The following is a 72,089-nucleotide window of genomic DNA, read 5'->3' on the forward strand; positions in this document are numbered from 1 at the left end:
AAAACCAGCTTTTCTTTCTTGCAATCTCATAATCTAGCAATTTGTCCCCAAATGGAGGAAGCAAGTCCCTGCTACACCACTGCTGTCCAAGTTACTCCCATGATGGTTCACATCTCAGCACTGGGGTGTTGATTTCTCCTGGAGAGCCCTGCAGCATGAACACCCCACAGCTAAAAATAACCCAGTAAATCAAATTTAAAAATCACAGCAGCTCCGATCACTTCTGCAGTGGGAGCCAATAGAGTCAGGCCTTTCCTCCTTAACCCGGAGCCACGCGCAGATATTGCACATTGCCATGTGCATAACCTATTTAAAGAATTTATATGCGTCATAAGGCAAAGGTGACTTTTCCCCCCTCTCCCTAGCAGCCCACCATGCTGCAAGATGATACCAGGGAAAAGCACCTGTGCTTGGAACCTCTGCACACAGAAATATTGCAAGTGGGCCAGCATTTTATCTCCTGAAGAATTACAGGCTTCGCATTGTCACGGTAAGCACTGCAGATCGCTCAACTGCCCAAACCCGTTACTCTAAGCTGCCTATAAATAAATGGAGAGAGAGATGGAGAGAGAAAGGGAGAGAGAATAGCTTCTTAAAAAGAGCTCTACAATTAATTTAATCAAGTTATCTGTAGGTACCTTTTCAAGAGACAATCAGGCCAAGGAACTAAATGGAAACTTAGACAGTGAAGACCTGGAAGTATTAAATTCATCCTTTGGTAACTTAAGGGAAGCAAAGGGAAGTAATTATTTACTGGTGATTGGGTACAGGTGGAAATGCCATTAGCAACCAAGGCTGTACAGAGCTAAGTCCTGATGGGCAGATGGATTTTGGGATAGAGTGCATCAAACTGCCTGAGCATCACCACCTCAAACACAGTGTGCTCCCCAGGTATGTGGGCACTGTCCCAGCCCTGTTGATTTGGGGTCAGTCCTTTGAAAGTAGCACTGTGGGAGAGAAATGTGGGGTTACACTGAGCATCTTCTGCTGGGGACCAGAGCTGTCCCCACTCCCCCCTGCTTTGCTTGGGGGAGTGCCTTGGAACATATTTGAAATCAATGTGAGTCAGCGTGGATGTTCTATAACATTTTGTCTAAATTCTCTGCAGTGAGTTATGGGTAAGGTTTTCCTTTTTAGAAAATTAGGTTTTCTCTTCTGGATGCCATTAATCAAAACTAATGATGTCTCTCTGGTGGTGAGGCTTTCCCAGCAGCTGAGAAAGAGCAGCCCACATTATAAAGCTGGAGAGGGCTGCAACCCACGGGGACTTGGTCTCTGCCAGCCCAGGCACTGCCAGGCTGGGCTCTGGGGCTGTACCAGCCACCCTAACAAGATAGATTAGAGATGTGGTCAGAGGTCTGAGCTGTGCTCAAGCCCCTGATCTCTCTAGTGAGGCTCATTTCCAAATGTCTGTGGGCCCCCTCCACTCTGAAATAGGAGGGATTCAACAGGCAAGATCTGGCAGCAGAGTTTGCCAATCCTAACAGCCAGGCAGGGATCAGTGCTGCTCTCCCTCCCTGCCTGTGCCCATGTTGCAAGTGCAGCCTGTGACAGCACCCCAAACCAGGCCCAAAACCTCAACCACCCAACACCAGCGCGGTCAGGTTTGTGTCCAAAGCTGTCAGGTCTGATCATCTCATGAAATTGGGTCTTGCTTTGGAAAGGTGTGGAAGGAGAAGGTGCTGGTGCCTCTCTGCTCCTGGCCCTGCCATCCTGAGCTGGGCAAAGCCTTCAGGAGCTGTGGGGTGGCACTGGAGAGCCATGGGCACGAGGAGTGAGAGCCAGAGGCTAGAGGTGAATCAAAGCCAAAATGGCAGGACAAACACAAGCCTGGCTTTTCCTTCTCTGGTCACCCTTGTGTGGTGCCTGTGCCTGGCTGCTGGCTCTGCTGTCCATGATTATATGCAGGAAAATGGACAAAAGCCCCCAGTGCTGTGGCAAGCAGGATCAGTAGTACCCAACACAAGAATCTCCTCTATTGCAGATCTTTCCACTTCAGCCTCAATATTCTAATAAAGACGTGTTATAGACAGTACAGAAAAGGCAAAGAATTTATCAGCATTTGTCGATATTCCTAATGAAGCAGAAGATTCAACATGCAATAGAATTAGCCTACAACAAACCCTTGCATGGGGCCCATCCTTCTGAGTCCAGAAATCTCCTGCCTATTCCAGTCCAATACATTTTTGAGAAATGAGCAGCCCTCCAAGCCATTATCATTATAAGCTAAAAGGCCAAATGAGACAAAGTACTGTTGCTCTTCATCTGAATAAACAAATCATTTTTAGATCAAATGCATGAACAATTTATCATTCTAAAATCCAATCAAAAGGAAAAAGACAACAATACAGAACATTGATTTCCTACAGCTTTATCTTAATGAAGTGCACATTCCCTTTGTAATTAGCTTTGGAAAGTTTTTTTTTTCCCCTTTCCCAAAGCTAATGTGTTATTTGATTTCCATCCAAACATTACTAAATTGGAGGAAATTTCCTCAAAATGAAGTGGCTTTTGATAATACAGGAAAATGTCTACTCTCTCACACTGCTATTTTTCCCCCAAACAGACATACTTATACTGCAGATGATTCAACTTTATTGCATGGTGTCTTTGTGAGGATGTTTAAATCAATGCCACAGTTGCAGGATTCTGCCCAATGTGCCATTTGTAAACCAGAAAATACAAGCTCCTTTTCCTTACAGACATCAAATATTAATTGAACTTATATTATTACAGGGAAAAAGTAGACTGTGTTTTATTAACATTTCTAAAATTAAAGATGTTCAACCCAAAAAGTAGACTCCAGACAAGGCTCAAGAGCCTTCTGCTTGGATTTTATTTGACTTAATTAAAAAGCATTCAGTTCCTTTGTGCACTAAGGCAGTTGCTGACATTGCAGTAGCCACTCAGTCTTTCAAACCAAAACTATTACCTGAACTTAATAAAGTGTCTATTTAATTTATACACCCTCATGAACTCACCTGTCTCCAACAGACACAACATGGCTCTTGCTAATGAGCAGCCAAGGCAGCAACTTGACAGCAAACTCACCAGCACCCCAGGGTAACTCAACTGCCCCAAAACTTCATTTCCATCTCCTTTAATCTGCCTTCTCCACCATTACTGCTGCTATCCAATATCCCTGAGCCAGCCATCCCCCTGCATTGCTGGAAATGCTCTTTGCCAGGCCACCTCTCCCTTCTCCCCTAAATATCTCATTTAAATCTTCTCTTCTTTAAATGCTGCTGACCAGAGGACTGCTGCTTTCACCCTGCTTCAAGGAGTACTTGCTGGAATGAAATGGCTCATTTGATAGTCTGGTTTTATTTGGGTGTATTGCCCAGGTACATGGCAATATCTATGACAGGGAATAAAGTCCCAAACCCTACAGTTATCACCTTATTCCTTCATTATACAGAGCACCTAAAGTGATCTTATCTCTGCCTTAACCCAAATTTTGGTCCTGGACCTCCTGTAAAAACAACAGTCAAGCAGGACCTGCTCTGTTCCAGCAATGCAGAGCATCATTACCTGGAGGGAGCTGGCTCCATGTGGGATCAAGAGGGTCCCTCCAAAGCTCTTTTCTCTGAGCAGGTCTCTGGGAGCTGCACCTCCTGAAACTGGCTGTGGAAATAGTTGTGGAGTTGGATTTTTTTGTTTTGCTACTCACACTCTCAAAAGAGAACAAAGCCGTTCCCTAATACAGTTTGTGCATTTTATGGACCTAACAATTAAACAGGTTTTAAAACATGTGCTGACTGCATAATCCCATACAGGGGAGTGCACTCAGCGTTTTTAAACAGCAACTGATAGGAGATACCACTTAATAGTACAAAACACCAGCAGTCCCGTTAAAATCAATAGAAAATTAGATTCTATGAAAATGCAATATGTGTCCAATTAGTTATAATTGGAGCAAATGGTGATGCAGATAAACTCCTGGAGGCAGAGGGATTTGTCTGGAACGCTCCCGCACGGCACAGGGTGGGCCCTGGCGGGCTGTGCCATGCCCTGGCCAGGAGGGATGAGCCACCTCATGCAGGAATGTTAACTCTTGTCTAATTATGGAGCTGCTCCGAGCCAGCAGGATGGCTCTGGTGCACCACTGTGCCTGGTGAAAAACAATCGGCTGTCACACGGAAACCTCCCGGCTGGACTTGACAAATTATGCCAGCAAACCTGTTTAAGAACTAAAAAATCCTTGGACACGGTGACAGGCAGAGAAAGATGATGTGTTATTTATTTATTTGCCCAGCAGAGTTTAAGAATTGTGGCTTAGTCCCACCAATGCTCACTTTTTTCCCCCTGCCTGACTGCTGTTATATCAGTTTAAACTCCTTCCCACCAATTATTTCTCAGGCTTCTTTCAACTCCTAAAAACTCAGCTGCACGGCAAAACGGGAACTAGGTTATGCAATTCTAACGCTTTATTTTTAACATCTTTGGTGCAACATATTGCCCTCCTCTTTGTTTCATCTTATGACTAAAGAGAAAGAGCGAAGATCCCCTATTGCAGCGGCACAAAGGGACATCCCCAACCAAACATCGCTCCAACCCCTGCCTGCCCTCACACTGGATGAAAACACATCACTTGCAGTACAACAATTATTAATTTGCAGCAATTTTTTTTAATACAAACAGTATAAAGTAACAGTTATTTCACCAAAACTATTGGCTCAGAGCTAAGCAGCAAGAACTTTCTCCAGGGTTCATATTTTCTTATTTTATATTAGTTATTCAAATTATTCAAGACTTATGGGTACAAAGAGAAACAAAAACCCTCATGTTTACCCAGACCTGAAACCTTTTTTTGCATTACTGGACACAGTTACTTACACTGTTAAGGGAACTGTCTCTCAAGAAAGGGGAAAAAAAGAAGTGGCAGCTTTTATTTGTTACGCTGACTCAGCCGAATGGTGGAACAAGAAACATTAAGCCCCAATCCATAACTTTTGTGGCCGCTCAAAGGACGTATTCTTCCTCGACACTGATAAAAGTTTAATATGTAGTTGCCCAGGTTTTTAATAAACTTGTCAACAAAAGAGCAAGTCAAATTGATGGGGACCTTCCCAGGAATAAATTCAGTTTCAAATAGGCTAAATGAGCGTGGAGGACAGGGAGGGGACGGCGCACGGGCGACTTTTGCTGGGCTTTGCAAAAATGGCACAATAGATTTTAGCGGGTGCATCTTATTGTCTCAAAGACAAGGCTTTAGGACAAAGCTGGCTTAATTTAAAGAAGGAAAAGTGGTGCAGCAGAGCCCTGACTCCGTGAGGGACAGAAGGAGCAAAGCCTGGACATAAATACCCATCTCACCCTGCCTGCACATTCCAGTGCCCATCCCACAGCAGACCTGCTCAGGGGCAAGATGCAGTGTTGCTCCATTATTTTATCCCCAATCTCCCACTGCACACATTTCAGGACATCCCTTTCAGGTATCACCTGCACAGCCACCTCCTCTGTTTGGCCAAGCCTTCCTCACTCCCTGCTCCATCATTTCCCTTCAAATACTCAAGGCTGAGCTTAATTCAAGCACAACACAGTCCTTTTCCTCTGCTCTTTCAGAAGCTGTTCCACTTTCCTGCAGTCCATAGCTACAAGCACCCCCCACTTTTAGGGACCAGGTACCCCACATCCCCATGGCCATGAGCTCCAGGCAGTCCCCACCTCCTGTCAGGTTGGGAGTGAATTGACCGTGTGAGATTCATTACTTTCTGCTAGCTTCAATCAAGTTGGTGTCTTAAATTATTAAGACTTGGAGTTTTTTTGTTAATTTGTTTACCCAAAGTAAACACAAATATTAAATCAGAGCTTCCAATAGTCTCGCTGCCAGGAAATTAACAAGCAAATTAACCCGCAGCCTCCCAGAAGGGAACACCAGTCTTTTCATCTCAGCAGCTCCTTGTGACACTTTGCCTCCCGTGTCACCATCTCCCTCCTGACACCTTCCTTTGCTTGCACCAAACAGCTTGAAAAGCCAAAAGCCAAGTCCTGTCTCCAATGCCAGGTCACAGCTCAGATTGGAAGCGCTGTCCCGGCCGTTGCGGTGAACTTTATTCTCGATTGCTCTTAGGTCACTGGATTCCTGCTCCTGTGGCTTTATCCGACTCCCCAAATGCCAGGGTTGACTTGCCTATGTAAGGGATGGCTCCTGTCCTTACAGCTGCTGGGTGACTTCTGCGGTTGGTGGTCACGAGTCCCACGCCTCCTGGCTGCCCAGATGCCACCTAATCCTGTCCCCCCAGAAGGGCAGCTGAGAATGAGCACTATTTATAGCAGTTGTTCCCCAGTCCCCCCAGGCTCATCATTCTGCCCAGGGCTTTTTTAGATAGCGGCACAGGTCCCAGCACAGGCCATATCTGGGCATGGTGAGGCATTTACAGGCACGGCTCTGTGCTTCAGGAGAAAAAAAAATGGAAAAAGAAAAAAAAAAGGAAAACCCTGCATCTGTTGGAGATGTCAGTCACCTGCTTCCCTTGAGCCTCCTGAGCACCACCAGCAACTGTTCCAACTGCTAAAACCTTTGACTATCAAATCCTGCTTTAGTCAAGACATATCTGTGTCTGAAAGCCTTCCCCTTGCACACAAGGGGGTCATCCACCAGCACTGCTCCTCCGTACAGACTGCTCTGGAAAAATACAGACTAACCCAGGGATGCTCGCCGGTGCTGCTTACACAGTGCAAGCAAAAACACCTCAACAGCACCACAGGGTGCTGCAGTGGGCAGGAGACAGCAGCCCACAGGGACACTGCTCCACCTGTAGGTGCCCACCAAGGTGCTCAGAGCTGGGAATGTACAGCTGGTTAAGTCTGGCATAGCCCAACCTGGTGCTGGCAAAATCACCCAGCATGCAGGATCACAGTGGTGACCAGCAAGCAGGCCCGCAGTGCTGGAGCACCCCACAGACCCTATCACCCCTCATCCTACTGGGATACCCCCAGGCATCCACAGCTCCATGGGCTCATGGTTGACGTCCAGCCTCCATACCTCACACCTTGCACCTGTTCCAAGGTGCGGGGAATGAAGATGAGTGCTTGCATGACAGCACGAGGGCAGAGGGGCACAGTCCAGGCAGCCTGTGCCATCTCCCCAAATACACACCTGCAGAACTGTGCAGGCCAGTGTCAACCAAACCAGAACAACCTTGGCCTCATGTCACCGCCTCCACCCGCCTTGGCCACCTCCACCTTCAACCTCACAGAGCAAACACAGCTTCAACAACTCCCTCCTCAGCAAGAACCTGCTTTGCCTTGGAGGGAAACTGAGGCAGGCGAGCAACACAACTTGTCTGCAACCCCAGCGAGCCGGCAGTGGAGTCCATGTCCTCTCTTGGCTCCCATCCTTGGAGCGCTGGGCTGCTCTCAGCGTGACCTCCTGCATCCCAGTGGGAAGGCAGCTCTCAGCATCGCTGTCCTCCTGGCTGGGGTCGAGAGCAGCTCCAGCATCACGCGGCAAACATTTAACCCAGCATCTTCTCTGGGAGGCACCCGCCAGTGCGGCACTGAAATCAGCCCTGGGCTTTCCGGGGAGGGATCCGAGCCGAGGAACGAGGATATTTCTCTTGCTAGGAACACACCACCCCCTCGCCCACAGTCACTGCTAAGTGCAAGATGTGGTGAAAGTCTTTAAAAATAGATATATTCCCAAGCAATTCATGCCGCTTGCATCTGGCAGGGCAAACCTAGCATGGAAGCTCTTTCTTACTGACTAAAAAGGATTGTTAGCAGCTCGAGGCTCGTGCAACCTTTACTCTCTCCTCCTCTCTTCAGGGCCTTCTCTTGTTCTTGGCCTAAACCAGTCCTGGGAAACACAAGGGAAGCCCTGCCCAGCTAGGCTGGTGTCAAAGGCAGGGAAAGATACTGCAGTGCAGTGCTGATCTCTTCTGCAATCGGACGTGCAGACTAGCCCGAGTGCTGAGTCAGCACAATTTCTTTTTTGATTGGTTGATCTGAGTAACATATTTTCAATGTATGCTAAAGGGACAGCAATTAATACCTTTTCCCCCTTTCCCCACTTTCCCAAACCGCTTCAAATCGAATGCACAAATCTCACCCCCAAAGTCACACTCTGGTCCTAAATATTCTGAGGCTCTTTCATTTTTAATTTAGGGCATTAAAAAAAAAAAAATTTGCAATCTAAGCGATGCTCACTTTGATCGACTTGTGCTGCTGCAGCTAAAATATCTGTCCTGCAGGTCAATCTAATCATGCTTAATAGCAGTTTATTCTTCAACGCAACATTTTTCACGTTGGGTCGACAGTTTTAAATGAGATTGCTGATGCACCCCTTTACTAATGCTTTTACCAGGGCCAGCACATCCCTTGAAATACTTGTGCAATAAAATGCTTTATTGCTCTTGATGAATGCACTATTAAACTTGAATTGCAAACATGCCCCCCCTTTTTAAAAAAAAAAAATAGAGGGTGCTAGAATTTATGGGACCACCTGTCTTCCAACATTAAGTAATAGTAACAACTGTAATAATGGATCATCAATGTAACAAACACGCAAAAGTACAGAAAAAAGAAAAACCCGCCAGGGAAAACCGCATGGCACAAATTTGTCCCTGTGCTCTCATGTGCACGTGCGAAATATCCATCTTATACCTGCCGGTAGTTCCGCTTACATGCGGGGAATTCATCTCCAGAACGGCTGGATTTTGTGAGGCATAGAATAGAAAAATTTAACTAATTTGGTCCACTGGATTTATGGCTTTTACAATTCTCAGAGCTCCTGTTTCTGTGCCTGGCACTGCACAGTCCTCAGCTCGCAGGATGGATGGGCGCACCTGAGCATCCCAGCGCTGCGGGTCCAGCATGAGTGCTCCTCCTATCACACCCACCACAGCTCTCAGGGCCAGGAGATGCTCACCAATTTATAGAAAGCTTAAGAGAAGTGGCTTTAATTTAGCTGTAAAATAGAGCGGGCCCAGCGCAATGTAACGGCCGCAGTTTTAATCCAAAGAGGTGTGAAAGGGATGAAGAGCCGCCATGGAGCAGAAGGATGGTGCAAAGTGGTTGGTGAAGGCCTGCAGCCACCACCTGCTTCCACTGGTGTCAACAGCAAGGCTACCATGGCTCTTGGGGGGCCACATCAATTTTTAACACCATCCAAGCCCAGGTGACACCATCCATGGCAAAGCTTCCCCTGCCATGCAAAGCTTCCCATCTCCGCTGCCATGCTGCGAGACAGCACTCAGAATTATACCTTTGAAAATATTTACATAAAAAATAAATCTGAGCACTTAGCGACTTCCTAAAGTTAGCAATTCCATGTGATTAACAAGCGTATTAATTCAGAGAGGCGGGGGGAAGGAGATAAAAATTGCATTACAAATGCAGGTATCTGCTGTAAATCAAACCATGAACACCTTCGAAAGAGCAACATGCAGTGGCACAGGGGTTTTAGTATAACCTGTGCTGAGAAGGGGAAGAAAACAGAGAGGAGAGGAAGAAAAAAGAAAATTAAAAAAAAAAAAAAAAAAAAGAAAATAGAAAAAAGAAAGAAAAAGTGAAAAAAGGAAAAAAGAAAAAAAAAGTAAAAATGAAAAAAGGAAGGAGAAGGGAAATGTGAAGGAGTGGAACAAAGGGTCAGCAAAGAAAGGAGGGGAATTTCATATATAAATTATATATTAGATGTAATTTTATGTTATATTCAGAATGGTGAGAATTGTCCTCATTTTTCATCCAGAGACTCAAGGTAACATTGCTGATTTACAAAGGAGCAGAATTGCAGTCCTGCATGGAACCAGTGCCTTCCTGCCCGGGTTCAGTTCATTCCCCAGCATCCATCAGTTTCATATTTAAGTCTGAGCCCAAAATGGGGCTGGACACCCACAGGACCAATCCTTGTGGGGTCACGGAGGCCAAGGATTGTCCCAGGCAGGGTGGCTGCTGGTGGGGCTGAGCCCTGGGGTTGCTGCATCCTGAGGTCCTGAGGGACTGCGCCGCAGCCAGCCAGGAACACCCTGGCTTTCCAGGGCCCAGCACAACCTGAGCATCTGAAAAAGCCAACAGGATAATGTGCACACCAGCCATCCTCCAGTGCAAACCCAGCCTTTCCAAAGCCACCTGGCAGAAAAAGAAAAGGCTCCTCCTCTGCTGGGAAGGGGGTCAGCACTGCCCACGCCTCCGTCAGCCATGGTGTTTAATTTAAACAACAACAACAAAAACAACAACAAAAAGCACCGCAATAAACCCCACAAATCCTACAGGTAGGAAATCTCCCCAATAGTCCAACCTGCCTTTTCTCACCCACTACTCACAATCACCTGCTCGAGTCCGATTCCCCTTGGCGTACCTGGAACAAGTGATGGCGGCGCTCACCGTGAATAGAGAAGGATAAAGACTCCCCAAAATCCAAACTCTGAGCCTCGACTGCTCCCATGCCTGGGGGAGGATGCTGCCATGGGAAAGACTTGATTAACCTGTGCATGGCATGTCCTGGCACCACAGCTACCAAACGATGCCTGAGGAGCCCGTGAGCAAGGCGAAGAAGGGATTGTGATTGCAGGGAAATCACTCAAAAGCAAAATGCTGCCCTCAGCGGCCCCACAGAGATGGAAACTGGAGTTTGGGGAACTGGGGAGCAGCTTCTGGAGGAGTTCAGCTTTGCACATCATTGCAACTTCACAGAAACACAAGGAAATTGGGGCTGAAAGCTTTAAACCCTCAGATGTGACTCCCGCCTAGGCAGAACATTAAACATGTCTTTAAACCAAATTTCTTTTATCTTGCCATACTATTGTAAGATCCTGAAAAAAATAGCCAACTATTTTACATTGGAAAATGTTACAAAGGAAAAGGCTTCCAGAATTAAAGGGTCTAATTTTCTTATTTAAGACCCCTATATTCAGGGCACTCCTCTGGCTTTAGCTGTGATCCGCTGACACGATGGCTTGCCACACTCACAAGGAAGGTGTCCTCCTCACCAGTTTTCAGCACAAAAAGTTTTAACGTGGGAAAGATTCAAAAAGCGGAATTTGCACACTAATTTATAGCTAGAACACCGCACGCCCAAGTCACAACTGTTGTCTCCTTTTCCTCTCTCTTCTTCTCCCCCCACCATCCACCTTCTTTTGTTGTTCCTAGATTTAAAGATCAGCCAGCTTTGTTTGCTATCCAGCCTTATTTTTGGGGTAAAAAGGGTCGATGGGGAAGCAGGAGAAGGGAGAGGTTGGCCTGCATCCCTGTTAAAACCCAGGAGCGGACAGCCAGCTTTCCTCTGGCATCGCCTTTCAAAGCCCATGCCGCAGTCAGCATATTGAATATTTAATGTCCTGATGAGCATTTCCACCTGCTGACACAGGCAAAGTGACAGAACAATACACGCGCTGGAACAAGATCATCAATTGACTCCCCAGTCAGTCTGCCAGGTCAGGCAGTTAAAAAAAATAATAATATAAAATAATCTGTCTGTCTTTCTCCCCCGCCTTGCCCGGGGTCACACATTGCTCCTCTGAGAAGGATTCCCACCTGAAATACATACTTCTTTACATTCCATAGCTTGCCAGGTTCATATGGGCATATAAAGAAGTATGTCTCTCAAGCAGGTAGTTTCAATATGCGCATTTATATAGTCACAGGAGGAAAAATAACGCTGATTTACAATTTACATCCTGAGAGTGAGTTACGGCTCAGTTCAAACCAGCAGACTTTCCTCCTGCCCAGCCCATGTGCAGACAGACACACACCCCAGCTCCCTATCCTTGCCGGTAATGCTGGGCTGAGCCCTCAGCAGATGATGGATTTTGGGTCCTGGGAAGGGGAACTGCATAATTCAGTGGACACAAAGCAGCAGAGGTCCAGTGGCTGCCCTAGCAGGGGCTCTTTGAAACATAAACAGCACAGAGTAAAAGCCAGCCTCCCACTCCACCTAAAAAGTAGGTGTTTCATTCTAAATCATAAACTTCTAGCATCTAAAAAAGACAAAAATGTGGTTTAGAGGAAAGCCGTTGCTGTACACGCGTATGGGTTTCATTCCAGACAAAGCCATGTGGGAGAAAGTTAAATATCTATCAATTCCCAATTGCCTCCATCCTACAATTTGGAAACAAAAAGCCAATTTGTTTTCAGAAAGCCAAGAATCGAATGGCAAGCTACTGATTTACAAACCACCACCGGGAAGGACTGCTCCATCCGCCAGAGTAAGAGAACTCATCAGCCCCAGACACGCGATTGCTTTATCAGTAAGTAGAGATTAAAGCATAGGAAGAAGAAAGCATCTTACCTAGTGAATCCAATGATTTTTCCTTCTGCTGGTCACTGGGAGCGAGACACTACCCCCACAGATAAGCAACCCCCAAAAGATAGCACATGCCTTTTGGCACATTCAGGGCATTAAAAATAATTTTAAAAAATGATTAAAAATCGCTTCTAATAACTCATCCGGTTGAGCTCCACGCCAGCTAAGGGGCTTTGGGAAGACCCGCAGACATAAAAGGCAGCCAAAGCGAGGCGCTGGCAGCTCGGGCCAAAGCCCTGCCGAGTTCTCCCCGCATCCCCCGTGGGATGCGCGCCCCGGCCGGCACCGCGCCGTGCCCCGCGAGGCTCGGTCCCGCACGCAGCCCTGCCTCTGCCCCTCTCCCTCGCCTCCCTCGCAGCCGTGCTGAGCTTTAAAGCTCCCTGAACAATGTGGGCCGAGTGGCAGGGCTGCGCTGGCCGCCCGGGCTGAATGGGAGACTATAATGGGCAGGATTTAGGCAGGAGCGCGGCGGAGGTCACGGCGGGCGCTGCCTGCTCGCTCAGCAGGGCGGGCACGGTGCCTCCTCACCTGCCGCCGATCGATACCAATTTACAGGCAAATGTGCAATGGCTGCCTCCGTGTTAATGAATTTTACCGTTCCTCGCAGTCTTCTAATGAACCCTTTAAAGAGGGTTTAAGTAAACTTAGCAAGTGGCAAACTAAGCACTTTGGAATACCTAATTGCATCGATGCGTCTCGCTGCTTTTTAAACTATCACTGCTAGCTGGGGAGCAAATATTTCCCTGTGCCCCATCGACTTCCAGCAGCGCTGAAAAGCAAAGGCCGCATGGGGCTCGGGTGTAAATCCGCTGTGCTCGGCCCCAAGCCCCAAAATCGCTTCACACCCCTCATGCAACGCCAGCACATGCCTCGGTCCTGGCTCTGTGCAGCTTCCCCCTCATTCCATCGGCTTGTTGGCCCTTTTAACCATCGTTATTTGTCTCATTTGAAGGCAAATTTCAACCTTTAGTTTGGATTAAGGGGAAGAGAGATGGAGCTGTGGCACTGGTGTAATGCATGACTGCAGTGAAATTAAAGCAAAGGGAGAGCTGAAGAGTGTGAGGGAAAGTCTGGGTAATCCAAATTAAAAAAAAAAACCAAACAAACAACAAAACCAAAGTGTTGGTGCTGGGGTGTTGCACAGCCAAGCACTCCATGGTATTGAATTTCCTTCAGACTGACCCCAGTAGGACAGCTACTGGACTTCTTGGGCTGTTAAACATCTGCACCTTGTACCCAATTTGATTTCCTCAAATGCGTCTGACATGGGCTGTCCTAAACAGTCCCAACTTCTGCAGACCAGCGGGACAGCAGCTGCCAGCCACCTAAAGGGAGCCCTGTGGAGGAGCTTTAAAAAAATGACCTTATAAATCCTTACTAGAACTGAAGACAATGCCACAACCACAGCAGCAGAGTTCATCACGGCGATTTAAATTGGCTTTGAGGTTCTGGGTGCAATCTTATGCTTTCCAGGGTTGTGCCATTTGGTGTAGGAGCAGACAAATGGCCGTGATGGTGCCTTTAATGTAACATCAGAGGCACCCTGTGGATCCCATCCTCCAGCTACCACCAGGAGGATGGTGGTGGTGGGTGAACATCAGCCACTATCCTCAACCCACTTGGGCTCGCTGAGCTCCTACGCTTGCTCTTGGCAGGAAAACACGAGCAATGAAACTGTGGCTGTTCTGTAGAGAAAAATGGATGGAGACCTGGATCATGCAGAGGCCAAGGGGCAAATAAAAGGGGAGGGAAGAGCCTGAGGTATTGCCTGAAGGCGAAAGGGGAAGGAGCGGGGTGAGAGGGATGGAAAGCAACATGCTGTACATTATATCCCTGCTCTGCCCAGGGCTCAAGGAGCTGCTCAGGTCCAAGTGTCAAAGTCAAACTGAAGCTGTGCAGCATAAACCTTTAGGGATTTTGTATCCAGCCCCTGTGTAGGGCTGGGCACTGGAGAAGGGAGATGCCAGCGGGGCCGAGGTGGAGGCAGGTGCTCATCCCAGCACAGCCCATGGCAGAGAGACTGGGCTCAGACCTTGGGAGCCACAGACACAACCATCTGCTCGAGAGGAACCCAGCAATTAAACTGACAGCACAAATCACGGATTTCTGCCTATACAATTACACAGAGCACACTCCCTCAGGCACAGGCACACATATATACCTGTATCCACACTCCCCACACAGCCTGGAGATGGGCTGTGTCTGGGTGATACATTACACCTGCTTGTATATAGCATTTATATACCTATGCATAAAGATGCATATAAAATATCCATATGCATGCTATAAAAGGTACCTAAATCTGCATGAATGTGTGTGTGCACCACAGTATCCACCTCTCCAAACTGGTGTCTATATATTCATGTGATAGGTACCACCACTATCATATAAAATATAATGACCACAGTCAACTCTGAGTTGCAGGAGCAATAACAGTCAATTGATGCTACACTTCATGTAACCTGAATTCCAAACCCTTGCAGGGAAACCTAAGTTCTCCTCCTCCCCATATTCCCTGTCTGACCGTCCACAAACCATGCGCCTGTAATTAATACTCATTTCTCAGCATTTTAACAGTTAATCACTACAGCATTGAGATCATTGCAAGTTAGGCTAAGTTTAACCACCTCTCACCCTTTTGCTCTGCCTGATATCAGCTTATAGCACTAGTTTGTTGCAAATAAATAAATAAAGCCCCAATCCCCCCAGGTGTCATTAGCCAGCCTGTGTCTGAATTAGGCATTTAAAGTCCGGTTTAACCTTGCAGAACGGTTGCATGTCAAAGTTCTAACATTTCAGTTCAGATTATTCTAGTGCACTGCTTGCTCTGCAGTTTGTTAGTTTTTGGTTTTTTTGTTTTTCTTTTTTTTTTTTTTTTAAATGCGGAGAATGCCACAGCAGAACAAAAAAAAGAGGGGGGTGAGGTTTCCTAAGCGATCCACAGATTAAACACACATCCAGCAAATCCCCACACAGACACACACACAGACACACACACACACATACATTTGTGTATGCAGAAACCCACATTTAAGTCTCCGGGTAAGTTGGATTGGCAGGTAAGTCCTGCATTGGCCAAGAAAAGTGTTTAAACCAAGCTGAGCTGGTAGCGGTTAAAGGCAAGACAAGGAGCAGAAGAGAGAGGGGGAAAAAAAAAAGAAGACATACCAGTTAGGAGCTTCTGTTGCAGCAGAGGACTCACCAGAGCACTAGCTGAAAGCTGAATCAGCTTTCGAGAGTTAGGGATGCATAGAGGAGGGTCATGGAATCACAAGGTAATAATGCGCTTCATGCTGCAGCCGTCAGCCTTCTCCTTATAGCCAATCTCTAATGCAGGAAGGGAACAGAGAGCAGGCCCAGGGATGGGATTAGTCCTCACTTGGAGAGAAAAAAAAATTAAATAAATAAATAAATAAAAAAATCACCAGGCAAACCCTCCCCTCCCTCCCACCCTTACCTCGCCCCCGCCGCCCAGCACCGCCACAACTCCATCCCTGCGTGCCCGCGGCTGCACCGCATCGCAGCGCGGAGCCGCGGGGTGCGGGGAGGCAGCGCGGAGCCGCGGGGGCTGCGCGGGGCGGGCGGGGAGCGCGCTCGGGCAGCGCCGCGGCCAGCCGGGGGTTAAGGAGCAGCCACCGTGCCCGCCCGGATTGCAGCACACCTTGATGCGAGAGGCTGCGCCGGCACAAGTGCCTGCGCCCCCACCCCCCCCACCCACCCTTCTTCCCTCCTCCTCCTCCTCCTCCTCCTCCTCCTCCTTGTCTCCCCCCCCCGGGGGTCAGCCCGGGCTGGGGGTCAGGCTGCGGGGGGATGCACACGGCTGGGGGGGGCTGGCGGAGGGAGGGGGCAGCTCTGGTCAGGACGCGAGTCCACCTTTCCAGTGCTTATATACCCAACGAAGCATCCCAAACACGCACCCCCGGGCGCGCGGCCCCTGCTCCTGCTCTTCCCTCCCTGACCATATTTAGTCAACCACGGCAAAAAATAGCCCGTCAGCTGGAGCCTGCCGAGCAGGGCTTGGAGTTCAATCGCTCCTCGCAGCCCATTGACTACTGGTCCTGCAGGGTCCTGACTCTGCCTTTTTTTTCCCCTCTGCTATTTTTAGCTAGGCCAAATAAAGAGGGAGCTCATCTTACTACTCTGTGCCGGCCCGAGGTTTCGCGGGGCCCTGGCTATGTTTGGTAAGTGCCAGCGTTGAGAGACACAGAGCGGAGACCTTGTCCACGCTGGAAAACCTTAGGCTGCCTCCTGCTCTGGTTCTTTTCTTCTCCTTTGCTTTCTTTCATTTGTATTTCTTCCTCTGTGGTAGAAAGGTTTCCAGGTGAGAAGGTGGGGAAGAAGCTCAAAAGATCCTGATTTTCACCTCACTGAAGGAAGAACCACATTTCAAAAACCTCATGCTGGGGCTAAGTCCTTCACCACAATGTCCTGGGCACCTCATTGTCCGGCCACGTCCGTCCTCCTGTGTCTCCAAAGGTGCTGAAAGCTGGTGAGGTGTTGGACTTTCTGCCCTACATGGAGAGCACTGGGGAGCCTCATTGCCAGGCAGGGAAATTTGCCTGTCAGGGTGGTTAATGTGATCACCACCACAGTGGTGTCTCTTGGGTTATGAGGCCACAGGATCTTTCCAACCTCCAAAGTTTCATCCAGTGGCACAGCAGTGAGGGGAGATTTTGGCAGTGCAGGCACTGCCCTTGGCTTGTGCCCAGAGAAGCAGGTGAACATCTCTAGAAACTTGAGTTACACCCAACTTCCAAGTGAAGATGTCCAGGGCCCTGGGAAGGTCACCTGGGGACAGCAGATAAATGATGGCAGACGTGGCAATGTCTGCACTCAGCCAACCTGTCCTGCTTGCTTGCAGCAGACCCCCATTCTGGAGCACCTCCCCAGCCCCATGCCCCTCCCTGCCAAGCTCTCTGCAGGTCTCTACAGCTCACTGAGGCTCCCCAGAAGGACCATGGCATCTCAGACCCCAAGGGCGCCTCATGCTGCTGACAGATCAGCACTGTGAATGGCTTTGGGGGGTCAGGGATCAGGGAGGGACCAGACCCTGCAATGGATGTGCGGGTGGTTGTGGCTGGATGTGGATCTGGGTGGGGAAGTTTGCATGAGCCTGGTGAGGTGCCCAGCACCCTCTGCTCCTATCAGCAATCCATGAATGTGGAGTGGTGTGTGACAGGGACAGCCACCCACAGACACCCGGCACTGTGACCCCAAAGGACACCTCCACTTAGGACATCCATGGGAGACCATCAGGCAACACTCGTCTGAGGCTGTTACACTTGTTGGGAGCTGATAGCAAGACATCTAAGGACAGGAAATGCCTGCAGGAACCATCCCATGGTGCCACAAGGTGGGAAGGGCTCCTAGGAGGTCCCAGAGGTGTGTCCCCGTGCTCCCAGGTCCCCAGCTCAGAGGACAATGCCAGAAATAGCCACTACTGGTGATGTGTCTGCTCTCTGGCCTGGGCTGCTTTGGCTTTTTCTCTCTCTCAGCCTGAGCTCTGCTGGGAACCTGGATCCTCTCTGCTGCCCCCCACTCCCAAGGACAGGCTGTTCCACATTGTCAGTGTTCCGACAGCCCAGGACAGGTGTGTGGCAGCAAAGCCACAAATTCTGGTGTCCTGTTGGTGCCAGAGCCATGTCTGCAGTGACCACAACACAGAGCGGCCCTCAGGCAGCTCTGTCTGAGCCCAGGAGCCAAACCTGCCACCCCTCATGGGACTGGCAGTGGGGACAGGGACTGCAGGACAGCCTCTCCCTGTCCCCACTCCTCTGCCCCAACATGGTCCTTGTGATCACCATTGTCCCCTCTGCACCCTCAGCTCATTTTCCCATGCAGCAGCTGGCAATTTCTCCACAATGACATAAACCACTGTTGGGTTTTTCTCCTCCCTTTTTCCATTGTTGCAGGGATGTCCAAGCTGCTCCTCCCTGGACATCAGTCAGGACTGTCAGCGCTTTCCCAGCCCATGCCCTTTCAATAGCTGAAGCCATTCTCCACCCTGACTCACCTCAGGATCACCCCAGGAAGGCCTTTACCCAAAATACCAGCCCAGCCAGCACAGGGGAACATTGCCCTGTACTCCCTGGGGAGCACTTGGGGATTTTGAGAACCTGAGTGCCAGGAGCAACAGGTTCTCGTGCTGTTTTGGGGTGCATCTGAAATTACAGAGTGCCCGGGGTGTGTGGCTGCCTGTGCCCCAGCAGGACCCTGCCCTGGCCACAGGGGAGCTCTTAGGAAGCACTTAGAGCACAGCCATGCCCTTCTTTGGATTGAGCGAGTTGTTATCACCTCCCTGACAGGTTCCCCGGGGTGGAGAATCCATCCCCACACCGAGATGTGTCAGGAACGGGAGCAAACTATAAAGGGAGATGAACCAAGAGCAAATCTCTGAGATGTGAATTAAGAGAGTGCTTAAAACCCAGACCTGGGTTTTGCACACAGATTTCTTCTCTTCACTAATTGCTTTAAAAAAACACACTCACCCCTGAGCTCCTAATGGGACTAAAATATCTGTGTTCTCTCCAAAGTACGTGGCATCTTTTTATCAGGACTTGGTTTGGGGCTTTTTCCATGTGCTGATAATGTTGGGAGTTGGGGATGCAGGGAGTGCTGGGAGAGATGGGGCCTGGATGTGCAACCACCACCATCAGACAGGCTTTATATATATGTATATATATATTTTTTTTCATACATATATACACATATGCCTAATAATATATTCATGTGTGCACATAATAATTCTGCATTAAAACTCCTCTAAACGAAGAAACCTGAGGAAGCTGCTCGGCAGCCTGTAAAACTGAGCCAGTTCAAAGTGATATGTGAGAGATTGCAACACTCCAAACAAAATGCAAGATGTTACTTTAAAAGAACCAGGCTCGGGCTTTTGAATTTATGTAACCTAAACTGATTTTGTCTGTTTAAAATTGTTGTTGCGTGTTGGGAATCTCAAAGAGGTGAGGAGCAAAGCTGCAGACGTTTCCTTTGGAGTCCAAGATTACAAGCCCCTTTGCTTCTCCCTTCAGCTCCAAAGCTGTTAATGGTTTGCTTCATTTTATTAACAGCAGACAAGAAAAAAAAAATTCCTCCTCAGAGCCTGTGTGAGGTGACAAGCTGGATAATAACAGCTCCTTTGGAAGTTTTTATAGTGCATTAGGCAAACATAGTGGATGTTTATAGACTTTTAAAAATGCTGATTATATAAAAATGCATTTATAGCCTTCTAAAATACCAAGCTACTGTAATATAAATATTTCCAATAATAAAAACTAAAAACGCGAATTATTGGCTTGATTGGAGCATTTTTAAAAATTGATTTCTCCTTTTCTTTGGGCCAAAAGCTGATCTCAAACCATAAAACTGGCCAATACCCTGTGAAATGAGTCAGGTCAGTCAGGCTTTCCCATCCTGCAGAAGATGCTGCACTGTGCTGGGATGAAGCCAAAGTGACTGGACCATGCACCCCATTCCCCTTCCCAGCACCTCCAGCCCATCAGGCTCAGGGGAGCTCCTGGGATGCCCATTGCACCTCCCAGCAGCTGCTGGCCCAGCCTCCTTCCCTCCTCACTGGTGCTGAGGAGGCTCTTGGTCACCCAGTGGTTGGTCTTCCTCTGCTCTCCATAAGAACTTGTATGAATAATTAATTTTTTATTGGCACAGAAGACTGAGTGTGGCTCTGTCCTGTTCCAAGCTGATAAGGTTGCTGGGGATGTGCCTTCTCCCTGTCTTTTTTTTTCCCACTACTTTGACACGAAATTCCATCAGTAGGTGGAATTAGCTTTTGCCAATGGCAGTTGTCTCAACACAGATAAATTCTTTCAAAAAATTAAGCTTCTGACAATTTGGCATGTTCTTACCAAAAAAATACTCCAAACACTTAGTGGAAAATGAGTTATGCTTTATTTTATAAAAGCAATCTTTTCTTTTTTTTTTTTTTTTTTTGCTTTGCCTTTTATTAATAATTGGGAAAGACCAACTCTGGGCTTTGGAGCTGCCTGCAAAGTCCCTAAAGTCAGCATGAGACCAGGCTTTTAAAACATACAATACACAGTTTAAACCTAAAGAAAAGGATTTATTTCAATTTCATCTCCCTGGAGCTAATTTTCTTCCTTCTGGTCATTTAAGTTCTATTTTTTAAATAAAAATCAATTATTTTTTTTTTCTGTGACTCACCTCTCCAGTAACAGAGCCCATTGCAAAATTTCCCATTACGGAAGAAAATCTCAGCCCCAGTGGTGAGGAAGGATGGAGGGAAGATGCTGCCTACAGCTCTGCCACCAGATGAAAGCAGCAATTGCATCACCATTTTGCAACATAACACTGCTTAAAAACACATCTCATAACTTCTCCAGAGGCCAGCTGCAACCTTCTCTGCTGCACACAGACATAACCCATCTGTGTGACACACACAATTCATGCCATGTAATGAAAAATGTGGGCTAGGGGTTTTCTTTTCCCCCCTATGGTTTTTCCCTTTCATTTGGTGTTTCTAACAAGAGGAAGAAAATAAAATTGTTTTCCAAACTAGTGACAAATGGAAGTGATGCTCATTGACAGCACAGTAGTGACACACACAATTCATGCCATATAATGAAAACTGTGGGCTAGGGGTTTTCTTTTCCCCCCATGGTTTTTCCCTTTCATTTGGTGTTTCTAACAAGAGAAAGAAAACAAAATTGTTTTCCAAACTATTGAAAAATGGAAGTGATGCTCATTGACAGCATTGACAGCACAGTAGTGACACCTTTTCCTCTCAAAATCCCAATGTGGGAGGCGCTGTGGTGTTGGTCTCCCTTGTTTAATTGGGAAACTGAGGCAGGAGGAGGATTTGCTTTGCCTGGGAAGGGAAGGAGCAGCCAGGGGGTGCTGGGGCTGTTCCCCAGCCCAGCCACCTCCAGGGCTTATCAGCCTCTCACTGCTGGCAGATCAAACAGTGACATTGGAGATAACTGAGCCCATTACCCACAGCTGACTTGAGCCCATTCACATGTTGGGGGCTTTATTTTTTTGCTCAGCAAGATGTGAGGGTTGGGTTTTTCCTGGACTTTTCAGAAGCTGTGGGATCCAGCTGTGGGATGGTCTCCCAAGGATGAAATACAGCTGTTCCAGGGGCTGGTAGGAAGCTTTGGCTCTCTCTGTATGCACATATATGCAAATCCAGCATGTTGTGCCTGCAGTTTGCATGTGTAATATAATACTCTTGTTTTGGAAGGTATTTCCCTGAAGACACTATCCACCTCACCTCCCAACACAAATGTTGTTTAATTATTTCAGGGCTTTTTCCCTTCATTGCTGGAGCAAAATCAACAGTGGGCAAAAATACAGAACAAAATATTTTCATAGTGCTCTGCTTGCTTTTAAAGTACCCATCTCTCAGATACTTGGCTCTTACTGTAGTTTTAAAAGATTATGCCATCATACTCTGAGGGAAAGAACAAAGGACCACTCATAAATTTAACCAAACTCCCCATATTTTCCAATCTGTCTGATGTCTCTGAAACCTGGGATCTTCTTTTGTATCAGGGACATTTATGTCTTCTCCAATGTTCTTCCAACAATACGTGTTCCAGCAACAGGGATTGCATTATATACTGTGGTTTTGTTTGTGGCAGAACAAAATTAAATGAGTACATAAATTACTCTGCTCCTGGAATAAAGAAACAAGCTAAAGAACGCTGTTGCCTTTTTTTTTTTTCCAAGTGGGATGGTTTTGTTTTTTTGGTTTTTTTTTTTTTTTGATAGGATGAGTTAGATTTCCTGAAACCATGTGCAAATTAAAAAGTTCACAGTTCAGGCTTATTGTGAAGACTAAATCTCAGCCTCATTTTGAGAGGCAGCATATTTAAGAAGACACATTTGGATTTATATAAGAACTTGTAATTGGCTTCCCGCATCTTCCTTGAGCAAGCATGCCTCCTGCCCCTCCCAGATTAACTCTGGCGGTGCTTGACAGCAAACAAGGACACTTGTGGCTTGGTACACTCTACAGAAATCTCTCCTGATTGTTGTAGAGCTCTGCAGCATTCCTCTGAGAAGACCCACTGCCTCAAATAACTCATTCCTGAAACGCAGAAATTCCCTTTGCTCCCCCTGGCTCACCTCCTCAGAGAGGTTTTAAAGCAGCCAGAAGAGCATCCTTGGAGGGATGAGGGACACACTAGTGGAGAAGGTCCAGGTGCCCTTGAGCATCCCCACAGCACCCACTGAGCACAAACCTGCTCTGGGTCTCTTACCAGGCTCCTTCTCCACTGCAAATCTCAGACCAGGCGTGCTTGGGGTCACTGCTGGTGGCTGGTTATAGCCTGGGCTGTACAGACTGGTTTGGGAGCAGAGGAGCTGGGGGAGAAAGCAGGTGAGGAGCTGACAGAGGAGGTGCAGAGGCAGTGGGAAAAGCAGAGTGCTGCAAGGGCTCCGTGCTTTATTGCTCAAACACATCCTTTCCCTGCGCACAGGCTAAGGTAACAAGATGCATGATTTATTTAGCACGGGGAAAGCAGCTGTTCAGAGGCAGTGCAGGAGTTTTTAGGCAATCATGTTCAGCTCCCGAGGAGTCCCATTTACAAATGCTCACTGCTTCATTTTACCCCCTCCCTGCCTCTGGCTCCCCCGCCGTTATCTCGCCGTCAGGCTGTGCCGCGGATGCCTCAGGCTCTCACTCAGCCCTTCACTCTGCCTTCACTTCAATTTCCTCAAGTTCTTGGGACTGCCTGGCTCTAAGGGTCACCCCACCACCGTTATCTAATCTAGGAGACTATTTCTGAGTTTCTCACAGTGTCTGAGCCAAGGAAACTCCAGCAGCACCGTGGCATTGAAAGCAAGCCACCCTCAGCAGCCAGGGGCATTGTGAGGCTGTGCTGCTTGCCCAGGAGCAGGTGAGACATCTTTGAGGGACCTGTGACAGCAGCTGTGTGCCCAGTGCTCAGATCAAAACCTCTGCAAGTTCATCTTTCTACAGTGTGTGTGCTCCCACCCAAAATGCATTATACAGGACTTGGGTGTGCGGCCATGACTGGGGGCCAATCTCATCCATACAAATAACATCATCTCCTCTTTTGTCCCATTCCAGGCCTGGGAATGAAACCACAGAACTTCTAGATGCAGTGTTGGTGGTGCAGGGCTAACCAGCTCACAGGGCTCGAGGTTTGGGAGTCACCTGGGAAGCACAGCACGTACCCCCAGCTCTTCTGCAGAATTCCTAAGTGATCTGGAATTAACTGTTCTCCTGCAAGTAACTCACTAATAGATGTGATTAGCAATTAAGAAAAACATTATTATCTGTCACATGGGAATGAGGAAATATTCACTGCAAACCTGTGCGTGACAGCAGTAGGAAAAGGGCCCAGGAAGGCTAAGGAAATATCAGTGAGATAGTGTCATGGCAAAGGTTATCATGGCAGAGACACAATGATGGGAGGAGAAGCCAACAAGTTGATTCAGGAAGGAAGGGAATGAACAGCAGTGCCATAGCAGAGTGTGCCCCATGTTGCACTGACAGGAGAAAGCAATTTGTCACTGAATGTGGGGAAAAGTCCTTCTGAAAGATCCAAGAAACCAAAGTAAACCAGGTTTAGCTAGGACATAGCCCTCGTGAGCCACGAACTTACAGTGGCACCAACGGGATTTTGTCCATTCCTTTTGGTCATGCTTCTCTATTTATTTAACATTAACCAATTTATTCAAGTGTAAGCTAAGAACCAGTGGATTATAATAAATATTTATTGAATTTTAACAAATCTGTAGGATCTGTATGTATATTAATCTTCATTATAAGTGCTGCCACTTGCCACTTAACCTACAGAAGCTCTCTTCCAAATTTATTATATTAAATACATATTTGAGATGACTAATTTACAGCATTAGCAGAATACATTTATGTCACTTTCCATATTTCCTGGTTTTGCCAGCTCCTTATTCCTGAGAATCCCACAGGAACCAGCCAACAGGCCCCAAAACTAGAAGCAAAATTAATATTTTGAGAAGTTCCCTGATCACTTTGTAAACCAGGAGTCCTGAGGGAAACAAACCCCAGACCTGTGAAGGACAATGCTAAAGCCAAAGGTCTCCTTGGAGGTTGAAGCAGAGATCAGATGCCCCAACCTTCTCCTTTTTGGGGCATCAGGAGTCTGAGCCTTTTCCTCAGCCACGTTTTGCTGCATAGACAGAAGTCAAAGTCCTTTTGTCTGCTATTCCTCCTATGAATGTGATTAAATTCAGCTTTCATGTTCAAAACTTAGAGAAATGTCCACAGATTCGTGCATGCCCAATCCACCTTCCTTTAGGAATCCATGCCAGGAAGCCTGAGGGTCATCATCCAAAACTCACTGCAGTCAATAAATGGCTCATTTCGATGCCAGTGGCACAGACCCAGATTTTCTAAGCCCAGCCTCTGAAAGCATCCGTGGGTTTTGCACATATCTGACTTGGGGCTACAGTTTTCCAAGCAAGTCCTGGATCTCTCCTTGATTTTTGTCCTGGAACTGAGTGTGTCCCAGAGTGAGTGTGCAGTGAGGTGTGTGCCCATTCCATGGCAGGGGTGAGGTGTGTTGTTCTGCAGTAATGGCGTGGCAACTCCATTAGAAATAAAGGTAATTATATTGTGACTCACCTTAACGCTACCAGATTATATCCTAATGGCTGTTCAGCTACTTCACTTTTATTGTCTGTGTCTTGGAACGGAGTCCTTGGAGTGTGCTGCTAATGCATTGGAAATTAAGAGTGTTCCTGGGCCCGTGGGTGATCTCTACCCAGCTGCATATTTGAGCTCCTAAAGCAAAAAGGCTGTGAAATCAAAAGGGATTTAGTCGAGGAATAGGAAGTGCAGCCCTGCCATGAGTCCATCAGGAATGTCACCCTTGCTGGGAGGCAGTGGGAAGTGCAAACGAGTTCCTGCGGCACAGAGCTCCCCGGGAAACTCAAGGAGGTGTCACTGGGTGCAGGAAAAGTGGAGCAGCAGCTGAATCATTGCCTGATTTGTAGGGAAGATGACTGGGACACACACTGGCAGCTGCACCAAGAGAAACTGCCTGGCTCTGCCCAAACTGCAACCCCAGCCTAATATTTTCTTCATTAACCTTTGTGCTAATGAGAGATAACAACCAGACTCTTGGCTGAGGCTGGAGCTGGAGCTTTCCCTCCTGCTTACTTTGTTTACGAGGAAAGGGCTCCTTTTGTCTGGTGTCTTTGTGGCTCATTATGGCCGTAATTTATTTGGGGACACTGTTTTTGTAATGTGCAAATTGCCTTCCTCCAGGGAGGACCCGGCTTCGGAGCGGAGTCGCCTCCTCTCCGGCTCGCAGCTCACCCAGACGGATCACCGCAGGTATTTTTAGAAGGTCATTCCGAAGCAGCAATTTCATCCAGTGATTTTATCTCCTGCCTTTTAGCAAATATTGTTGGTTTGTTGTTTTTTTTTTTTTTCCCTGCTGTTTTAGATGGTGACAGGTTTTAATGTCAACTTCAAATTACCCCATATTTCTCAGCCCAGCTCCTGTGCCAGGACCTCTGCTGACACACAGAGTCACGCTAGTTGTCATTCTCAGCAGAGGGACCAAGACCGTGTGAGCCTGGATGAATAAATTTCTTCCTTCCCTTTTAGAGGTGGTCCCTCGGGACCATTTTTTCAGGCAGAGGGATTTTCCACTCTGCAGGACAAACAGTGCCATTCACAGAAAAAATATGTTAATGGAAGCGAGCTTCATGCCAGAATCTCTGTGCGTGTGTATCAGGCTCAGCAGCGATGACAGTGCAGCTCCTGCAACAGGCTGCTCCAGCCAGCCAGCCTTGGGAGCTGCTGAAGGAGAAATCCTGGATTGCTGTGCACCCTAACAGGATAACCCAACACTTTCCTTTCTATTTCAATCACCACTTTTTATCCCCATCATGTTTCTTTAATTGCGGGCGTCAAATTTACAAGAGCAAGTTTACTCAAAAAAACCCCCCAGCAAAACCATCTTGATTTTAAAGAACTACCCCATTTAATAAGAGTTATTTTAAGGTAGGTCAAACCTGTGGCCCAAAAACCCTTGGCAGTGCCCCTTTGCTATATTTCAGTAGCCAGCAAAGAGTTGGATGTAAACAGACACGCACCTTATCAAAGAGAAACCTGGATTGCAACAGCTGATAATCTCATTTTGGTGAAGGACTTCTTTCATGTTGCCTTTAGCTGGAGGCTGAGGTCTCCACCAGGAGCAGCAGGTTGCCAAGCCCAGCAGCCACATCTCGAGGGGAAGGAGAATGCAGCCATACATCTGAAATTCCTGCAGAGAGAGTCAACCTGTCACCCACACTGGAGGATTAATTCTCCTCTTATTGGTGAGAACAGCTCCTGGAGACAGCCACAGGCAGCTCAGGTAAGACAAGGTTCATTTTTTCTGCAAAAGAAACCCAGGCAGGTGAAACCCCCTTGCCCCTTACCACAGTCCCATCCAGGATGGGGTGGTGCTGGTGCTGTAGGCGGCCAAGTGGGAATGAGCTCCTGATGGAAAACCCACTCCTGCCTGCTCCTGGCACCTGCCTCTCTTCCCACCACGAGCAATGTGTCTTGACACTGTGTTTCCCATGAAGGGAGGAGTGGAGGACATTGTTGGTCCTACCAGAAATCTTGAAGTCAACAGGTACCACTCCTAGCAGAGACAGCTCTTTGCTCAGAGCAGGGCCCTGCACCACCATGAAGAGGTTTTCATGCCAGTAATGTGACATGTACCTCAGTTCTGGAGCCTTTTCCAGTCCTTGGAGCGCTATTAACGTGGAATTTTGTCCAACATGTCTTGGAGGTATTAGTTATATTTACTGGTCTGCCAAATAGCTATTTCTTTCTGGTTTGGCAGGAAGCATCTCATTCAGGAGGGAGATAATTGCCTGGCTCAATAGCTGATCTGTTTTCTACTCAATGATGGTTTCCCTTTTTGAAAATTGATGATCGATCAGTTATGTTAAGGATCACCAGATGTAGTATTTACCACATATTATGTTTATTCCAGTGTGGGAGGAATGCATTAGGCTTCATATCATTCAAAGGGGATATTTCTGATGTAAAACTGTGCTGCATTAATGAGACTACCCATCAAGATGGATGGGTCAAATTAAAGTAGAACAAATTGCAGACTCCTACTTAAAAGTCACACAGGAACCTCCAGCCTACATTATTTGTAAAATTCAAATTGAGCCCGTTTTTGGCTCAGACATGTTTACATTCATATTGGAAAATATATTAAACTGTATTTAATTATATCCATGAGAAATGTTGTATTTTTTTTTTTTCTTGATGCCACCCAAGATAACTGAACCTCGAGTTCAGGACTTTAAGATACTACTGTAATTCAAATACTGATATTATCTCTGTCAGATAGGTCTGGGCACAGAAGCAAAGCCTTTCCTCTTTTCTGAAGGAATCTCAATGATTTAGGAATCATTTCATCTTCTTTTGTTACATTTCAAGCTTTACATTATATTTTAATAAGTCTGTCATACTGTACAGACAAAAGGATGTTCAGCTTCTGCTGTAATTAAAGAAAATCACTGCAGTGGATAACATCAACCCAGCAGATTCCAATGATCTTGCTTTCAGCACTCCAAACTCTGCTGCTCTTTGCATACAGAACTAAAGCAGCACCAGGCTCCAGGCTGCTGCTCTCAGGGCTCATCTCTCCCAAATCCAGCTTCTAAAGACAGGCACTAAATCAGTCAGAGCCTCACTGTGGGATAATTTGTCCCATGCCAGCTCAGCCACCTGTGTTCAGCCTGTTAATGTCTCCTGCCCTAGCCTGGGGAGCAGGCTGGGCAGGAGGCTGGCAGGGTGTCCCCAGCAGCACCAGAGCTCTCACTTTATGTGTCCCAAGGAAATCCCACGGCAGAATAACGCTTTTGGTGCTCCCATTAGCATCCCTGGCCAGTGTCCAGGATTTCTCCTGGAATTTCAAACCTAAATCAGCTTGCTAGACCAGAGCCACTCCTGCCTACAACCACCATCACCTGGTCAGAGCATCCCCCTGCAGATGTGGAGGAAATCCTTCCAGTGCCATAGTCAATAGGTTTAAATAGGCAGTGGAGCTCCCCTTTAAGATTTTATTTCTTTCTCTCCCTTAGACGAGTTAGCTGTGGAAAAAATCACCAATAGTTAAAGTTAGTTAATTGGAAACCGTGAATATTTTATTGTCCTTTGTGAGAGAAAGGAATTAAAGAAATGGATTTGGCCTTGATTTTTTCATTTGAACTTCTCTGCTTGAGCTGCACTTTTCTATTACCTCTGCAACTCTGCCTTCGTTATGTTATTAAAAGAAAAGTAATTTATGATTGCCAATCTTGCAGTCTCTAATTATTTCTGGCTGTGCATCACAATTATTAACTTGAGTATCCACCCTCTTCCTAACAGGATAAAAGACTTTCAGCCTCTTCTGGGTGAGTTACTCACAGGTAGCCATGCATCCATCCTTGCTGGCCACTGTCTCCAGCCAATAATCACAGTTTTCTAGTTTGATATGTTGCTCAAACTTTGGTGCAAGCCAAAGATTGGATTTACAGTGAAGATGAAACACAGTCACAGGTTACTTGAGGCCTGGGTTTAACACCTGGGTGTCCTAAAGCATCTTGCACTGTTCATAGTCCCCTTCAAGAGTAGGCAATAAAGCACCACTCAGCAACAACCAGAATATCAACATATCACTGCTGCTCTCTTTCTGTTCCCTTGGTTGCACTGGTTTTCCATTTACTTCTGGTGGGTAATGAAGACATCTGTTCTCATCCCAATAGCTCTCTGCAACTTGCTTCCTGGGAAATGGAATAGCAGCATTTCAGCAATTTTGATCAACTGAGAAAATACTGCCCGGTATTTATGGAGGTCAGGACAGTCATTATATTCAGGGCATTTCCATGAAAAGTCTCAAGGAATGGGTGATGAATGGAAAAATCAGATTTCTGAAACAAGTTTGGATACCCCAGAGATGTTTTGCAGGTAGATCTCAAGCGGAAATGCCCTGGCCAGGTTGGGTGCTCGTGAAAAGCAACAAAATTCAAAAAAAAGGCTGAGAAATCCCCCACCTTTCACAGCAGAACCCCCAGAGCCACTGGGGAAACTCATTTTGTGTCGGTGAGTGTGCATTCCCCAGCTCCCATGGCCCCCAGCCCCTCCAGTGACTCGTGTTGGAGTAAAAGCCTGGGAAGTGCTCTGCTGAATTCCAGGTCTCATCTGTATCAATCATTTTCCCATGTACCAGTATAAAAGATATGCTCCCTGGCCCAAATACAGCAATCTAAGTGCTGCATGCCAAACCACACATCTCCCTGAGTGAAGCCAGGCTAGACTGCTCTTTGGGTCCAATCTCTCACTTCTCTGTAACAAGATCATTTGTCTATAAAGCACCTCATTTTTATCATCTTTAAGATAGTCTTTATGGTAGGTGTAACTCCATGCAAAGGAAGGAGGGGGGAAAACCCTTTAAGCATTTTGCATTTATAGTTATATGCAGCTTTATTGCATAGTCAGTAAAAATCCCTGCTGATTATGTCATTGCTGAGGCAATCAGGTGCCAAAAATATTTTTTTTATTTCATCCGAGCAATAATCATTTTCTGCCTGAACAGTAGACCCAGTTATTGTTTCTTCCCTTATGTTTTCATTAATTAGAAGGAAGTGGAGAGGTAACAAACGACTCCCTGGATGCTGAAGTGTACATTTTTCACTGTCAGGTTATAAGAGGCAATGGGCAAAGACAATATATCCTGTCAGATGTGAGAGTACTTATTGTCAGCAGGGCTTGTAAAAATAGAAAGTGAGGTAGCTTTTCTGGATGGAGTTGAAGCTATCTATGGATGGGGTTTAATCTGACTAATTATAACTAAAGACTTTGGCAAACAGCATCTTGTAGCTGTGAGAATAGTGGACAGTGGGTTTTTTTTTCCTTATCAAGTCCATGTGAATGTTAATGTGTGTAAGTGTAAAATCGACTTCTATTAAATCTTCTAAATTGCCAAGCACTCCTTCACCCGCAGCGCCTCGCTGCTCAGAGCAGTGGAGTTACTGGGAAAAGTACTAAAACTCCCTGAAACAGCCATATATCTTCTGGTTTACAGGAAGTGCTTCAAGTGAAGGGGAAAAAAAAAAAGAATCCTTTCCAAGGAGCAGAGAGGAGAAGGGAGTTTCATCCCCAGCTGAACACCTGGCCCGGCTCCATTTTATTGACCTGATCCCACCACAAGGAAGGCAACGTGGTACAGATGATATTCCCTGCTGCAGAGGCACTGAGGAGCAAATACTGGGGCCCTCAGCATCTCAGGGAGCTCAAGCAGCTCCTTCTGACCCTCTCTTGCCAAGATGCAGCCCCTGAAGGGTGCAGGAGCCCAAGAGAGCCAAGACTCCCCAGCCTGACTCCCAGCTAACTGGGGGTTCATGGAGAGCCTTGGCTGCTGGAATGAGGAGCCAGGGGATTCATGGAGATGAGTATTGGGTGAGGTGAGGGCTACATGGAGGGGAACTCTGTCCTGTGCACCCTGAGCATCACCCCAGCCCCTGTGCCCCTGCCCCAGGGCCACCCCACCACTCCCCCAAGGCCCTCTCCAAGGTGAGCCACTGCAGAATATGAAAGCAGGAAAGGAAAACCAAGCTGAAGCTTTTCTGGCATGCAAACGATAAGTTAAGCTCTGCTTTTGTTCTGCACTGGTGAATCTCATCTTAATTGCAGCAAGCTGCTTGAGATCCCCAGATGCAGAAACTCTGTAGCCATCACCATTCCCACTTTTCTCAGCCCAAATCCTTTGTTAACACCACCAGTCACCCTTTGGCCATGTCTGAGCAGCCAGGGACAGGTTGTTTTGGTTGGTGTGAGCTTTTCCATGCTCTTCCCAGAGGACTGTGAGAGGGACCCTCTGCAGCACCACCCCAGTGTCCACCACCCCACAGCCCCCAGCCACAGAGGGCTCCTCTCCTGCACAGGCATCAAATCTAACAAGCTGATCATTAGCAATGCAAAGCACCAAGCCACAAACCAGCTCCAGGCCTGAGGAGAGGAGGCAGGAGAGGAAACCTGCCATGCATGACAGATGTGAGTGAGCTGCAGCACTTAGTGCACACATGGCAGGGAGCACTGCCAAGGGTGGGGAACAGAGAATAGAATGGGATAGGATAGGACAGAATAGAATAGAATAGAATAGATCATTAGAATAGAATAGAATAGATCATCAGAATAGGATAGAATAGAATAGAATAGAATAGAACAGAACACATCGTTTGTACTTATTGTGTATCAAGCTATGCTTTGCAGGTTAACAGCTTTACAGATATGTCCCCATTTTTAACACACCCTATTTTCTGTTCTAACAGCAGCCATGAAATCCACTCTGTATGTGCCAGGAAAAGGTTGATGTTTAGGCAGATGAAATAAACCTCACTTCATTTTATTCTGATGATTCATTTTGCCTGTCTGAGGTGGATCTGAATTTTTTTCTTAGTTTTCTAATTAATAGATAGTTACTGACTTAGTACCAATGTTAATATGCAGGAAACAGCAACCAAGTTACAGCTGAGGTGCTCACTGGTTTAATTTGACTTTTTCTCACTGGCTTCAGTGAGATTAGAGACTAACCCAGCCAAAATCTGACCCAGCTCTCTTCCATAAATGCTATGGTAATATTTCCAGTGTATAGCTGTGGGTATTTCACAATTTCACATTCCAGAACAGCTTTGATGACTGCTGAGAGCTTTTGCTTGATGGCATTGCTGCTGCTTGGATGGCTTTTGGGGAATGTGTGCATTTAAAAAAAAAGAAAGAGAGAAAGAAAGAGGAAGAAAGAGAGAAAGAGAGAGAGAAAGAGAGAAAGAGAGGAGGGAAGGAAGGAAGGAAGGAAGGAAGGAAGGAAGGAAGGAAGGAAGGAAGGAAGGAAGGCAGGAAGGAAGGAAGGAAGGAAGGAAGGAAGGAAGGAAGGAAGGAAGGAAGGAAGGAAGGAAAGGAAAAAATGAGAGAAAGTAAAAAGAAAATTAAAATTTGTCTTAATTAAATGAAGATTTTATCTTTCATTCTGCCTAAATGTGAAAGGTCAGCAAGGACAGTGCTATGAACAGGGAAAGGCTGTGGGGCTGATATAGAGGAGACTCCCAGTAAATTTCAGCAGTTTTCCATAAGGCTGCAGCTCCAGCATGGGGAATTAGGTGACACCAGCCTGAGGGGAATCCTGGGCTTTGTCCTGGTGCAAACCCGAGCCTGGGAATGGAGGCTGTGCCTGGATCCTCCTGCAAAGGATCCTGCCTCCCCCTTAGATCTTCTCCTTGCCACCATCAGGGCAGCCTGGCATGATCAGAATTACCTCCACATTCCCAATACGGTGCTAAAATCAGTGAGGGGCACCTGTCCTTGCTGTGTATCATAAACCTCATCTACAAAATGAAGAAGGAAGAGAGAGAATAAAAGGCAGAAAGTGGCATTGTGTGCAGTCGAGCCTTTTGCCCGCCTCAGAAATAGTCCTGGAGCTGCCTTTGCACGGCGTGTGATGGGTTTGGAAATGAAGGATGGGCACTGAGCAAACCTGTGGCCATCAGAGTGCTCTTTGTCCAAGGACATCCCTCCTCAAGCCCCTGCATGCTGCTGGCAGCTGCCAATCACCGTGAGGAAGATGTTTTACAGCCTCAGAAAGATGAAGTCCCTTGCGACTCTCTGCAGGTTTTATTCCCCCTGCCTGTTAAACACGATGGACACTGAGGGCCTTTCCCAGTGCAGGCTCAGCATTGCAGCTCCCAGAGCCAGCACTGCCCGCAGTAATAAAAGGTGATTGCTTCCAAAACTGAATATCCCCTTCCTTTGGGTCATTTTTTTAATTGACTTCATTAATAAAGGAAAGGCCCTGTTTAAACATAACTTCATCTTGCTGGCAGAATATGAGCAGATGTCATAAAGAAAACAACATACACTGTTTTGAACTCAAAACTTTAATACTAAATTGCATTAACTAATAGCATAAAAACACCAACCATCTGGCTTTTTGGTGGGAGGACTCTAATTCCATTAGGACTTTAATAAATGTACTGCACTGTAGAGACATTTTGCTCTGATAGCCTGGGCAAAAATGAGGAACGTTTACAAGATTAGTTTACACAGCAGCCCCGGGATCTCTCTCTTGGAAAAGCTTTAGATGGAGCCAAGGGGACATCACTGAAGGACAGAGATGATGTAAGAGGTACCTGCACTGGGGGCTGTCTCTGGGGCTCTCAGGTGCCCTTGGGTGCAATGCTCTGGCACGTGGATGTGCTGCAGGGGGAAGAGCTGCTGGCTCTGGCATTAGTGGGGCAGCAAAGATGCAGGAAAGGAGTGGATTGCTCCAAATCCTGACAGGTTTTTGTCTCTCTTGGATGACTGCTGTCATACCCAGCACAGGGCCCTGGCCATGCCACAGTGGCTTTCTTGTGCATCCCTCTGCCAGCCCTCTGTGTCTGATACACCCCAAACCCTGCCCTGGGCAGATCACAGCATCAGACAATGCTTTGGGTTGGAAAGGACCTTAATGGCCACCTCATTGCATCCCCTGCCATGGGCAGGGACACCTTCCACTATCCCAGGCTGCTCCAAACCCCATCCAACCTGGCTTTGAGCACTTTCAGAGATGGGGCAGCCACAGCTTCTCTGGGGACCCTGTGCCAGCGCCTCAGCACTCTCACAGGGAGGAATTCCCTCCTCAAATTTGATCCAGCCCTGCCCTCTGTCAGCTTGAAGCCATTCCCCCTTGTCCTATACCTCCATACCCCTGTAAAAAGTCCCTCTCCAGCTCTCTTGGAGCCCCTTTAGGTTCTGGAAGGTGCCATCCCACCTTCTGATCAGAGGCAATCCATGCCAGCTCCCTGCCTGTCTATCCTTGTGCCCACATGAGCCACTTCTTCCCTTTAGGAAAAGGAAGCAAGCAAAAATCCCATTGATTGCAGGAAGGGTGGAGCCTGAAACACGCCCAGTCCCCAGCAAACTGAATTTCTGAGCTGTGTAACCACTAGCAGCACTCATATCCCTGCTGCACTGGCAGGATGAAGGAGGCAGAGTCCCATTTTACTCCCAGGATGTTATTAAGGTGAATTAATCTGAGTATGCTGTGAGACATAAGGGCAACTCTGTGTCCTTCAGTGGGGTTGATCAACAAGGCCTGACTAGTGCAACGTGCCGGTTCCTGGCATGCTGAACTTCCCTGGATGAGTACCAAATGGGAATCAGTGAGGGTAAAACCTGACAGCATTATTTTTCACTGAGATTAACATGTGACACAGAATTACAGGTCTTCCTTCACGTCAGTTTTGTTTTCCCTGGCTCTGTTTTCTTTCAACACATTCAGAGGAGATCCTCACCTCTTCTTGTAGCCCAGTTCATGCCACAATAAGAAGGAGTAAGCAAACAGGGCTAAGAACATCAATGTATATTTTCATTAATTTTTTAAACAGAATTCATTAATGATGGGCATGTTTGGGTTATTTTGAATAAATTCCAAACTGATCTTAATGCTACTTGACCCTTGTGATCACCTTGTCAGGGTAATTACTGGAGGTTTTTTTAAAAACATCCTGTGCCCAGAAATATTTGTGAGTAAAAGTGCATTTCCATGTTGGTATCTTTGGAACACAAAGTCGATTTGCAAGGAGTTGCAGTGTCAGACGAAGCTTTTAAAAAGTTGGCTGCCTTCCAGATTTTAATTTACATGATCATTAATACTGACTTACTCCAAATATATCAATCAGTTTAAAAAACACCATGTCTCACTCCTTGTTCAGGGAAGAATCCTTAACCAGGTGAATGCTTGAACATTTGCTTAGCTTCAAGCAAGTGCTTAAGTCATATTGAATAGCTCAGTGTTAAGCGTATTTTCCACTGAGAGAGAGCTGGAATTAAGTCTTCAAAATGCAGCATCCAGATGTGGTGTGAGCACAGATTCCCTAAGAAACCCCTGCATGGGGGACGGGCGATGATCTGCACCCCACAGCCCTCAGAATCTGAGCCTGAGCCATCCTGGGGCAAAGGTGGAGTTTCCCAGGAGCCTGTTTGCATTCAGACACTCTGCTACAACAGAGCAGATGTAGCTCTTTTCATTAATGCTCCTTATTATCAGCTGAAATAATATTTCCTCAGCTGCCAGCTCTTGCACAGCACGGCGTTACCATCAGCCGGGAAACCCCGCAATCCCTTTAACCTGGCGAAGGATCAACCTGGGGTTTTTTCAGATACAGAAAGCTATAATAAACCCATCCAGAAAATGACAGGTTACAGGGCTCTGTGATTTGGAAACTGCTTCTATTAAGTTGCCTTCTTGTCTGGTGGCGGCAGGAGGGATGGTGATAGTGGGCCCCAGCCGAGCCCTCGAACGCGCGGCTGCGAGAGCGGCTAATGCCATCCTTGTACCCCTGGCTGTTAGTGTCATTTCTCTGTAATACACTGCAAAATAAACACCCTTTGGGTTTTCTACCTAAATCCACCACACAAAAGGGGAGTTGACTTGAATTGCCCAGCTGAATCATTAGAAAATGAATGCTTTGGGGGAGAGAGAAAAAAAAAAAAAAAAAGAAAGAAAAGAATTACATTAGTGATCCCCCAGCTTGCCTTTGTGTCTTTTCTCTTTCAGAAATCTCTCATGTTGCTGCTCTCTGCATTTTTCTCACAGTATTGATACATGAAATAAAGCATAAATAACCTCCCTTTCTATTCTTAAGCCTTCGATCCCAGATCACCCTGAGCCTGATAAGACCATTTTCAGCATCCGCTGGCCTGGAAGTCGGCAGCGATGGTCAATGAGCTTAGGAAATTTGTCCTGTCACCATCCGGGGTGTGCTGTCATCCCATCAGGCACCTCTTTGGTCTCCTTCCAGGTGTACTGTGGGAATTTTTTTATCCACAGATGAGCAGTCACGGGCTGTGATCAACATTTTTGGGGCGTTTCAAGGGTATGGGCTGTGCTGACACGCTGCCAGCGGGTTTTGGGACAGGGGCTGCCTTGCTCCTGCTCCAGTGATGGGTGCATTTTGGTCAACAGACTTAAATTAACCCAGAACTGCCCACATAAACAGCTAGTTTTACATTAATTGCACTTTATTCTGCTCTTACACACAAAGGTTTCCATTTCCAGCAAGGTCACTGCTAAGGGTGTAAAACTGATGATATATGGAAGAGGGAAAGGGGATTACTTGGTCCAAGCCCATCCTGATTTTACTGCTGTCCACCCTTTCTGGTGTTTATGTGGGGCTTCCAGAGATGCTGTTAGCTCTCCCAATGAGGTGATTGCAGAATGATTGCTTTTCAAGGTCAACAATTTAAGTTTTACCACCCTTTCTCCAAAAGGACAAAAGAACAGCAGCAGGTAGGCAGAGATGCATAGATTAAGCAACATGATCAGCTGTTAATTAAAGTCCTTTAGGAGGAGGAAGAAATTACTTAACCCTTCCCATCACTGTGTGAAGCCTCTTATTAGGGGCAGTGTGAAATTTTCCCTGCTTGCCTGTCAAACCCTTCTATTCCCATGCAGTTTCCATCACTGTGTGCTTTGCTCTTCAGTTTTCACTGGAAGATATCAGACAGACACTTCTTTTTTACTCAATATTTCCTGACCAGTTCAGTGTGTAATTGGTTCTCCTCTTCCATTTTTGTAATTAAACAACAAACATTACATATTATACATATATATGGGGGATGGGTTGTATAGATTTATTTTACATATTTTTAAAAATATTTTATATATTCTCCCTGTAAAGCCCACAGGAAACTCATGTCATGAGCTGTGTTCAATGGCACTGAGAAACCAGTTCAAACCACTGTGATTTATATGCTGATTTAACTAACATTGGGGCAGTAAATTAATTCTGCAAGGGTCCTGTCCAAAATAACATTGATTCTGATTTTCTTGAAAATCATCCATTAGCCAAGAATTACTACCAGTGTTAGTGGAAATGCTGTAGTGTCATTAATTGGAATTAATGGATGGGTAGTTTTTATAGGAGATTTGAATGAAGGCAATATTCCTTTCAAAAACCATTTTATTAGAAATTTGCTTCCCAGCTGTAAAAGGCAATGCCACAACAAGCCATTCCACAATGCTTTATCCATGGCTTGATGTGTTTTTAATTAAAGGAAAGCAAAGCAGTTTGAAGTGTTTTTATTAAAAAAAAATAGCCATATAACAGATATTTATTTACTGCTTAATGGGTAACTCAGACCAAGAGAGGCTGGGAAGGGTCACAGCAACACTGTCCCTTTTTATTTACTGGATTCTGAATGGTTCTTCTGGGTGTTTGAAAGGACTGCAGGTAATTATTGGTGCCTTGTAAATTGTTCCATTCACACACTTCTCAGGAGTAAAAAAAAAAAAAATAAAATAAAAAAAAAAGGAGGATAATCTGCTCTAGCTCTGTCCTAAGAACAGTTTGTAACCCTGGAGGGTTAATACTGGAACTGCTGGAATAGCCCCAGTCCTGGCTGAACTGGGTCAAGCCCAGCTGAGAATGACCCATTTTCTGCCCTTTCCAAGGTGGGCATAAAACGGGAGAGGAGACAAACTGGTGATGCTCCCCTGAAGTCAGAGGAGCTCTCCTGATCCACGGCGTGTGAAGATCTTTGGCCCTGCCCTTCTCATCTCATGGGGGTACAAGAAGCTCTTTTATACACCTCTTCCATGGCATTTGAAGCTTTTTGCCAAGGCAGGGTGAGTCGGTGTTCTCTCTTTATGCTGAGAAGGCAGACGTGGAGGAGGTTAAAGGTTTTGCTTTAGACCACAGAGCAGGAGCTCGCCAAGCTTGTTACAAAATATCACCCTCCCACCAAGAGAAAATGTGAAGGTTTCCCACAGCACTTACTTTAGCTTTTAGACAAAACCAGATTATTCTTTAACTGTTTCAGTGCTACCAGCACTTGCTGTCTTTTCCTGCCTCTCCTTTCAACTGGGGCCTATGGATCTGGTTGCATTTCCTGAAAAAAACCCCTCCAGTGGTGCAGCATCAGCATCCTGTGCCTGTCTCCGGCAGCAGGAAGGCACACGTGCTTTGTATGACCTGTGTGCAAGGATGCTGCTTGTTTTAAGTGTGTGTTTGAGGCAGCAGAGCCTGAGGTGAGGGTGTGTGCCAGGGTCTCACAGAACCACAGCCTTTAGGCAGAGGAGAGGCCAGCCTGTATTAAGCCATGCCTACATAAACAGGAGAATTGCACTTTAAAGCAGTTCAAGGCAGTAGTTTGCTCATCCTTCAGGCGTGTGGCTCATGCAAACACTCACCTCGAGTCCCTGACCTGCCCTGGCCTGTGGAGCTCACCTGGAGCTGCAGTCCCCAGGCTCCTGCCCACGGGAGCGGCTGCGCTGCATCAGCGCTGGCAGAAACCCTTCACCGTCACACTCAAGGACACTCACACAGCCCAGCCCACTTGGAAATGATCTTATTCCCTTCCCACATCGCTCTGGTGCTGCTCTCCAGACAATCTGATTCTCCCCTAAACCCGTACACAAGGTTTGAGCAAACAGCAAGGGGCGCATGAGAGCCTTCATCTCACTGAAACAGCCTGTTCTGGTGTTAGAAACAGGGACTGCACATGACAGCCTCCATCTCACAAAAACGTCCCGTTCTGGTGCTAGAAACAGGGGCTGGGGCCCTTTTCTGCTGCCCCAGGGCTCCACACACAGGAGGGATGCAAGAGACACCAGTGACTGTCCTTGGGTGGTGGGGTGGGCACAGGGTGCTTGGGGATTGAGGTGGGCACAGTGAGCTGAGGAGCCCCTGCCTGCTCCTCCCCTGTGCCACCAACTGTGACCCCTCACTCCAGAGCTGGGCAGGCTTCAGAAAGCCAAGGGGAAGCACCAAAGGAATAAAATGGGGTTGTATGATCAGAATCCTAATTAAGGGCAAAATATTGGAAATATGCCATATTAGAAATGCTATGACAATTAATAGTGACAATACCACTCTTGGGAAATAGGCAAATTTACACAGTAGCTATACATAAAATTTACTTTAGCATATTCCCCTCTCTACCTTGTTTGCACACTGTGATAACAAATTGCTTGTATACTGTACAGTGGTATTTTTTTATATTTAAATATTTGAGCCAGCAATTCATTTTGTGAGGAGGGAAAGGCATGTGGAGGTCTTGGAGCTGCAGAGCCAAGTAAATGATGGGTTGTGATATATTTAGCAAGTGATAATGCAAAAAACACCAAAAAAACCCCAAGTATATTGGACAAGAAAGTAAACACAGTAAGAAAGAGCTTAGTTTGGGATTTCCCTAGCAAGAAAGAAGAGCTATTCTGCAGGTACGATGTGAATCTGTCAACCATGGTACCATGTTTGCAAAGTTACTTTATCCTTCAATTCAAAGTTACTTTATCCTTTTCAATTCTTATTAAAAAAAAAAAAAGAAAAGAAAAAGAAAAAAGGGAGGGGAAGCATCAGTGAAGTCTTTGTATGATGTTTCCACATCTACTAATGAAAATATTTTTGATGGTAAAAATGACAAAATTATTTACTGTTGCTAGCTCTTCATGTCATTTGACTGCATCATCACCCTGTCAGACAGAACATTTATGAGATACATTTATACATAGATAAATGTGTTTATACACCTATACAACATATGCCAGGCGTATATTCCTGTCTCCCACTTGCTCCTCTCCATGGATACCCTTAGGTACAGGGAGGAAGGTGGTGTGGAGGATGACACTCGGTCATCATTAGTATGGGATGGCTGTGGATCTCTCTCCTTCGTGGGTAATTAAAAGCTGCTGTGTGCTCAGAGCTGCAGGAGCCAGGAGAGATTCTCATTGACATGCATTCCTGCAGCACACTGCAAGCTGGAGGGCAGCGAGGAGCCCTCGTACATCCCACCCCATCCCAGGATGTGCCAGGAAGGATATTCATCCCCACTCTGGGATGAGCTGCCAGGTCACCGTGCTGCCCTGGCAGGGTTGTGGAGACCTTCAGCTCCAGATTCTGCTCCACACTAGTGCTGGGGTAACCAGTTTCCTTCCAACTGGTGATATCAATTGAGAAATAAAAGGAAAAAAGTGTTTCTCCTTGCACAGAAAAAGAAGCCAAAGGAGATAAGAACACACTGGAAGCTGTGCCATGGTGTAGGCAATAGGCAAACAGGCTGCCTCAGGATTAGTGCCAGGATGAGGCTTTGTTCCATGGAATCAGCTTCATAGATGGAAGCTGATCTCACCTGAGAAGGAGACAAGATGGGCTCTAGACCCTCCAAAAAAAATAAAAAGCTTCTCTGTTTCATCCCAAGGTCCTGGAGAGGCAGTGGTTTGTTGCTGGCACAATCCAGGGCTATTCCACACAAACTCTTTTCCAGCTCCACGTGAGGGGCAGGCCCAGCAGGCCCAGAGTGGTCATGATGCTGCATTCATACCCCGAGCAATTACTCACTCTAAAACTGATTTCCCCTTGGGTGGTTAGGGGACATCCCATTACCAAAACTCGGCCAAAATGCAGAGCTGTGCTAATCCTCATTGGAAATGCAGGACAGGTCCCAGCTGGTGTGAGCTGTCAGAGCTCCCTGAAGCCTGCAAAGGTTTTATCATTTGGATCAACTATAGATTGCCCCAAAGGCTTTAAAACCAACAATTCTCCACCCCGACACAATGCCTATAACTGATCGCTCTTAAGACACCCACCTTCTTATTTAATAAAGCCTTTCAAGTCGCTTTGTATTTTATTCATAGGAGCTGTAAAAAATCCAAGAACTCGGTATAAAGACTCATTTATTCTCTTCTACATAGCACTATAAATTTACACTGCATTTGCAAACTAAGAGCCCATATCTTAGGGCAAAGCAGAGCTCCAAAGTGAGAGCAGGAATGGATTTCAAAAGGCCAATCTGTCCCAACTAGAAGATGTGTCGAGAGCTCAGATTTACAGCCACAAACCCTGAAAATGAGAAATTAGATATAGAATTTAGTTACATTGTTAGAACTGCCTTGGCCATTTAAAATAAAACTAACACCAGCTTTTAGCAGTTTCCAAATGCAGAGCATTGATCCCTCTCATGTGTAGATATACAGAGTGGGAAAATGGGGCTGGAAATGTATTAAATGGGGCAGAGACATCGAGTGCCCAGTGCCATTGGGGGTAAATCCCACTGTGTGTTGTTCTGTGCATGACAGTGACACACGACACACAGGTCTAGCTAGTGGAGAAGGAGAGATGCTCTTCATGTTGTAAATACCATTAAGGAGGATTAAAACACTCTTTACCCTTCTTAGAGGTCTCTTTGTCCCTTCTCACTTTAAGTCACCAGAAAGGGTGACCCAGGAGCCACATGCACCAGCACTGGGCTCTCCAAACCGAGGCACCTTCAGCACCCAGCCCTGCTGTGCTCCCTCCTCTTCACCCCCTGAGCAGGCACTGGGGCTGTTTCCAGCTGGCCTGAGCGATGGAGCCACCAATACCTCAGTCCTGGCTGCCCTTTCTCTGCATCAACAACCTGCTGCAGCCATGAAATTCCCCAGGCTCCACTGCTCCCGGCTCTCGCCTTCAGCTCATTCAAGTAAGCCGCAAAATGGCACAAATCCAGCATGATCAAATGCTTCCTTAGTGTCAGTCTTTGCTTTCAAAGGACAGAAAGGAAAGGGGACGTGGTGGGATATTTATGAGCCTGTCAAGCTCGCTGCTCTCACCAGAAAGGGCTCTCAGGTTTCCTTCCTCGCAGGGGAAGGGACAAAGCAAGTGCTGGGGAAGGGCAGTTTGGGGGGGCTGAGCTGCCAGCCACGAGGCATCTCCTCAATTGTCACAGGCATGGTGGCATCACACAGAGTCACCCCAGCTGAAAGCCTGGCCCCAGCACTGACAGGCTACAAATCTGGGAGTTTTTATGAGCAGAAAGAGTTTGGGGACACAGGTGCTGCTCCTTCTGTCAGTTTAACCATGGCATCCAAGCAACTTTCTGCAGGACACAAGGAGGCAGGTTTAAATATTCCTCTGCCAGTAGATTTTTCCCACTTCCTTAGGGGATGAGTGTATTGTGGAATGCCTCCTATTGGGTTTGGTTTAGAGTGTAAAGTGCCACATATAACCGAGAAAACATGAGCAGGGACTGTGCTTTGTTCTCTAGTGGGAAGGTGGCTCAGTTTGTGTTGGACTGTACCTCCTAACTTGCCCTTGCTTTAAACCAACATGCTTAAATCTGTTCAGAATTGGGAAAACACTGTTTGCTTCTCATCTGTGTGCAGATAGTTTGCCATGTTGCTCCCCTGCAGGAAAATGATAGAAGCAAATTGTAAGTGGTGCCTCTAAACCTGAAGGGCAGATCCTCATCGGCTGCACATCGGCGCAATTCCTTTGATTTAAACCCACGTTTATAACTGCTAAGGAGCCTCCAAAATGAGAGGACTGTAATTACAGCTGTATGATAATGCCTTCTGCCACATCAAGTGGAGGACTATTGACAGCAAGCAAAGACCTGAGAAACACTGATAAGAATGAACTGCAAGCCTGGCCCTCCAATGCGATTCCCCACCAGCCGTGATTTATGAGCCCAAATTAGCTGCCTTGCCTTCAGGAGGAATTGGCCAAGGCTGGTTTTCCTTGGAACACCGTGCCAGGCAGGTGCCAATATCATACATGCTTCTGAGTGGTATCTGACCTGCCATTGATCAGTTGGGGTCACAGATGTCCTCTGAAAGATTTCCTTTAGGCTCGAGGAGAGCGGCATAATTTGCTTCAGTGATGGTTGTCCTGCTGGCTCCTCATCTGAGGAAAAACAGCTACTCCTTTAGGGCCACTGCCAGGGGACATCAGAGCCTCCTCCTGACCCTTCTGACCCATCATCTGCTTTCCATACCCTCAGGGAAGGTGGAAGGAATAGGTTTTTTGAGCAATTATGCTGTTTTTTTTTTTCCTAAGAGATTGTAAGTGTGCTGATCTCTTGGCCAGCTAAGGTCTAGGGCATGTTGATCTGACATTTCACAGGGAGAAGATCAGATCACTCCTCTGGTCCCTGCTGGCAGCTCACAGTTCCTCCTCTCAGGTTTGAAGCAATCTTGGGTCTCCTTAGCCAATTATAGGGGCAGACAAGATCTTCTCTGACAATCAACTCACCACTTCTTTAGTTTGAATGAAGAGGAGGATGGCAAAAAATTTTTGATGAGTGGTGGCCTTGGACACTGAAATTTTCCTCTCTTTTCATCCAAAACCATCTGAAATGCTTGGCCTTGGTTTACCCCTCAAAGTTTTTCTTTTCCCCTCCGTTTTTAAGAAAAAGGGCAGCCAAGCCTTACTTCTTACAGTCCAGGGAAGTAATAGCTTGTCATTTGAAAAAGGTTTATGAGCTCTGATTAGTGACCCTTTCTCTCTTGTACATGTGCTTAGGAGGAAAGGGAGGAATTCACGTAATGGAAGAGAAAAGGCTCACATTCATTTCAACAGAGCTGGCACTGTGCTGTTAAAGGGAAAACCCCAAAGCAAGATGCAAGAGACCCTAATCAGTTATTCAGCATGTGACCATGCTGAGAATACAGTCAGAAACACAAAGAGTAAAATTCCAAGATTTATTAATGCTATCATGCTTTCCCTAAAAGGATAATCGATGTACCCAAAGTCTCTGAATCAATATTTGTCCTTCTCAGGCAGGGTATGGTAAAGAAATATTCCCAAAAGCACTCACTTCTGAGATTTTGTCTGTTGCATAACATTTCAGTCAACTACAGAATGTCTCCAATAATGATGATAAATAAGTATAAAGCCTACAGTGGTCTGTCTTATAGAGGAAGTAAAATAGACACTTATGTGCTTGGTAACAAAAGTTCAGCCCCAAGTAGACCTGACCTCGTGATCTTTTAAATGTATGGCAAAGATTTTATCCACTAGATTTAGGTTAACAGCTCTGGGAATTTGCAGGTGTTAAATTAACCACAAGAGACAGTTTCCTAAGTGCAGCAGAAACACACTGAGCATGATAAGGAACAATAATTAAAAATTGAATTAGAGGGCTGTAAAATTTAAGGAAAAATATGTGGCTTTGTTTGTATAAAAGTGGCACATACTCAGGAAATAGGAGTGATGCTGTGATACCCCAGGGCAGTAGTCCAGGTACAGCTCCATCACCTTCAGCAGAGACCTGGCCATGGCCCATCTGCCAAGGCAGAATCACCTCACCCCATCTGTGAAATCTGGACACCCCATAAACCCCAGGGTGCCCCAGGTGCTGCACTGGCAGCTCCCTTGGGAAGGGGACTGGGCTCTCCAAACAATGTGGACTCCATCCCACAGGGCAATTTTGCTGCAGCTCTGGCAGAGCCAAAGCTTTAACTCCTGCCTCCTTCCTCTGAGCCCTAATGCAGAGCAGGGCATACACCCAAATGCCTCTTAGCTATTTCCTTGCTGACCCATTGACCTGGTTTCTAGGTTCACTAAACACACGAGTAATCAAACACTGTTTCATTTCAGGCACAAAACCTAAAATATATGAAACCCTACAAATCATTATTCATTTCTTTTTCTCACCCACACACAGCCTTTTCATTTTCCAGGTGTGCCTCTTCCTGCAAGCATGCTCAGCATGAGAGATTATACATTTCTGCAAGTTTGGCCAAGATTTAGGCTTACAGATAGTGCCCAGTGCTATCAGCTGAGCTGGAGCTCTGCATAGGTAATTATTGCTTTAGCAGGGTGCTGAGTAAGGCTCCACAGAGATTTTCCTGCTCTTGGCTCCTTGCTTGGCTCCTTCAAAGCCATCAGACCCAGGCACTCTCAGGAGGCTGATCCAGGAGCCAGGGTGGTTGTTAGCAGTGAGGAGTGTGGGGCATAAATAGCCAGCTACAGGGATGAAGGCCAGCATTTCTCCTCCTGATGGGCAGCAGCATCTCTCAGGGCTGGTTCTGGAAAACCTCCTTTGAGGTGCTTAAAAATACACTGGACAAAAGTGGAAGATGAATTGGTGGGATTGGTGCTTGGAGCTGCCAGGTCATTCATTCTCCAGTATCCATGATTCATGTATCCCAGAACATGACAGTCTCCCTGGCAATCACTTGGTAATGATATTAGAAGTTGCCTGGTTATTGGAGCCATAATTACTACATCATTTGGAGCTGTAAGATCTCATGATAATCCTCTCCCTAGCAGACAGGAAAAAATAACCTGCTATTTTATTTACCCTGTCAACATGTGGAACTTGCCTTACAGTGTAATTACATGGTCAGTAGTTACATGGCTCTCTGGTTGATGGTGTCCTGTAAACAAATAAAGACCCACAAATTCCACCTGTGGGAATTCAGGCACTCCATAAAAATGACAGGATTTTTAAAGCCTCCTCAGTGTGTGCAATACTGCACTGAGGAAACTGCATGCCCAGTTCTTGCCCTTTGCTCCTGGTGTTTGCCATGCAAACAGCTTCTCCCTGCAGCACCACCTGCTCTGTATCTCAGGTGTTCAGTCAGTGTCACAGCATCTCCTTCAGACCCCAAATTTAGGTCAGCATCCCTCTCTCTGACACATCTGTGCTATAGAATTGAATCATAGAACCATTTAGATTGGAAAAGACCCTTAAGGTCATCAAGTCCGGAATTTTGTGTTTGTATTCGCAGCCTCCTCCCCAGCAAGACAACATCCTTCTAGTTTATCTAATTTACTGATGGAGAAAGGAAGCAGCTTCCTCATGGCCCCCAAGGACTCACAGGAGACTTGAGACAAGGACCTGGGTTTCTAGAAGCCAAAGCCAACCTCTTGACCCCCCAAATCCAATCTTTTTCTCTGCTGGGATATTGCTTTTTGTGACTCTGCTCCCTGCTTTTGAAATCTGCTTCGTTGCACATCCTGGGAGTGTGCAGTGAGTGGGAGGGGAGGGCTGGGATAAATCTGAGGAGCTTTCTTGCTTTGTTTATTTATATGACCTTAAAGATGATGTCTGTGCATAATGCTGAACATGACGGAGGGAAGCTGACAGGGCAGTAAGTTCTGGCTACCGCAGAGCGAAAACAAAATTACATAAAAAATATCAATTGTAAAATTGCTCAAATCCATTAGCTTAATTAGCATCATTAATCAAGGCAAAACATTTGATACGTCATGTACTTTCACAAGAGATAAATGAGCCTTTGATGGAAGCCCAGCAGGTTGCCCAGCTCTGGGATGTGGAGGTGAGGCTCAGCAGGCGCGGGGCACTGGCAGCTCAGAGCAAACACCGTCCTCTGAGTGAGGATCCAGCTCAGTGAGGGGTTGGCAGCACACTGGGCCAAACCTGGCCAGGGTTTCATATTGTCAGGCCCATCTGCAAGAGTGTAAAACTGCCTGATGGGCTGCACTCGTGCAGTGTCATCATGCCCTGGTTGATACTTGACTGGTTTTGAGGCAAGGTGAGCAAGGATACAGCAAGGATATCAGTAATTCCTCTAGCAATTACAATAATAAATCCAGGCACTGTGCTACCCTGTTTTACTTGAGGAAGGGAGGCTTACTGAGCTCTTGCTTTGTTTAGGGTGATCTCTGGGGAGAGCAATATTTCTCTATCTGTAAACCCCTCCAAGGAGAAACACTAGAGAGATCTTGGTAGCAGATGCAACAGCACATCTGCAGATTCCTGAGATCATATCTGTCTTGGAGGGCACTCTAGGCTCTCATCTTTCCTTTCCTCTCTGGGATCACACTGTTGTGGTCAATGAGGTCTCCTGTGTGCAGTTCAGGGCATTGGTGATTGCTGCATGACTTTCTTCCCTTTGCATCAGCACTCTGTTGTTGCTCATTCCCTCTCCCCGTGCCAGGGTACATAATTGAATCTTCTCTCCTGCTCCGTGTAACAAGACCCAGCTACAAAGGCTAAATGCTTTATTCCCAAGAAAAGCCTTAGAGATAAGATTCACCAGCTGTGGCAGCACGGTGCAGGTCTCAGTAAGAGAAATAAATGTCCCTTCACTCCACCACTATCTTTCCAGCACTTTATCTGCAATGAGCCCAAACACAGTTCTCAGCTATTTGTATTGCTAAATATAATGAAGGAGAAGTCAGCAGTTTCTGAGGGATACACTTCCATAAAAAACAGTTTGATGGCATTTTTCTGCATTAAACACATTATTCAAGGGCTCTTCTCCTTTCCAATATCCAGTTTCTGCTGGGTGTACATGTGGTTGAAGCTTCCTTCAACATGTCAGACACCCAGACTGCCACTGAACTGCAGAAAGCTTGGTCCAGCTTTGGAGCTAAAGTTGGATTTATTAAACCTCTTTGAGGATATTTGGACACTAATTGGCCGAATAGTGCTGGGGAAAGGATGAACTGATTGAGAGCACTTCTGGCTCTTTGATGTTTGCCTTTTTGTTTCCCTGAGCAATAGCTGATCTGGAACCAGCAAGGAAAGTCAGACTGGAGGAATGCAGGGTTTTGAAGAACTCTGCTGCAGACTTGCAAGTGAAAGACACAGACACAGCCTGACATCCCAGGAAGAGCTTTTCTGATCACCTCTGTCCCCTTCCCAAGGCTCAAAGGCAATGCAGCTTTTCTCCCTTGCTTGTCCTGAGCAGCACTCAGAGACAGATGAATTTTAGGCTCTGATTTTCACCTTCATGTAAACACTGTGATGATAAAGTAATCAAAAATGGGTATACTTGACTGTAAGCCTTAATTAACTATTAATTAAATTTTATTAACCCACTAGTAAAGCTGATTATAGCAAGCAGTGACTAAAAGGCTGCAGTCAAAGCAGTTAATGTATCACTCATTTTTATGTGGAAAGAGGGCTCATCGTTTTCCTGAGGTGGCCAATACATAAGGATCCCTCCCTGCTAAATCAGTCTGGTCGTTTTCCTACATGCCACTGATAAGGAAGTATTTACGAATTTATTCCTAAATTCAAAGTATACTTCAGGCCCTAATTTACTGTCGTAATTATATCACTGGCTCAATTAGTCCCCAATAAAAACGTTATGCTATTGTATCAAAGAAATGTAGTACCTTTGAAGTAAATGGATTCACTTGCAGAGTAAGAAATCTTCCCTTTTATTGTGTTTTCTCATCTGCTACTTACAGCCACCCTTGTCTTAAATTGCCCTTTTTATTCCACTCCTTGCAAGCGCGGTCTGTGCCTGAGCTCCGGATGCTCGTGTGCAGTGAAATGCTCCTCTTAGCCTTGGGGCTGCATCGGGAAGCTTGGTGGTAACTTCTTCTCGTTAGAGCCTTGCCAGCCTCATTTGCATGCTGATTTACATGCCATGTTTGCTCTGCCACACAAAGGCTACAGGCTCTGTGGGTTTTTTCCCCTCGACTTCCCTGCTTTGTTTCCTTCTCGGCAGTGGTGGGGCCATGTTAGGAGGTGCAAGGAAACGTGGCTGTGCCTTCTGTCCTATGGATTTTCTCCTGCTGCATTTGACAAGCCCTGGCAGTGCTCCCCACCTCACTCTACCTACCCCAAAACAGTTAAGACTGACACAAGAAGAGAGTCCCTTGTGTCCCTGCAGAGAAATCACTGCGGAACCTCTGGATGACCCATCCACAGTGTTTGGGGACAATGTGGAGCTGCAACGGATGCAAAGTCCTTGTCTCAGAGAGTTCACCCTCCAGACAGGGCAGGAAAAATGGTGGAATTGGACAAACAGTGTGTCAGAGGGATGAGGTAATAGCACAGCAAGGAGAATTTGGCAGGAAATCTATGCTCTGGCTAGACAGCACAGGACACAGATCCGTCTAAGAAATGGGAACGCGTTGCCGTGAGCAGGGTTCTTGTGGACATGGAGCTCTTTCAGACATCATTTGGCATCACTGCCTGTCCTCACTTCAGCAAACCTCTGGAGGCCTCTGGGTTTGATTTTCAGACTCAGGGACTAAAGAGCATCCAACTGTTCATCCAAAACATTGTTCAATGTATCTTTGATTGACTTCTGAATGTGCGATAACAAGATCACCTCCAGACCAGAACTGGGCACAAAACCAATGATAAAATCAGCATTTTCTGAGAACCTTCTACCAGTCCAGAGCTCTGAACTAGTTGACCTTGGAGGGGCATTTCCCTCAGCAGCCACCAGCCTAAGATTTGCTACCTTTCAGATGCAGTATAAAAAGAGGTTTTGCAATGAGCTCATTAAAAGATGTTTCCCCCCACAAAACCATTTCTCAGTTCTGGCCAGTGCTGTTTGCACAGCCCCAAAGTGTGACAAGGACCAGATTGTGCCTTATCTGCACTTCTAGCAAAAGCCTCTGCCTGTGGTTCCATGTGTTTCAGCTGCCAATGTTGGTATGTCCAGTTTCTCTCAGGGGATGCCGTGGGAACACCAAGGCACACCCCAAACACCAATTCCTCACTCTGCCCATATAACCAACCCAGTCCCATTCCCAGGATGGGCTGGCTGGCTGGTTTATCTGTCTCTGGATGTGACTTGCCAATGGGTATCAGAGATCTGCTCTCCCAGTCAGGTTGGTGATCTTCAGCCAATTTCTGCTGTTCAACAAAAAGTCCCCCCTGAACTCCTGTAGGAAACAGTCCCAAATGTCCCTGCTTATCCCTGAGCAGATTCATGAGAAATGCTCCCCAGGTTTGTCCACTGGCAGTGAAGCTATAATGAGGGAATAGCCCCATGTCCAGCTGCACAGCATGTGAGATTAATGCTTCCTTTATTGTATTTATCAAAACCAATGTATTTGGCATTAAACATTAAAGCATCTAAATATTTTAAACCCAGAGGACATTCTTCATCTTCTTTTCACATCTTCATGGTAGATGAAATTATTGGAGCCTACCATTTTCCCTCACCTCACACAAAAAAAATGCTAAAAACCAAAGTAAAAAGAAAGTGAAATTTCTTTGCATATACTGTTTTCTTAACGTCTGACTTATTTATTGTAGCTGACAGTCCTTGTGCCCAGGTCCATGGCTGCTCTCTCTGTGCTACCTGTATTTATCCAGGTGGCTTTGTGCCTATTAAAAAAGGGAATGTAGCAAAATTAATGTATCTTTTACAGCAGGAGAGCTGAATTTATTGGTCTCACCACAGAAATTAATTTAGCACTCCCAGCTCCCCCTTGCTGGACGATAAAGACACAAAATGAAACTGCCACACAAAGTTTTGACAAAATTCACAGTCATATGAAAAAAAAAAAAGTGCTATGGGTAATTTACCACCAAATCTGAATCAGCCTTTTATGCCAGTGATGCACCAGTGACACCATGAAGGGAATTTTTACCCAGTGACAAGAAAACCCTACCTGGGGCTATATACAAGTGCAGGAAGGAAAACAAACAGATTTATCTTAATTTTTTTTCAGATTGAAGAATAAATTTGGTAATAAAGCAGACTAGGGGCTTATGGAAGGCAGCATCCCCTGGCCTGATGCACCCACTAATGTGTGACTAGGGTGATGGTGGATATGTGGGGCCAAAGGATGCTGCACATGGAGATCCAGCAGTGGTGGAAAAACACAGCTCAAAGGAAGCAGAGATTGTTCTGCCTCTCATTTGGTCCCACACCAGGAAGAATCAAGCCAGCACATCCTCTGGATCAATACAGAATTTACATGTCAGTCCCCACCTCTCTCTCTGCACTCTTGTTTTAATGTTTCCTAAATATAAAAATCAAATATAAAACGAAAAAGAAAAAAAAACAAAACCCAACCAACAGAACAAACAACTTTTTTGTATTGAGGTTGATTGGGCAGTGGGTGGTGAAAGATTTATCCCAGCAGTAAAGCTGGAAAATGGCTATAAACCTCAGCAGAGTGTCTGTGTGCTGGGTCCGAGGGAGGCTAATTGTTTGTTTGTTCTTTGTGTTTATGGTTTATCTGCAGCTCAGCTGACAGGAAACCTAAACCTGAAGGAAGCAGCACATCAATTGCCATCATCTGCCTTCTGTGCACACACTCCAGACAAAGGCAGGCACAGGGGCAGCTCTCCCACCCCACCCATGGAGCTGCCAGCCTGCTCTGGGGGGCACCAGGGGAAGGAGGGAGGGAGAGCAAGGGCTCCCCACCATTGAGTTCAGCTCCCTCCTGAGCCCTCTGCCACAGGGAGGAGATAGGTGCTGGTTGCACCAGAAAATAGGCAATGGGATTTTTCCTGCAGTACTGCCCCCAAAAGAGAGAAGATTGTCCTGAAAGCAATGTGTGAGTGCCACCATCTCAATTCCCTTGAGATTTCACTTCGGTGATTTCCTTCACCCAGAAGATTCTTGGGTGGTGGAGAGAGTTTTGTTATTCAGTGTTTTTAGAGCACGGTGTTAGTGCAGTCAGAGCAGTGCTGATTGCTGTCCTTGTCACCTCCCAGCCTGGATGGGCTCTGTGGTGTCTCTGTCAGGATGTTTTGTACAGGTGTGGCACACAAGGCCACCATGGTGAAACCAGCCCAAGCCACCACTGTGGGGTTCAGCCCCTCCAAGGGATGAACATCCTGCTGGGAGGAACAACCTCCCTGGCCTTGCCCTGCCTGCAGGCACAGAGGGGCTAAAGGAGCTAACCCTGGGGGAGCACGGCACATGAGCCTGTCCTAAAATGGTCCAGAGCACAGTTGCATCGTCTGAGCAGGTTTATATCCCTGCCAGAAACACACACAGCTCCCAGAACATCAGCCCCACACCGTGCTGCACTGGCCCTGTGCCTCTTGCACTGCTGCAGAGCTGCTCCCACAGGCTGGGACACCCACACTCCCTGCCAGGACCCGTGGGCACTGAGGATAGAGAAGATTTGCTGCACCATAAACTCTTTAGAAGCAATTCTGTGCCTCAGTTTCCCTGGTTTTTTCCTTTCCTTCCCGCACTGCGTCACTGGAAATGCTCTGAGCAGGGGCTGGATCCTGGAGCAGGGATGTGCAGTGCCCCCCACATCCGAGACCCAGAGACACTGGGTAATAATGATTATTGATTTTCCAGTTTCCTTCATGTTTCATGGGGTGTTTTGCTGGAAATGATATAAATAGCTGTCTCTGTCCCTATCCCAGGGCACCATACAGTAATGTTTTTGGTTTTTTTTCCAGGAAATAAAATAACAGTCCAAGGAAATAAAATGCAAAGTTCATTTCGCAACGACTTAAAAGTTATATTAAGGTCCAGGGCTGGGTGAAGCAGGAGCAACGTGCCTGTAACTAGATAAGTGCAGAGCTGGAGTGACCGCTGGGGTAAGTCACAGCTGTTCCATTTGATTTATCCCAGCTCAGGGGCTCCAACCCTGCACCCCAGGTTTCGGTTTACAGAGACTTTGTGCTCACCATCCTGCAGCAGAGCCCACCCCAGTAACACAGCCAGGGAGATCCAGCTGCTCTGCAGCCACTCCTGGTCCAAAAAAGTGCTCTTTGGGGAGAGCAGTTCCATGCAGGAATGCACTTACTGTATCTGTGCTAAATATAGCAGCAGAGCACACAGGGAGTGTGGTCCCTCACCCCTGAGAATTGCAGGGGAGATTATTCATTTCCACTCTGTTGTACCTTCACACTGGCAGGAATTACTTTAGCCAAGGGGATTTAATAAATGATCTGTTCATAAACAACTGATCATTTTTCCAGCCCCACTGCTGCTCGCATCCCAAATTTCTGGAGGAAAAGGGGGTGAGAGCCCCAGCACAAGCAGTGCCTGCAAGCCCAGAGAGCCAGGCATTGGCACAACCTTGCTCATTATCCTTCCAGGGTATTAAAAAGTCTGGGTGTGATAAGGAAAAAGGAGGCTGTAAAACTTCATCCTTACCTTCCAGATAGTGGAACTGATCTTGCTTTTATTTATGCTGGTGTAAAGCAAAAGTAATTCCATCAGTGCTGCTGGTGCAGAACCCGAGCAGGTGATCTCAGAAGCGTGCCCGGACTCTCGGCTGGGGTTTTCTACTTTTAAATCTATTAATTTGACAAAGATTTTCTTGAGCTGCTGGAACTGCAGATCCAGCCTGCAGGGCTCAGAGTGAAGGGGGGTGAGAATGAAGCCACGTGTGCATCTTTTCTGCATCTTTTATCGTCTCCACTTGCATTGTTCTGTTTGATATGATTTTAAAGACAGCTGACCAGGTTTTCCAGGTGGGAAATACAGATGGAGTGGACATGCACAGCCCCAGCATCCTACATGGGAACATGGGTATGTGCTGGGGCTTGCCCTGCCAGCAGTGGATTAGGGCCTGGGGGTAACCAGAGTTAAATATGCCCAGATAAATGCATGTTCCCTGCTTGTGGACTTATTCTCCTCTCACACTTTTTTTCCCTCTGGTGACAAGAGGAAAATGAGTCCAGATTTGCATGTGCACAAAGGAAAACAAAATCATGTCCTTAACTCAATGCAGGCAATCCTAATTATTAGTCATTGTTGTTATGTTAATTATTATTACCGCCGCACAAAAGCATTGTAAATAGATAACATCACCCTTTTATTTTTATTTTTTTTTTGCACCATGTAGTCGGTTGTTCTGTTGTTTTTTTTTTTTTTTTTCCTCCAGCATTTTTCCTTGATGGTACCAATTAAGAAACCACAAGACAAATGTTGGGGAATCAGCTGGCGGGTGGTAATTTCCTTGCCAGCGAGGACGCAGCGCAGAGCCCGCAGCCTGCTGCTCTGCAGGTACCGCACGCTGCAGTGCTGACAGCAGTAAAAACTTGTCTCTGACAGTAAACTAAGCATGTGTGACCCGGAAGACATAGAGAGCAGATAAGGGCAGGAGCACAGGCTCCATTTAGTGCTATTAAAATGGTTAAGTAGACTTACGATCGGAGATGCCAGGCTGAAATTGGAGACGCTCGGAGAGTGAGGAGTGGCAGATGCATGGCCGGCAAGTCAGGCTGCAACTTGGGTCCCTGCAGCACGGGCGACTTGTGCCGTGTTCCCAGGCTAGGAAATCTTAAAAAATGAGAGCACTTCACTAGGAGAAAGTGCTTTTTGCAAAGCAGTGCTTCTGGGAATCTTAGGCAGAAAGGAGAAGCAGCTCCAGCATCACTTTGTGGGACTCTGACAGTCATTGCAGTGAGTGAAGAGCTTTATTCTTATTAAAATACACAGAGGCACTCACAGGTACGAACCCTCACTCTGCAGCACCACTGAACAGCACGGGACAGCCGGAATTTTAAACAATTCCGCTCGGATCTGGGCTGTGTGGAGAGGTCTGCAGTGAGCACCGGCCCAGCACTCAGCTGTGGCCCCTGTGACACCAGCGATGCTGGGCAGAGCCCGTGGCTCTCCCCCCCTGCCTGCAGTGCCACGGAGCTGTGCTGCCCTCCCGGGACCATCAGGGCAAGGACCACCGAGCCTGGCATCAGGGCAGAGCTACAACCATGCTGCAAAACCCGCTTGTGTGGTGTTTGAGAGAACAAACACCTCTTGTTTTATTACCATTTATGTGACAAATTGATTTATGGTCGATAGTGACAGAAAGAGCCTGACACCGAAAAAATATTTTTTTTAATCAAGGAATGATCGCCATAAAGAATGTGCAATATCAGTCAAATCTACCCAGCTGCAAATACCCTATATGGTAGCATTAAGAAGATGTATTTATTATAAACAACTTTTTAAGGCAGCTGAGGCTTGGAGGATTTTGACACAGGAAAGGATGAGAAGTATCATAATTCCATATGTGTCCAAGCATTGTGGGCTTCTTAATGAAATTTCCAGGGTTTGTGGGAGCTCTTGATATACACCTGTTACAGCTGTCAGGAGTAGTGCAGGTCCTGAAATATTTATTATTGTTTATTTTTTTGCCCATATCCCTCTTGCTTCCCTTGTGCTTCATAACACTGAGGTTCCCTGGCACTCATCACCCAAACACTGTGTCCCCTTCTGGTGGTTTCTGTCCCTTCTGCTCTCAGCCTTCCTTCTTTCCAGGAAACTCCAAGGTGCTTTCAGGAGGAACCTCATGTTCCACAACTCAGTGGCCTCCTCTCCTTGTCCCTTGGGTCTTCAGTCCCATTTTCCCCTCCCATTCCTCCATTACCTTCCATCCCACCCTGTAGGGATGCCCAGAAACTCCATCAGGACAGCAACGAGACGGGAAAAAATGAAGGAATAACATTCTTCAAGGGGTCACTCAGCAGGTGGATTCTCCTGCCTCCACCAGCATCTCCCTCCTACTCCTCCCATCCACGGGAGTGTGTTGCCTGCCTGCCATCCCTTCCCCTCCATCCTATTACAAACACAGCAGTGGATCATTTGTTTCCTGTCCTTGAGGCATTGCCAGTGTGTGACCTGCAGAGCTGGCTCCAATTCTTCACTCTCCTCCTCGTCCCTGGTTGTTTCCCCATCTCTCTGTGCAGCAGCAAACACACGTTGGCCACGGCTTCGCTCTGTGTCTTTTATCTTCCCCTCTGTCTTCTGAAGGTGTGTTCCTCCTTAAATTCACATTTATGCTGGTTTTGAAGGTGTCTGTAGAAAAAAAAAAAAAAGCTGGAGTTAGTTAATGTCAGGGAGGTTTGCTCTGTAAATGTACAGAAGTAAATGAAGCCGCCAGGTAACAGTAAGAATCCAGACTAAGGTTAGGAAAGAAGAGTGGGAAAAGTGCTTCCTGCTTGGGAAATATGATCCAAGAAGTTCTTTTTGATCTTTCACTATTCCTAATTTTGGGGAACTTGCCCAAAACAAAAATATCCTAATTCATGAGAATAATTCACGTGCATGAAAGAAATGGAAAGGCTGCTGTTTCCTCACTTACAGTGGTTTTTTGTCCTCTCCTTGTTTTATATTGAAAACAGTGGGAGTGATTAATAAGAAAGAGAAAGAAAACTGCTTTACTTTTTTTTTTTCTCTTTTCAGAAGTTTTTTTAAGAATTTTGGCTCAATATGTTCCTGTTGGTGCATTTTCCCTGTGCCCAGCAGAATTACTGCTACCTCCCTGAAAAGCAAAGCAGGAATGGCCCCAGGAGGGAGGAGAGGTGACTCTCCCCAGACATTATCTGGCAGAGGCAGTAGCTGTTTTGGGGACAAACAATGATAAATTGGCTCCAGCTTCTTGCCAGACCATTAGATAAGCAGTGTGGGACCGTAGAAATCAGCCCTGCCTACTCCTGGTTGCATTTGTGCCCCTTCACCTCCCAAATTTGCCAGTGCCCGAGGTGCCCTTTGCTGGCTGCTTGGCTATGGATGGTGTTGGCTCAAAATGGATGGAGCCCAAGGCAGACAGATGGGGAGGGGAACACGGCACGGGGCTGGGCTCTGATCCTCCCCTCCAGCCTCCGGCCCTGGTTCTGCAGTGTCTGTGTGTCCTTCGCTTTCTGCAACCTGCACTCAGCCCTGCATTGCAGCAGCACAGGAGTCCCCTCGCTGCTGCGCGGCTCCCGGAGCCAGGCAGGGGCTGCACCGACCTGCAGCTCGCTCTGACCAGGGGGGAAAGGGCAGGGAAAGGTCCCAGGGCCCCCAGAGCCTCATGTCTCCAGCAGAGGTTTCCCCAACCCGGCTCTGAGGGCTGTGCAAGGGTGTGGAGAAGCCCCTGTGTAGCAAAGTGATCTCCTCGAGGAAAGAATCCCATATTTTTTACCAGTCCTGGAGTAAGACAGTCTCTGTCAATGCTTTAGGATATAGATATATATTTATTTAGGATCATCTGTATTGCTGTGTGCTGCAAAGCTGCTCTGGACAGACAAAGAGATCCTCATCTGGCAGAGTCATTCCAGCAATAAGATCCCAGGCTGATGGGATTAAACCCTGTCATCCCAGGTTTGGGGGGTTTTCTTTCCAATGTCCTTCCTCCACACATGCATCCCCCTGAATGGAGGAGGGAAACCAGCACAGCCAAGCCTTTGGAGCAGCCTCTCCGTTGTGGCTCAAAGTAGAAAAGGTTGGGTGCCAAATTTTTTACTGCAGTGTAAATTAAAATGCCTGGACGAAGATGATAGACACATCGCATGGAGATCAGCACAGCCTCCTGCCTGGTCAGAGGCATAGTAGAATAGAGAGCAAACCATTCCCAAAGGCATTGTCTGCTTGAGAGGAAAAAAAATAAAATAAACCACAGCCAAGGGGGGTCAGGACTCTGGTGCCAAGGCCTCTCAAAGCCTTTGGGTGGTTTGAGGGAGCTGGAGGAGGCTGGTGGCTCCTGAGCATGAATCCTGCCCATGCAGACATGCTGCAGATATTTGTCTCTCCCAGTGTGATTACACTCTGAAAAGTGACTTACCATTACTACCCTTGTGGGATTCTGGGCTTACAGGCTCTAGTTAATTTTCCACATTAATAAAAACTCACATGAAAAACACAAAGGGGTTTTGTTTCTTCCTTTTTTTTTTGTTTGGGATTTTTTAAATTTTATTTTACTTGATTGTTTCCTTGCTGGAAGCTCAGTGAAGTCACCCCAGGCTCTGGGGTTGAAGAGCCACAACTCTTCCCATCAGTGGGACAGAGTGATGGGAAGGGAGGCAGCTCCTGCCCTGAAATCACTGCTGGGTGGCTGTGCCCTGCTTACAGGGGCAAAAGGTAGTAAGAGATATATTTTATCCCTGAAGTCAGCAGATCTGAGGATGAACATGCAGATCTGTAGGAAGCTGTTGGTTTTGAGGGCACCTTTGATGTGTGACCACACTTTAACCTGATTGGGTTCAAGAGCAGGACGTGGCAGGGACCAGCTCTTTTGTGGGCATTTGCAGCAGATGCTTATGGCACAAACCTGCATTAACTCTTTCCCAGAGTGAACAAGTACCTGCTGAACAGGGAAAGAGCCTTTCCTCCAGACAGGAGAGGAGTTAGCAACACTTTCCAGGGCTTGTGCTCGAGTGTATCACAGAGTTTGGGCTGTTTGGGTCATTTCTTTAATTAGGCTGTTCAGGGGTGATGCTCAACTCCTCTAAAAGAGAAGGATTTTCAACTCCTCTAAAGAGAAGGATTTTCTATGGCTTTGCTTCAGGTCCTGGAGCTCTGTACAAAATCCCTGCTACTCCCAGATGCCACTGAAGCCCTGAGCTGCTCTGAGAGCAGGAGCTGTCCCCACCAGGCTGGGCACAGCAACTCACCATCCCTCAATTGCTGTTTCTGGCTGGCACTTTTGGGAACAAAGTCCCACCTTGCAGCCTTGCACACACGTGGAATTCACGAAACCAGAGCAGAGGATTTGGCAGGAGTCCTTTTGAGCCATGCTGCATGCACTTGTGTGTTTCTCCATGTTTGCATACAGTGTGCTCTCTGCTGACAAACAAATGCATTTATTAATTCACACCTGGCTTGGTCCCTGCTCTGTGCTGCCAGGCCCAGCCAGGTGGGATCAGTTTTTAGTATTATTTCCCCCAGTTGTGTGCGAGCAGCACTGGCTATAGAGGCTGCAGCCTCGCATTCCCAGTGAACTGTAAAACCAATTTAAAAAAGACATTTCAGGAATTAATGCAATGCCCACTGCAATCACACCTTGGGCTGCTGAGGAGGCATATTCCAGCCTGGAATTTGTTACCTGGCCAGACCATTTGTCACAGCACAAGAAGAGAAAACTTCCCCACCTTATTGCCCCTCTGTGCAAGGACAAGGTAGAAATACAGACAGGCTGGGATGTGTTTTAATCCTGCTCCCACTTCTCTGGAGCCAGTACCATGCTGTGCTCTAGCTTTGGTAAGAGGGTTTTTAATAATTTTTTTTTTAGCAATAATCAGCCCTTTGGTACCACCTCACTCTCCCACTGTGGCTCATCTGTGGGAGATCAAGGTGTTTCACAATGTGTGTGTGAATAATTCAGCTGTTGCACGAGGAAACTGAGGCAGGGAGGAGCTGCCAGGAGCCAGGGTGCTGGGATGGGGCCAAGGGCTGTGCCTCCCATGGGAGCTGTGCTGCAGTGCTGCTGGCAGGAGCATCCCAGCTCCCAGGAGCCAGGTTTCAGAGGCCATTAGGTGCCTAATGATGCAGGCAGACACCTGGTGGCATTTGCACTGGGAATGAGGTGCTTTACATGCCTCGGCACCTCTGAGAATCCCACTAGGCACCTACCTGCAGCTGCAAGCCTCTGCACAAGCCAGAGGATTTTCAAACTGCTGCCTGGGAGGCTGCCCTGGGCTGTGCAAAGGCTGTTTTGGCTGCAGACCTGGCTCTTCAGCAGGGGAGAGCAGGGCTGCAGGGCACCACGTGTCAACCAGTCCCTCACAAGAAGCTCCCATTTCCCCAAGCTTCCCCCTGGCCACCACCCACGGGGTCCCCAAGCTCAGCCACTGCACACAGAGCTGTCAGCACATCTCACCCACCCCTCCCACATTGCCTTTGGGTGAGTTTAATGGGTTCTGAAGAAGAGTTTAGCACAGTCTCTGTCCCGTTTGCACAACCACTCCTCATCTCTGCCCACATCTGCCCACACCTCTTGTACCCCTGTGCACAAGGTCCCCTTCAGGTGGCAGGGCAGGGGCAGGCAGTGATCCCTGAGCGTGGGAGGCTGCAGGGATGAGCTGGCTGGGGGCCATGTCTGCACATCCTTCACCTGCCCAGAAACATCTCTTGGGCTTACAAACGTTGTGGGCAGCAATTTTGGCAGAGGCTGTCAGGAGATCTCAGCTGGAGTGGGGTTTGGGTAACAAATACTTGTAGCCTGGGGGATTGAATGGCTCAGGAAGGGGATGCCTGGGGGAGTTTCATAAATGCTCTGGTGCTCCCATATTCCAGCAACAAGCAAAATCCCCCACCCCAGCTTGGAAAAGGCTCTCACAGCTTTGTAGCTGCTCTGAGCCCCCCTCAGACCTCAGCCCAAATCTGCCTTGCTGGAGTTTCTCCAGCAAATCATCCAGTAATTTATTCTTAAACCAAATGTTCTTAGATGTCTCCCTTAATAATGAATTTATTTCCATGCTATTTGGCAAAAAGTAAAAGTCACACCTCCTGGTACATGGTTAATTTTCCAAGTTTGTGGAAAACAGGCAGAGGAAACAAATGGCTTCAGTAGCTGTAAAATAATCTACAAGGCAGAGTGTGTCTCCTCATCTTCTTTCAGAAGCTTTTATTCAGCTCAGGCTTTCTATACGATCCAGTGATGAATGAAACACCTGGGAACAGCACAAAGTAACATTATTTATGGAGAATAGTAAAAGAGCATCCCCTTTCTTAGCATGCACTTTTGGTAACAGCAGAACTTCTGGACTTAAATTAGATTCCTCTCACCTAATTTCAATTCATCCCAAACTTTAAAAACAGGTCTAGGGCAGAGCTGTTCTCTTGGTCTTCCCAATGCTCCTCCCATCTTTCAAACATCCATCCCTTGGTAAAGGCTGGAAGAAGATGAACACACACTGAGCACCCCAGTCGTGCTCTCCTCTACACATATTTCTCCTCAGTGAGCCCTAATCATCCATAAAGTCACACCCCACCATCATCTGGGACATTGAAAACTAAACTGAGCAAAGAGCTGGCCTTTATCACAACTCAGTAATTTGGTGAGCCCAGATTTTGATCCTTGCAAACAACTGCCAGAGCACCAAAGATAATTTGATGGTGACTGCAAGCATCCTGTGCAGGATGGGCACCTGCCTTTCAAAACTGCTCCTCCTGCCTCCAAATTCTTTGAGTCCTTTGCAAACACGCTAAAAGTTTGTGCTGAGTGCTGCCAGCTGGCTTTGGTGGAACCTGTCTTGGTACCTCGCTGAATAAGGGTCCCCACTTGGAAGGGCTTTATTTAGAAAATCATAAAACCATAGAAAGTTTTTGTTAGAGAGGTCCTTTAAAGGTCACATAGCCCAATCCCCCTGCAATGAGCAGGGACACCTTCCACACGCCTCGTGCTTGCTAAGCCTGGGATGAAAACCCTTTTCTTTTCTTTTTTTTTTTTTTGTTTGAAATGGTTTGTTTGCTAGTAAATTCACAGTACGGCTGAGGTAGCACATTTGTGTTGTTAGGTACAAAGATAATGGAGGATTAAAATGCTGACAAGTGTGTAGAGAGGAAAATGATTTGGTTACCTCTTAGCAATGCAGCAGCAGCTGGAGTGAGCCCCGCATCTGTGGCTGCTTCCAGGCAATTACTGCTTCCCTCCCAGCGCTCCTGACAAATGCTGCTGCTCTCCTGCTTTGAACTGTCAAACGCGAAAGTTGCCGTGAGAAGTGGTTTCCCTCCTCTGGCCTTGCTTTCAGCTTCGCTGTGATCTGCTTGGAGTATTTCCACGGGGAAAAATCCAAGCGTTTTTGTGGTGGAAATTCCCCGGGCGGGAGGGTGAGCGGAGCCTCGGCACCCGGCGCCTTTGTGAACTTCGCAGGTTTTCTCATAAAACCCCCCGAAGTGACTCCAGCCCAGTCTTTAATTCGGGTTTAACAGCAGCTCCTCGCGCAGAGCGCGGCTTTCCCGCTATCCCCGAGGCTGTGCCAAGAGCCCATTACCCGGGTGGATGAACTCCCCTTTGGGCCGAGCATCGCCTTCCCCTGCCACCTCCAGCTCTTGTGAAAACAAACACGGGCTCCCTAAGTGCAATTAGCATCCCAGGAATGCCAAGAGAGGGAGATTAATCATTCATAAACTAAACAAATACTGTTCTGATCCCATTAGCCAAGAGACAGCGTCTCCCGTTAATTTACTTCTGTTTGAGGTGTATCTATTAACCCCTTTTAATCAGCTATTATTCTAGTTAAACTCTTAGCTGGGCTTGGTTATCAGAGGATGGGACCCTTCTGACATGAGATCAAGTTAAGATTATGGGAAACTTGTCAGGAATGAAGAGCCTTGCATCCATAATTAGGTTATAACCTAATTTGAAAAAATGAGGTCTGCTTCTGAGGAGGGCCCCGCATCACTGCTTCCCCTGAGCATCCTCTTCCCTCCACAGAGGTCTCTCTGCAGAATTTTGTCAGCCTAAACTCAACCAGACAGGTGTCACCATCATCTGCCTTGATGTGCTCACCCCCTGACACGTGCAGCTCTTCTCTGTGGCTCCCTTTGTACCTATGACAGAGCTGAAAATTTAATTTTTTTTTTAAATGTCAGAGAGGCACCTGAAGTTAATACATTTACCAGTTTGCAGCCCTGCACTTAAAGTCAATTCCTGGCAGTGGATCCGTGTGTCCCAGCAGTGGGAATGTCTGTGGCAGGATGGGCTCTCCCATTTAGGGAGCACACTGTGGAGGGAAAATTTAATATTTGAGACTGCTGGTAGCAGTGTATTAGATCTGCAGGTTTCTGAGGTCACCCTCGGTGAGCAGCTTCCTTCTGCCCACACTTAGGAGCATTTGGGAGCTGGGAGGAGAGGGGTGTGCCCTGGAGATGCCACCCAGCCGTGGCACTGCTGCTGGGTCAGATGGAGCAGCCCAGCTGGGCAGGGCAGCACAAGGTGCTCTCCTGCTTTGGGGTCACTGTGCTGTGATCCCAAATGCCATGAGGGGATGCCAGGGGAGCAGGGGTCCCAGCCTGGCAGCAGGTAGTGGCCAAGTGCTGCTGCTGCTCCAGTTATTCAGCCCAACATTGAATGGTGAGAGGAAAAGATTGTGTCCTGGGTTACAAATACCATTGCTCACTTAGCACCCAAATTTTCCACTTCTTGGGTGTATGGCACAGCTGGCTTTGTCTCAGTGGGCAGCCCTAAAGGGGCTGGAGCTGAGCCCTGGGAAAAGGCAGCCCTGCACCCACAGAAGCAGAGCTGATGCTCTGGAAATAAGAATTTTGATTAAATTGCTAAGTTTCTATTTTAAGAACCAGAACAGCTCAAATGGATTTCATTTTCCTCCAACTGAGAACAGAATTTTAAGAAAAATTTGCAATTTAAGCCTGAAAATCTTAGTGCCAATTACATCCATTTCCACACTGGGGATCACTTCCATGACAACTCCACGCAATCAACCAAATAAAGCAAGAGGAGGAAAGTCTCACCTGAGCTGCCCAGCTCCCAATTAGCAAAAGGTAAATAACTCTTATTTTCTCTTTCTTGCTTCCTGGGCTGTGATGGCTGATGAGAGTGGTGAGATGAGGGCCCTCCCTTCCTTCTTCAGTGCATAAATAGTGCATCTTTGGGGATTCACTCTGGTTAATTTAGGAGCTGCTTGAACTTTGCTCAAAGGCGCCTGCGTGTTACTATCCCTCGGAGTCGCCCGCTGTATTTGTCATAGCTGAACCTGCAGTTCATTAGAGGTACAGAGTCAGCTAATTACTCCCAGAAAATGTAGTATAATTTTATGAATTATGCATAAAATATTAACTACTTGTGAAGTTCACGGGTGTATGTGTAGGGACTGCAGGGCAGATGCTTCCTGGCTTGAGGGCTGCACACAAACAAATAATGCAAATATTTACTCTGGTGCTGCAGGCAGGGTGGCAGCACACCAAAGAGTGTCATGGAGGTGTGGGGTCCCCTCCAGTGCTCAGCCCATGGGAGCAGCTGCCAGGCTCAGCACCTCTCCAGGCTGGAGCTCGCAGTGGAGTCCCCACTGATGGAGTCTCACACTCCAAGCCAGGCTGATTTGGGAAGGTCTGTGCTGAGTTGCATGGATGTTGGCCAAAATGCTGCCTTTTCCCAGCAGAGAGGTTGTGGTGCACTGGATCTGGAGGTATCCAGCCTTCTCACAGGCCAGGTGCACTGAAGGACAAACCCTCAGCACTCCCAGCCCAGGGGAAGCCCTGCTCTCCTGCAGACACAGCAGCAGGACTGATCCAGGATTTGATCCATGGACTTTCTCCTCAAAGGTGCAGATCAGCAGCAGCAGTCCCCCTCTGACAGATGCTCATTTCAGAGTTCACCAGCATGCTTTGGAGACATAAAAATCAATAGAAGAGAGAGAACAATAAAGTTTCATTGTTCAGTAATGAGGTAGACAGCATCTATCACAAACTCCCAAAGTGCTGCTCACTGCAGGATTCTCCTCCACTGTCTCCTCCTGGCTGGAGATGAAGAGCCTCTGGTGCTGGAGCTGAACCTCAGCTAAACAGAGATGGGCTTAGCTGGGAGGAAAAGGAATTCTGGAAGCTGAGCATCCCTCCATGGCCAGACTTGACTGCTTCTTCCTCTTGAGTGCAATATCACAGCAGCACCCTGATCCTTTCAACTCAAGGTCTTGAGAGAGTTGCTGAGCTCCAAATCTTGACCTCCAAAGGGACCAGGAGTTCATGCAATTGTTTAATTTATTCCCAGCATGAGGGTGTCCCCATCAGCATTGCTGAGGTTCATACAGGCTCTGTGGACACCTGTGCTGAGGGATTCCCTGGATGGAAGGGAGGGCACCAGAGGAGCCACCTTAAACCCTTTGACTGCAAAGATGCCGATGCAAGTTCTACATTTTTTAAAACAGAGGACTCCCCTCTGTGTTGTTAGGGAGCCTAGGAGGTGACAGGGTGGGATCTCAGGGCTCAGTGCAGGGCTGGGGACTGGCACAGCAGCTTCAGGCTCCGTTCAGAGCTCAGTCCAGGCTCCATTCAGAGCTCAGAGCAGCTTCAGACTCTCAGCTCCATCCCTATGGGTCCCCATCTGCCCTCCCATCTCCACCACGAGCATCACCCAGAAAAGCATTTCTTCCCTACACCCACAGCAGCTTTTATAAAACAAGCTGTGCTTCATTTAGTATTATTTTAACATAACTTTAAGTCTCCTGGTTTTTTTCCTCTTCTTTTTCCACCCCCCCCCCCCCATGCTTTTTCTGCTGAAGAAGTGGAAACGAGCTGCTGTTTGAGTGGAATTCTTTATTCTTTACCCAGAAAAACCTTTAAAACCTGAGACAAGGCACATGCTGCAGTGACCAGGGGAACACAAGCTCATCTCTTGCTGGTGACCAGCTCCCTTGTACTGTCACACTAACAGGAAGAAAGATGCAGTCACCCTTGCTGCATATTCTGGCAGGGTTATTGTCAACTTATTATTTTTTGACTCAGAGCCAAAAACGAAGGGCATTTGCATCTTGCAATTTTGCTGTTTGCTTGTCTTGCTTATGTTGCTGGAAATGACCTACAAGGAGTCAACAGCAGGCAGCTAGGACAACACAGGAGTGGGAAAGAGATGAAGCTGGGAAGTTCATATCTCACCCTGAAACATCCCACAATATTTAGTTAGTGAGAAGAGAGCAATTAAAAAGCACATGGATGTTACATCTATAGATTTATTCTGATTTTTCAGGGGTTTGTGTCATAAGAGTGCACATATGGGATTTGGATTTCTCCCTGAAAAAAAACAAACCCCACACAATTAAAATAAATATAGCAACCAGATGCTAGACCTGTACATGGAGATGACTCTCATTAACATCCATGCAGTCAATGCAGAAAAAGGAATCACCTTGCTTATTTTCCTTTGTTTTATGTTATACCCTATCTTAACAAAATTGTTTTGTATCCTAAAGTATGGGGGTACTTTATTGGAAGAATTTACATAGATGTGATAATGAAACTGTACAAATATAATTTACTGTAAGTGGCACTGAATTATATAAGCAAGAAAAGGTGAGGATTTTTGTGAAATTCTGCTTGTCACAAAAATAAAATAAAATAAAAAAGTCCTAAGAGTAATATCTTCTTAAAGACAGTTTTGCATAATTGCTCTGTACATCTGACAGGGCTGGAATTGGAATATACTTCTTTTTTTTTTTTTAGGTGTCAAAGCCCCAGCATTGACTGAAAGAGTGGTGCACTCTGCAGTCTTTGGTGCAATGCCTGGTGCATTACGCTCACGCTGTGAGACACCTCCTCTCAGCTTATGAAATGGTTAATTTTCAAAGATAAGAAGAGTTTCTGTACAGCAATCAAATGGAAGCTAATGCACACCTAAGGCTGCAGGCAGCAGCTTTCTGAGCTGCTGGCATCGCACGAAGAGTGGGGGAAAAAAAAAAGGAATAAAAGAAACCTGAATGTTAAATGTGTGAAGAAAATATTCTCTATCCACACACCTCTGCTCTGGTGACAATGAAACTTTACACACGTGTTGGTGTTGGCCCATAGACTCCCAGCAGCATTGTAGGCACAGAGCACCTACACAAAAAAGAGGATTAAAAGACTGCCTTTGCAAGAGGGAGGTTCCTTCTCACCTGTCTCCTTCACAGGAACAATCTTATCAAAGTCCCTGGAGTGATTTTCCTGCATGCAGGCAGAGGGACTTGATGGAGGAGGAGATCAAAAGGGACAGGCAGCCTGCAAATTCTGTGGGTGCACAGAATGGATGTCTGGGGAGCCACCCCGAGTCCCTGCAGGGCTGGGGGCACTGAGGCACCGACACGGGTGCAGAACTCCTCTAACTTCATCTGCTGCACTGGCTTCAGAGGCTCTGGGAAAGCAAAAGAGAATCCAAGCATTGCAAACACTCTCTGAGTGTTCTAACCCTCTGTTATCAGTAAATCTCTCCTTGAAATGTCTGGTGTCATCAAAGGTCCCTTTGCAGGTCACTGTGCTCGTCCCCTCGTGCCACGACCCAGGGAAAGCCAGTGATGCTTTGGTGACCTTTGTCTCAAGGTCGCAGTTTTATGAACTTGGCAAATGTGTTTCTTATTCCTCTTCTTTTGAGCACTCTTCTGGTGACAGCCCTGGAAGGCAGCCTTACACTGCAGCTCTCTTTTGGGATTCATCTAGAGGATTTTTCAGGCTGGGTTGCTTTTCCCAGGCTGTGGAGTTTGTGCTGGATGGCACCTTACTGGGTAACATCATTGTGGGGCAGGTTCCATCCTCTGCTCCAGGTTTGAAAACAACTGGGAGCAGGAAGCAGTGAGCGGCTGCTAAACAAGGCTCTCACACCTAATTATCATCAGGCAAAATTAAATAAAAGAGAAATGTTTATGCAGTTGGTAATTACTGAGCACAACATTCACGGAGCAGCTTGGGCAGATCCCTCCGGCCGATGCAGAGGCTCCAAAGGAGAGACAGACAAAGTTTTTAGTTCTCTTCTTCTGTGAACAATTCTCTGTACCCTCCACTTTGTGATTATTTATTTCTGAGGTGAGTAATTATCAGCTGTAGAGAGAAAGCTGCTGCAGTGTGAAGAGCAGTGCAGCTCCGAGGGGCGGGGGGGACACACGCATGGACAGACCCTGCCAATGTCAACCAAGGCCACCTGCAGCTGCAAGGGTTCTTCTAAAGACAGCTGAGCCCCAAAACGGGACAAAAGCGAGGCAGCACAGTGTGTTTCTCTCCTTTAGAGCCAATGGGAAGCTAAAATGCCTGCTCCACCCCAGGGGCCGGGATGCTGAAGCATCCTAGAGGACTTTCCGTGCCCCTTAAGGGTTGCAGGAAGACTGAGGCAGTTCACACTGGCTGTGCACAGCCACAGCTGTCCTCAAAAGGGTCCCACCCCCCAGCTGATGAAAGCACGGTCACACACATGTCATTGTAAAGCACACCACCCATAAGTGCCCCATCCAAAAATAGCAAACCAGAGGAGCAGCACCTTATCTGCCCACAGACATGTTCCTGGGTGGCTCCCCGGGGAAGAGGGACCAGGACCAGCTCTGCAGGCAGCCCCCAGACACCCATCACTGACTCAGCAACTTCAGCAGCAGAAAAAAATTATTCCAGGAGGTTAAATTGATTGCCAAGGAGGTCCAGCAAACCTGACAGCCTCGGTGTGGCTCAACTTCATTTAAGTTATTTCAAGGCAATTCCAGGAGGGCAAAGAGGAGAGCGGCACAGGGAGCCACCGACGGCCAGCCTGTTCTTAAAGAGCACAGCTGCATTTTCTGAGGTCATTCTCTTTTCTACTTCTTCTTCAAGGAATAAAATCTTTTGTAGAATGAAACTTTTTTATTTTCTTGCTGGTTTTTTTTTTTTGTCCCTTATTTTTAATGCCTGGGTGGCTGCTGAGGAGGGCAGGAGCTGGCCCTGTGTTCAAGTTCTGAACCAGGGAAGCAGGAGCAGCGCTGGGTGACTGCATTTCAGGAGGCTGTGGCAGAGCCCACACGCAATTCCACAAGCACTGCAATTAACTATTGCACTGTTGGGTGCCAAATAAATTACCTGAGTGGCTGCTCTGAGGCACTTAGGCTGTGGAGCAAGCAGATGATGTACTATTCACCAGATACTTTCATAAGTAGGAGATAAGAGAGGCTGGAGGAGAGCAAATCAATGTCTTTTTTAGATCTATGGTGCTTGAAGCATCTGTCAATGGTGAAGAGTAAATATTTACTTTTCAACATAAAGTCCATATAATCACTTTTCTATCAGTCACTTACTGCTCCTGAGTGTTTCTTACTACAATGTTGATATTTGCATTAGCTACTTACCCTGGCTCTGAGATTCATACAGTTGTCAACTGCATTTAGACTTCAGCTGAAAATCCCCGGGTCCTGTACCACAGCTGCTGCAATTGCTAATGGCAATTGAAAAGAGAAAGCAGTGATATTTCCTACAGCAAATTGCAGGCAGAGATAAAGACAGAGCTATGGCATGAAGGTTATGGTAATAGGCTCCCCTGTGCTTATTAAATTAGGGATCCCATTGGATTCACAGTGTGCAGTTGTGGGCAGGACATGGTGAGGAAAACTTAAATTTGGAGAAAGGAGATGTTATTAAGCCCATTTTATTGCTGGGAGAACTGAGGCACAAAAGTTGAAAGTGACCTTGCTCAAGGTCAGAGGCAAAATTGTCTCAAAAATTGAGAAACTGAACCCAAGTCTAAAAGCTGGGGGACCTGCAAATTGCCACAGGACCATTCCTGCTCCTTGTGCACTCAGAACTGACAGGAAATCACCTGTGCAAATGCTTTCAGGTAGATGGAGAGAAGAAACATTTGACCTGAGCAATATCCAGGGCTCAGTCTGGTACAGGAGAGCAGCACCAGGCACAGCCGATGGCCAGGAGTGGACACTGCTTCAGCAAAGGGTTCACACTCAAAAATACCCAAAGAGTCAATTTAAAAGCTTCAGAAACAGCTCCAAATATCCTGCAAAAATCCTTGACCAGCAACTCCCATCTCAACCATCAGAAATTACTTTTCACACTTTGCGAGTAGAGGGAGAACCAAGAACTGGTGGGGCAGCTGGAGTGGGACAGAGGCACAGGGTGCCCAGCTGGGTGCCCTGACACAGACCTTGCACTCCTGTGGGGTTTATTCCCAGTGTTTTGGAACAGACAGAGTGAACCACAGGGTCTGGTGCATTTCCAGGACCAGATTGTGCTTGTGCTGCTGTGTAAGGCTGTGGTGCAAGATGCATGATGCCCCTGGGCCTCAAGGCTTTTTTTTTTTTTCTTATTTTTTACAGCACAGAGAGGAGGTGAAGGTTTGCATGAAGGGTGGGTGCTTGAGGGGAAACCTCAGCACAGCTCTGCCTTGCCCACTTCTGCCCCAGTAGCCAGAGAGCTCCCCCAGCAAACAGCAGGGCTGGGAACCCAGCAGAAATGAACTCTGCCATGGCTAAAGGGCAAGGTGAATTCTGAAACTTGTGGAAAAAAAAAAAACAACTCAAAATCTCAGCCAAAGAAATGAACCTGGTTTATGGTTAAACAGGTCCCAGCAATTAGCTGTGCTGGGACATTAATCTCAGCCCACACCTCTGCTGGCCGTGCTCCTGCGTAGGGCTGGATTCTGGCTCGGTTACTCCTGCTCGCTCCCACCTCGCTTCACAAGCAGTAATTCAAGTTGATGGAGCCCTTCTCACAAAAAGCTGCTCCTCGGCGTGCAGGTGGCAGGACGTGGCCAGCAGATCAGCATTTCGTGCCTGCCTGCCCGCTGCTTCCCCCCTTCCCTTCCCTTCCCTCTCTCCCCATCCTTCCCGCAGCGAGTGGTCAGCGTTCTCACCGCCCCGGCGTGTTGACATGCCAGAAATATCTCTGCTTCACTGCCTGTGCTCTTGGAAGCATTTTGCTGCTCTCTCACCTCTCCACGAGAGAGACACATTCATCTGTCAGCTTATCGGAGGAATTTCCAACAATCTGTGGCAATGCTACAAGTCTCAATCTTGCTGTAAGTACCTAAAGCCAATTAGCATACAAGATGTTTCCCTCTCACGTAGTGCACCACTGGCCTAAGGGCTTTTTTTTTCTGTACATCGGGATTTTTTTCCTTTTAAATTTGTTTCCCTTTTTTTTTTTTTTCAGAGCTGATAGCTATTGAAGCACACAGCAGCATCCTCCCAGCATGGACGGGGAATGGGAGAGGATCCAAATGGATCAGCGAGGATTCATGTTCTCCTGACGAATCCCTCAGCGGCTCAGCCGGTGGCAGAGGGATGCGGGGAACCGGGGGGATCCCTCTGCCCGGAAGGAGGCGGGGACCGGGAGATTCCCCTTCCCGGTCCAGAGGGATGCGGGGAGGCGGAGGATCCCTGTCAGCCTGGAGCAGAGGGATGTGGGGCATTCCCACTGCCCGCTCACAGGGATGCAGGGAACCGGGGGCTCCAACCGCCCGGAGGGTTCCAGCAGTGCGGGGAAGGGCTGGGGAGATGCGGGATGAAGGATGCGGGGTGCGGGATGCGGGATGCGGGATGAAGGATGAGGGGTGTGGGGTGCGGGGTGCGGGATGAAGGATGCGGGATGGAGGATGCGGGTGCGGGATGCAGGATGCGGGGTGCAGGATGCGGGATGAAGGATGCGGGATGCGGGATGCAGGATGCGGGGTGAAGGATGCGGGATGCAGGATGCGGGGTGAATGATGCGGGATGAATGATGCGGGATGCGGGATGCGGGATGCGGGGTGCGGGATGCGGGATGCGGGATGCAGGACGGCCGGTGAAGCGCTCCCGCTGGCCGGGCCGGAGCGGCTGGAGCTGCTGTTTCCCACGAGTGCCCTCTCCTGGAAAAGGCTCTCTCCACGCGTGCCCGCCCCGGACACAATGACGGAGGCTGCCGAGGTTTAAGAGCGGCGAAGTTTCCCGTCTCCTCCCCCTCCCCGTTCCCTCTGGCCCGTGGGACGGGTGCCAGAATTCCTGCCGGTGCTACTTCTCTCTAGCCGCACCTTTACGTTTATTTTGGGGCATAATTAATCCTTTTGGCGTGCCAGCTTTCTCCTGCCAACGGAGCCCAAACGAAGGCTTGTCCTTGCCCATGTGCTGTCAGCTGGGTGATGGCCAACAAACTTTGTCCTTGCTACCAGACATGCAGCACTCCCTGAGTATCCTAAAGGATAAGAGACACCTACATTCCACATTCCTGGGTGCTTTACTTGGAATAGATCCATGCATTTCCCAAAGACTGGATTTAAAGGCTCAAAGCTGCTGCAGCAAAGCTGGCCCACAGCCCTGTGGGGCGTTTCTCATAGCCCTGGGGATGTTTCTCATCCTCCTCTGGAAACAAAGCTCTGATATGGAGCACTGCTCCACCATATGGGTGAGGATTGGGATATTCTTTGCACCTTTTCCCTGTAAGAACCTCTCCCTTCCCACCTGTGTCTCCAGTCAAAGCATTCCAAGACAGTGAATCCTTAAAAAAAATCCCTTTTCTTTGAAGCTGGGGCATGAGCACCTTTACCATGGCTCCATCAATAGTTATTCCTCCAAGCAATTAAAGCACCCAGTGAACCAGTGGCTGCTCAGGAGACAAAGGTCCTTCCCACCACGACACCCCAGCAGATGAACCAGTTAAGAGGAACTCAGGCCAATTTATTTCCTGATAGATAATGATGCGAGTTCTCACCAGGGATCTGTAATTTTCTATTGATGAAATCCTGCCTTTTCTGATTTGCAGGGTTATCTGTCTTTCTCAACTTCAGGCTCTTGCCAAACTCACAGGCAGCCCTGTGAAAGTGCTGTGTCCCACAAGAGCCATGTATTTTAATATGATGTAGTTTTCTTTGCCCTGGAACCAGGATCAGTTCTCCATGCTGACAATCCATAAAAGACCTAATGACCCATCTGAGGAACATTAACCAGTGCTGTGGCCATTCCAGGCAGTGTTTGTTTGTTTTTTTGCCCCCCTGCTCGGGAGTGTAATTTCTGGAGAGGATCTTTGGGGGGTGAGTTGGATCTTCAGAGATCTTTTACTGTTGAATAACTAAAAATCAGGCTGAAGGGTGGCTTAGGCTTTAAATTTGAAAGCCTTATTTATCAAGCCAAGCTGTGTTAAGAGCTGCAGTGGGCTCCAGCAGGGTCAGCAGTCTGCAACAGCCTCCACATACCCTAAAAAGTGAATTTTTCAGGCAGAAACACATTATTGCTTTCGCCAAGAGCTTGCAAAAGTGACTGCTAATTTAAAGGAATTTTTGTCTTCTAACTTAA

The sequence above is a fragment of the Agelaius tricolor genome, unplaced genomic scaffold (assembly GCF_023055355.1).
Source record: "Agelaius tricolor isolate 1412-34295 unplaced genomic scaffold, bAgeTri1.0.p SCAF_23, whole genome shotgun sequence".
Lineage (NCBI taxonomy): Eukaryota > Metazoa > Chordata > Aves > Passeriformes > Icteridae > Agelaius > Agelaius tricolor.